The 59880-nt window shown below is 39.3% G+C and overlaps 2 protein-coding genes and 1 long non-coding RNA gene across 7 annotated transcripts; 1 reads left to right on the forward strand and 2 right to left on the reverse strand.

Moving 5' to 3' along the window:
- Positions 1 to 790: 790 nt before the first annotated feature.
- LOC143873627 (ent-copalyl diphosphate synthase 1-like) lies at positions 791 to 34252 on the forward strand. 5 transcript variants are annotated; one of them, XM_077376829.1, is made up of 17 exons: positions 794 to 938; positions 4032 to 4094; positions 10767 to 10859; positions 14346 to 14438; positions 17073 to 17155; positions 17250 to 17553; positions 18422 to 18605; positions 19658 to 19872; positions 19971 to 20091; positions 20465 to 20577; positions 20659 to 20885; positions 20987 to 21102; positions 24436 to 24534; positions 24615 to 24839; positions 32709 to 32829; positions 32911 to 33105; positions 33900 to 34252. In XM_077376829.1, exons 3-17 carry the CDS (start codon positions 10853 to 10855, stop codon positions 34131 to 34133), a joined length of 2337 nt encoding a protein of 778 aa, XP_077232944.1. In that variant the 5' UTR covers positions 794 to 938; positions 4032 to 4094; positions 10767 to 10852; the 3' UTR covers positions 34134 to 34252. The 5 variants fall into 5 exon arrangements, with proteins under 5 accessions (XP_077232941.1, XP_077232944.1, XP_077232943.1 ...); XM_077376826.1 differs by lacking the exon at positions 4032 to 4094 and having other exon boundaries at positions 791 to 938; XM_077376825.1 differs by lacking the exons at positions 794 to 938; positions 4032 to 4094 and adding an exon at positions 4133 to 5174.
- LOC143873720 (uncharacterized) lies at positions 24314 to 26664 on the reverse strand. The gene is made up of 2 exons (XR_013248428.1): positions 25862 to 26664; positions 24314 to 24816 (listed from the first exon to the last, which is right to left on the reverse strand). It is a non-coding gene; the product is annotated as an uncharacterized LOC143873720 (long non-coding RNA).
- Positions 34253 to 43798: 9546 nt separating the features above from the next.
- Positions 43799 to 44765, reverse strand: LOC143891989 (uncharacterized). Its single transcript, XM_077396468.1, has 2 exons — positions 44410 to 44765; positions 43799 to 44294 (listed from the first exon to the last, which is right to left on the reverse strand). The coding sequence occupies exons 1-2, from the start codon at positions 44763 to 44765 to the stop codon at positions 43799 to 43801; spliced, it is 852 nt and encodes a 283-aa protein (XP_077252583.1).
- Between the last annotated feature and the right edge of the window lie 15115 nt (positions 44766 to 59880).

A 59880-nucleotide genomic window follows, 5' to 3' on the forward strand; every position in this document is an offset into this window, starting at 1 on the left:
AAAAATTCTAGAACGAATGAAATTTTCTTAGAAAACAAGAAAAAATGAGTCATCCAAATGCCCTCTCCAAATTTATTTTTCTTCCATAGACTCGTGGCGTGTAATACTTCAAGCAATCTTTACTTGATCTAACAATCTTGAAGCATTAACCTAATTTTTTTTTCTACTCGTTGGATTGGAAGGAAGGGGACGATTTCAACTTTCCTGTTGGAGAATCCAAGATCGTTGTTTCTCTTGGATCGTACGAGAAAGAGACGGAATTTCTTTCTAGTGGAAGTCTCTCTCTCTCAAAGCAATATTTTTTTTACCGTGGGTTTTTTCCCCTCCCCACCACATAATCCCAAGAGAGGTCTGACTCTCTCTCTCTCTCGTCAGACTGGTTCATATCTCTCCCCCACAGAATTCCACCAACGTCCCTCAAGATTCATTTTGGTTGTGGGTTTGTTCACCCACAAAATTCTTATAAGGCTTTTTGTGTGTGTGAGGGGCCGGGGTGAGGGGGTTAATACTGTAATTGGGAAATGACGTCAGTCAGAGATTATCAAAGCTCACACAAGCCAATTAAAAAAGAAAAGACTAGCTGGGTCTATGCAATTTTTAGAACATGGTTGTGCTGATATCATTTCCCATTTAAGTATAGATATTAAAAAGTAAATGAAACGAGATGAGAAATTGGAGAGAAATCAAATTTAACAAGCTGCCACTATTTCTATATTGCCGTTTCTCTTCTGAAGCCGTTTCTGTCTCTTTCTCCCTTCACCCACTGCTTTAAATATTATCTTAAACTCTCCTCTCTCCTTACCATTCTTCTTTCTCCTTACCATTCTCCTTTTCTTCCACAAAAATGACTTTTTCATTAAATTTCGTCCGTCCATCTTCTCCGGCCGCTCCCATCGCACCGAAACTAGCTTATACGGGCCTTCCAATGGCTTTCAATGGTAAGTTTTTCTTAGTATAAAGAAAAAAAGGAACTCGAATTCTCTAGAAGTAGCTAGTTAATTAAAAATCATCGGAGTTTTTAGCTCGAAATATCTACTCTCTGATGCCTGATGTGTTGGGTATATAGTATAACCCTATATATATTATAATATAAGCCTAATAAGATAATGGACCGGTGAAGTGGGCATATGGTCTATAGTCTATTAACTAGTCAATAAATATATAGGAGCTGGAGGCAGCAAACTAGGTACTCTAAACTAGATACCTAGGGTGTAATGCTTCAAGCAATCCTTGCTTGATCTAACAATCTTGAAGCATTAACCTAATTTTTTTTTTCTACTCATTAGATTCGAAGGAAGGGGACGATTTCAACTTTCCTGTTGGAGAATCCAAGATCCTTGTTTCTCTTGGATCGTATAAGAAAGAGACGGAATTTTGTTCTAGTGGAAGTCTCTCTCTCCCACTGAAAGCAATAATTTTTTACCGTGGGTTTTTCCCCCTCCCCACCACGTAATCCCAAGAGAGGTCTGACTCTCTCTCTCGTCAGATTGGTTCATATCTCTCCCCTACAGAGTTCCACCAACGTCCCTCAAGATTCGTTTTGGTTGTGGGTTTGTTCACCCACAAAATTCTGATAAGGCTTTTATTCATTGTTTATATAAAAGGAATTCTATTAACCCATAAAAAGGAGGACACGTTCCATCTACTCTGCGTGTTGACTGAAACCAATTTGATTTGTTTGTTCTTGGTATTAAAAACAAAGCACACCTAATTTGAACGGTAGTGGAGGCCGAGACCTTGCCTTGTATTGGGGCTCGAACGATCCTCTTGCTCTGTTGGATCAAGAACCATCCGAATTGCCTTGTTGGATACATGCTACTTTGATACAATCTTTTGGAGGTTGTGAGTGTTGGAATTTTCAAAATGTTTTGGGTTAAGTAAAAAATTTGAAAGTGTTTTATTAAAATAAAAAGAGAATTAAAACATATTTTCAGACAAGGTTGGTCGACCGGGGGTTTCTGGGCTACCGCGGATTGGAATCTGGAAATGTATGTGATTTCCAGAAAGATATGGCCGTTCGACCGCGGTAGGACCGGTCGACCGTGGTTCATTGGATCGTAAAAAATAAAAGGAACAGAAGCATGCCGGCGGGCGGCTGTTCGAAAATCTATCCGTTGGGAGAAAATAGACATGGCTTTTCACTTATGTTTTCAACCTTTCTTCATGTCTTTTGATTCTCAACAGTCATGGATGATTTTCAAACACAAGGGTCACCTTGTGGATGATCCAAAACTTTTAAATCGCAAAGATGTGCGATCGAATGGTTATTATTCAAAACAATCCAAGAGATGTTGAAGGGATGTTTCCCTTAATGAAAAGACATCCGTGACTCTATAAAAAAACAGAAAATCTGAGTTTTTAGAGTAAGTTATTGCTGGACTTTTCTCTCATGATATTCCCTTATTTTCTTGTTTAAATCTCTTGTTTGAGAAGATTGAGTTTTATACAAAACTGTACACTAAAAACTGTTTTACTGCAGAAACAGCTTTAGTGAATTTCTCCAAGGCTTGTAATTCTTAAAGGGCGTTTTAGGTTTGATTCCGCTTGTGCAAAGCATCGTCAGACATTTCTAGTCAGAGATTACCAAAGCTCACACAAGCCAATTAAAAAAGAAAAGACTAGCTAGGTCTTTGCAATTATTAGAACATGGTTGTGCTGATATCATTTCCCATTTAAGTATGGATATTAAAAAGTAAATGAAACGAGATGAGAAATTGGCGAGAAATAAAATTTAACAAGCCGCCACTATTTCTATATTGTCGTTTCTCTTTTGCAGCAATTTCTGTCTCTTTCTCCCTTGACCCACTGCTTTAAATACTACCATAAACTCTCCTTTCTCCTCACCATTTTCCTTTCTCCTTACCATTCTCCTTTTCTATCACAAATATGACTTTTCTATTGAATTTCGTCCGTCCATCTTCTCCTACTACTCCCATTGCACCGAAATTAACTAGCTTATACCAGCCTTCCAATGGCTTTCAATGGTAAGGTTTTCTTAGTATAAAGAAAAAAAGGAACTCGAATTCTCTAGAAATAGCTAGTTAATTAAAAATCATCGGAGTTTTTAGCTTGAAATATCTGCTCTCTGATACATGATGTGTTGGGTATATAGTATAACCCTATATATATTCTAATATAAGTCCAATAAGATAATGGACCGGTGTAATGAGCACATGGCCTATAGTAACCAGTCAATAAATATATAGGGGCTGGAGGTAGCAAACTAGGTATTCTAAACTAGATACCCAGGGTGTAATGCTTCAAGCAATCCTTGCTTGATCCAACAATCTTGAAGCATTAACCTAAATCTTTTTTTCTACTCGTTGGATTCAAAGGAAGGGGACGATTGCAACTTTCCTGTTGGAGAATCCAAGATCGTTGTTTCTCTTGGATCGTACGAGAAAGAGATGGAATTTCGTTCTAGTGGAAATCTCTCTCTCTCTCTCTCAAAGCAATATTTTTTTACCGAGGGTTTTTTCCCCTCCCCACCACGTAATCCCAAGAGAGGTCTGAGTCTCTCTCTCATCAGATTGGTTCATATCTCTCCCCTTCAGAATTCCACCAACGTCCCTCAAGATTCGTTTTGGTTGTGGGTTTGTTCACCCACAAAATTCTGATAAGGCTTTTATTCATTGTTTATATAAAAGGGATTCTATTAACCCATAAAAAGGAGGACACGTTCCATCTACTCTGCGTGTTGACAGAAATCCATTTGACTTGTTTGTTCTTGGTATTAAAAACAAAGCACACCTAATTTTTTACTGGTGGGGGCGAATATTGTCTTAAGGAAAGCGATTACGCGCCTTGAAGCATCACAAATTTTGTATTTTAAATCTCCATCAGGAACAGATCCCACCAACAGTGAGTTCCAAACCTTGTTTGGACAAACTCTTTTTTGGGTAAAAGTTGTGGCCGAGTACTCTTGTTGGTGGGATCCTTGAGGATCCTTGTGGCCAACACTCTTGTAGTTTTGCCGACTCTTGGAGTCCAAATACTTGGTGCTGAATCTTTTTTAGTTCAAATTATTGTAGCCAAATTCTTGTGGAGCGAAATTTAGTGGACAAATTCTCGTTGGTCGAAGTCTCTCCTATCAGGTGCACTCTCTCTAATATTTTCTTTCTCATCTAAATTATACAATGGGCAAGAATACTATTCCGTTTGAGATTATCAAACTTCAATCGTTAGGGGGATCTAAATTTAATTCATGGAAGCGAAAGACTCAATTCGGTTTTAAATATTTGAATTATTTCTAAACCTTTTTTAGTACCTTTGCTGACACGATTGAAGATGTTGATGAATCTCAATGGCTTAGGAATGCGAATTTCTGCAAAGACTACTTGTTAAATTATCTTTTCGACTGTCTTGTAGAAACCTATAGCAAATTTAACACTGCTAAAGAAATTTAGAATAATTTAGATGCTCAATTCAAAAAGGAGGAGGAATTATCCAAGACTCATCTTGTAGACAAATTCATGGATTTCAAGTTTCAAGAAAATAAGGAAATCACTCCTCATGTAATTGATCTTGAGAATTTGAGATCTAAATTGACCGATGACCAAATTGTTGTATGCGATCCTTTTCTTGTAGGTGCAATCATATATAAGTTACCATCTGCTTGACACTCTTTTAAAACTGAAATATTTCGAATAAAAGTGCAAGTGGAACTGATTATCTCAAACGATTTATTCGAATCAAAGATGAGAATCGAGCCAGGAATAACTTGGAGATGGTTAGACAGCAACAATCTGCTGCTAACAAGGTAACAAATCCCAAGAAATTTCCTCGGAAATCCAAGTCACCTAAAAGTGAACCCAATTTGGAGGCTAAAAAGACGATCTTTAAGAAAAAGAAGGGCAAGTGCCACATCTGTAGGAAATGGGGTCACTTTGTAGTAGATTGTAGGCTACCTAAGAAGCCTAAATCTAACACACCACAGAAAGAAGCTCATATGCTGGTGAGCAAGGTTGAGCCTAATAGTTTTGTTGCCATGTTGGGCAATGGTAAGGCCAGTACCTCTTCAGACTGGTGGTTAGATACATGGGCCACGTGCCATGTTTGTAACTCCAAGATTCTACTTACTGATGTTGCTGAAGCAAAAGAGATTGTTACAGTGGGTAGTGGAGCAGAGGCGGAGGTGACTCACACTGGTACTGCAGACTTGGTTCTTTCTTCAGGTAAAATACTAACTTTGAAAATTGTTAAAGTTGTTCCTTCTCTTCAAAAGAATTTAATTTTCATTAGTCTTTTAGACAATGCTGGTATGTGCACTTATTTTTTGGGTGGTAGAGTAACTTTATCTGTTAACTCTTTTTATTTTGGTTGTGCATTCTTGATCGATGTTATGTATAAATTGAGTTTAGCAAATGAAACCGTTAGTCAGTTTAATTCAACTCTTATTGATCCTAAGTTGTTATACAATAGATTGAGACATGTGAACTATAGGAAAATGGTACACCTTGCTAAACTCATAATATACCTTTAAATATGTTGATTAAATTTGACCGATGTGAAGTATGTGTACAAACCAAGATCACTAGAAAACATTTTCGTTCGGATTCTAGAAGCACACAACTTCTTGAATTAATTCATTCTGACCTCTGTGATTTTAAAATTTTCACTAATAGAGGTGGTCAGAAGTATTTAATTACTTTTATAGACGATTTTTCAAGATGTTGTCATATTATCTGTTAAAGTCGAAAGATGAAGTTTTTGATAAATTTAAAAATTTCAAGAATCGTGTTAGAAAATCAATTGAACTTGAAAATTAAGATATTTAGGAGTGATAGAGGAGGAGAGTACACTATTTCAAGGAATTTTGAACCTCTCAGGGCATAATACTTGAAACTACTATTCCTTACTCGCCTCAATCTAATGGCATAGCTGAACGTAAGAACAGGACGTTAACAGAAATGTTAAACTCTGTGTTATTGACAGCTGGCATGCCTACTTGTTATTGGGGAGAAGCAACTTTGACTGCCAATCACATCTTAAATAGAGTTCCACACACTAAATTGACATCAACTCCTTATGAATTATGGCATAAACATCCTTGTACATATGACACTTTTAAGACTTGGGGCTATATTGCTTATGTGCGGATACAAGACACTAGGAGACCTAAGGTGGGGCCTAGAACCAACACTTGTGTGTATCTAGGTGGTGCAGAAAACAGTGCTGCTGATCGATTTTTGGATCCATCTAGAATCTAAAGATGCAGTATTCTTTGAGAATAAATTTCTCAGAGATCATGGTTTGACCATACCAAGCGATACATATATGGTTACAGAATCGCCTGTAGAGTCTGAACAGAATATTTTTGACACCCGTCCAACACTGATTTCTGAATAAGAACCTTTAAGAATATCTACAAGAGATAAAGTACCCGAGAACTTTGGTGAGGACTTTGTGACCTACCATTTATAGAATGATCCATCAACCTCTAAGGAAGCGATGAGATATAGGGACTCTTTGTTGTGGGCAGAAGCCATTGATGATGAAATGAGCTCTCTGTTACAAAATCAAACTTGGTAGCTAGTCGATTTGCCAAAAGGGGCTAACACTGTGGGCTGTAAGTGTATTTTAAAGAATAAACTTAATCCTGACGGATCCATAGCTCGGTATAAAGCACGTTGAGTAGCTAATGGATATACTCAAGTTAGTGGGATAGACTACTTTGATGTTTACTCACCGGTCTGTCATTTGACTACGATAAGAATTCTTCTTGATTTGGCATCTATTGAGCAGTATGTTGTGCATCAAATGGATGTAAAGATGGCTTTCCTTAATGGAGACCTCACAGAGGAAATCTTCATGACCCAACCTAAAGGGTTTGTCATGGAAGGTTTGGAGAACAAAGTTTGTAAGTTAAACAAATCTTTATATGGTCTTAAACAAGCACCTAAAATGTGGCATCAAAAATTCGACAAGGCAGTAAAGAGCTTTGGTTTTCAGACTAGTTACTCCAATATATGCCGTTACTTTCGTTCTGTGTCGAATAAGGTTGCAATTATTTACTTGTATGTAAACGACATATTAATTCTTGATTCCGATCTCTCTGTAGTGAGTGACGTGAAATCAATGTTGGCTAAAGAATTCGATATGAAAGATCTTGGTGTGGTAGACACCATTCTTGGTATGAAAGTAAGTTTTTATAGGCAAGGGATCACTCTTAGCCAAGCTCATTACATTGAGAAACTACTTTCAACATGGCGATACAGTGAGTGTAAATCAACTGAGACATCATTTGATTATACCAAAAAGCTGAAACCTAATGAAGGAGACAACGTTAATTAGTTGGATTATTCTAAACTGATTGATGGTCTCATGTATGCGATGAGTTGCACTAGACCAGACATAGCCTTTACGGTAGGCATGTCGAGTCGTTTCACTAGTAATCCTAGCCTTGAGCACTAGAATGCCCTTATGAGGCTGATGAGATACCTTAAGGGTATTCTACATTATGTTCTATGTTATAGTGGCCATCCTCCTATCTTGGAAGGATATTCTGATGTATCGTGGGGCTCAGAATTAGGAGACAGTAAATCTACCAGTGGTCATATATTTAAACAGGGTGAAGCAATTGTTGCGTGAAAGTCAAAGAGACAGACTTGCATTGCTCTGTCATCTATGGAATCTGAACTTTATGCTCTACCTTCTCCAGGAGATGAAGCAGAGTGGGTAAGAGATCTGATCATGGACATTCCACTGACCCGTTTAAAGATTAACTCTATAAGTTGTTCTGTGATAATCAAGCTACAATTACGATTGTAAAGAACTCACTCTTTAATGGTAAGATGAGATATGCCAGGCTGAAACATGCCACGTTGAATTATCTTATAGAACAAGGTATTATCACTTTGGTCGATGTGCGAATGAAGGATAATATGGTTGATGCTCTAACAAATGGACTGAATAAAGATCGAATATTCAAAATTGTGGGGGAGATGGGGTTAAAGACTGTATAGACAGGTATTAACCTACATCTATGTTATTTTGAATTTTTGAATCTTCCTCTTTTGCTCAAGATAAGCACTTGATATGTTTCAATGATGTTTACAGTTGTTTTGTGTCATTCCACATTTGATGACATGCCCTTTTTTTGGAAAAGTTGTTTCATTCCAAACTTGATGGTACAGCTTAACTCGAATTTGGATAAGATGACTGTAACATTCCAAATGGAAACATGGAATAGTTCTTTGTAAAAGAAACTATTTAGGTATTGTTCTTGTATTGAAACTTGACAATGATGCTTATTGATTTGTGTTTTTCAGTCATTATGAAATTATACTAAATTCTTCTAGTAGAACTCGATACTTTAGTATTTTACACAAATGATTGGATCCATTTTTATGAAATTCATATTTGGTAATTTATAGAAATTGGAGAAAATTGAGGAGCTTGCCTAGCTCGATTTGGATTTTGATGAGGATGACTTACTTGATGAGTAAATCCTTATAGAGCAGTAGGGACTATTATTTTCTTTTCAGTTGAATAAATAGTTCACTTACTTGTGAAACTGCTTTTGTTTGAGTTTTAGATTATTTCTAAAACTCTTGGTTATTAATAAAAGTATTCTTGTTTTTAGTTGAATTACGGATCTTTTTTGATATAGTGATATGAATGATTCAATATTTTGTTTGGACATTACATTATCTATCTATTGGATTGTGCTATATGTAGAACATAGGAGGAGATTGTTGGGTATATAGTATAACCCTATATATATGTTCTAATATAAGCCCAATAAGATAATAGACCGGTGTAGTGGGCCTACATGGGCTAGAGTCCATCAACCAGTCCCTAGTGTATCTCTATATATAGGGGCTGGAGGCAACAAACTAGGTATTCCAAATTAGATACCTAGGGTATAATGCTTCAAGCAATCCTTGCTTGATTTAACATGATGTTCATGCAAAGCAAAAGGCGTCTTCTTGGCTGGAATACCTACGCACGCAGATCTAATTTTGAAAAATATTGGGCACCTTCGAGCTCATCAAGTAGTTCATCCACCACTAAGTACAAAGACCGATGGGAGAATAAGCAAAAAACACAATATAGAAATAATCCAAATAAGAAAAAATAGTAGTAACAAAGTTATCTTTTCAGCCCAAATGGACAGAAAAAGCAATGCTCCGTTGCATTTCATCATGTGGCAGGATCCACTATTGCATTTTATCATGTAAGAAGATTTGCTAAAAGTGGGAGTGGGTCTCTAGGGCTGAGTTGGAAGTTTCCGACTTTCTCCCTAGTCCTTGATTGATTTTTCCTTCTTGAACGGTTTTTGCTTTGTTTCTTTGTTCGGTTCGATCTCATCTATCGTTGGGGTTCTCGTTTATTGATTAATTCACGGCAAAGATAAATTCGCACCCCTCAGGAAAATTCGCACACCTTTAACGCGAATTGACATTAAAAAAGCATTACAGTCTGCCACATATCCTCTTTTAAAAGGGTGAGAATTATCCTATAGGAGTGCGAATTTATCATCGCCCTTAATTTAATTCTTTATGCTCTAGGATTGCTAATTTTGGCTAGATGGTCCTTGAATTGATTTTCCAGCAAGATGAGAGGAGTCTTTGGCATTCAAATATAGATTTTTTTTTCTTCTTTCCCTTGGTTTGGTACTGCAGGCTCAGAAATCCTCGTTGTTAACGAAGAAATCATACAAAAGCTAAGTTTTCGTGAGAAAGAGCGAACTAGTGTCACCAAATATTCTCCTTCCGTGGTTTAGAAAAAGGAAACTGTTATGATGACAGGGTTTTCTTTTTTTCTCATGAGAGTGCACATTTCCTTTACTTTAAACCCCGTTATTTTTGGTAGATGCACCCCCTTTATTTTATACTATTTTCTCTAAATGGGGATTGTTTAGTTGCTGGGATTTTATTGGAAGTAGTCAAAATGGGATGTGACAAGCATGGAAGTTGTGCAGGCTTATCTTGGGGAGAAGAGTGGTTGTCAAAATCCAAAAAGCGGTAAGGCGTTTGGTTGCTAGAATGGGTGGTAGAAATATTTGGATGTCATTATCAAAATGCATGGTGGAAAAGAGAGAAAGGAAAGAAAAAAGGCAATGATTATATAAGAAAAACAAATTCCACTCTTCTCCCAAAAAAACTCCAAAAATGAGGTTTTACATTGGAGTTTTAGTAGAGGGGACAACTCCAGTCACATCAGCACCACCTAGGAAAAAGTGTAATAATGATGTCCCCTACATGTCTTGGAGTCAAATTGAATTTAAGCTCAAATTTGAAAATCAAACAACATCTCGCATTTCATATTCCCGGAAATGCCGAGCCGTCTTCTACATTTTTCACAACCAAACGGACCCACGGGGATTTGCTAGGGTCCATCGGAAACTCTGTTACATGAGAGGGCAGCTATACAGGCTCATTTTTCAATAGATTTTGTCATTATTCATGAGTTGGCTGCACTCTCATGCCGCAAAATGCCCTTCTACGAGGGTCCCTAGCAAATCCCTTTCAAATGAGGAGAAATTATATGGTGCACGACCCTCGCATGCACATGCAGACCAAAAGTACAGTGGGGCCCACATTATTTAGGTGATCCAAAGTTCCAAACAATCCATTTGTTGGGCCTTGACGTAGATAGGATACACATAGGGAATCTTCTCCATATGATCATCCTATAGAAAAGATTTTCTGCCATGTGAATAGTAAATGGCAAACAAACAATGCTATGAAATGGAACATGTTACTTTTAATTTCGTTTTCTTACTTTTTGGGGCATTACTTTTCATACTCTTGTCTTTTCAGTTGTGGGATACTATAGAGCTGGATGGAAATGGGCGGACACCCGCCTTCCTTCTCCAAGATGCATTCCTTTGCCAAAACCTCGTGTCATGCAAGGTAACAAAAGTAGCACATGCATACTTCCATTCACACACGCACACACAAAAACCCAATAGGATGATCCAAACCATTCATTTGTTGGGCTCCAACATAAATAAACCGTGCCAGGAAAAGCATCTCTATAGGATGATCCTAGTGAAATGACCAATTACTTCAAAAGCTTCAGCTACTGGAGATGGTGTTATTTAAATTCATTCCATCCGTGATAGGGGGTCTTTAGGCTGCTGAAAAATCGATCCAAAATACATATTATATTTAGGATTAGTTTTTCCACGGCTAGTGAACCTCCACTATTGCATTTTATCATGTAAGAAGATTTGCTTAAAGTGGGAGTGGGTCTCTAGGGTTGTGTTGGAAGTTTCCGACTTTTTCCCTATTCCTTGATTGATTTTTCCTTCTTTTATCGTTTTTGCTTTGTTTCTTTGTTCGGTTCGATCTCATCTATCGTTGGGGTTCTCCCGTGTTGTTGTTTCATTTCTGGACTAATTCAGAGCAAAGATAAATTTGCACCCCTCAGGAAAATTTGCACACCGTTAACGTGAATTGACCGTTAACACGAATTGACGTTAAAAAGCGTGACAGTCTGCCACATATCCTCTTTTAAAAGGGTGAGAATTATCCTACAGGAGTGCGAATTAATACTATAATTGGGAAATGACATCAGTCAGAGATTACCAAAGCTCACACAAGCCAATTAAAAGAGAAAAGACTAACTGGGTCTTTGCAATTATTAGAACATGGTTGTGCTGATATCATTTCCCATTTAAGTATGGATATTAAAAAGTAAATGAAACGAGATGAGAAATTGGAGAGAAATCAAATTTAACAAGCCGCCACTATTTCTATATTGCTGTCTCTTTCGTCCTTCACCCACTGCTTTAAATACTACCTTCAACTCTCCTTTCTCTTTACCATTCTCCTTTCTCCTTACCATTCTCCTTTTCTACCACAACAATGACTTTTCCATTGAATCTCGTCCGTCCATCTTCTCCGGCTGCTCCCATCGCACCGAAACTAGCTTATACCGGCCTTCCAATGGCTTTCAATGGTAAGTTTTTCTTAGTATAAAGAAAAAAAGGAACTCGAATTCTCTAGAAATAGCTAGTTAATTAAAAATCATCGGAGTTTTTAGCTCGAAATATCTACTCTCTGATACCTGATGTGTTGGGTATATAGTATAACCCTATATATATGTTCTAATATAAGCCCAATAAAATAATGGACCGGTGTAGTGGGCCTACATGGCCTATAGTCCATTAACCAGTTAATAAATATATAGGGGTTGGAGGCAACAAACTAGGTATTCTAAACTAGATACCTAGGGTGTAATGCTTCAAGTATTCTAAACTAGATACCTAGGGTGTAATGATTCAAGCAATCCTTGCTTGATCTAACAATCTTGAAGCATTAACCTAAATTATTTTTTTCCTACTCGTTGGATTCTAAGGAAGGGGACGATTTCAACTTTCCTGTTGGAGAATCCAAGATCGTTGTTTCTCTTGGATCGTACAAGAAAGAGACGGAATTTCGTTCTAGTAGAAGTCTCTCTCTGTCTCTCTCTCAAAGCAATATTTTTTTATCGTGGGTTTTTCCCCTCCTCACCCCGTAATCTCAAGAGAGGTCTGACTCTCTCTCTCTCCTCAAATAAGAAAAAATAGTAGTAACAAAGTTATATTTTCGGCCCAAATGGACAGAAAAAGCAATGCTCCATTGCATTTCATCATGTGGCGGGATCCACTATTGCATTTTATCATGTAAGAAGATTTGCTTAAAGTGGGAGTGGGTCTCTAGGGCTGTGTTGGAAGTTTCCGACTTTCTCCCTATTCCTTGATTGATTTTTCCTTCTTTTATCGTTTTTGCTTCGTTTCTTTGTTCGGTTCGATCTCATCTATCGTTGGGGTTCTCCCGTGTTGTTGTTTCGTTTCTTGACTAATTCAGAGCAAAGATAAATTCGCACCCCTCAGGAAAATTCGCACACCGTTAAAGCGAATTGACGTTAAAAAAGCGTTACAGTCTGCCACATATCCTCTTTTAAAAGGGTGAGAATTATCCTACAGTAGTGCGAATTTATAATCACCCTTAATTTAATTCTTTACCATTAAAAAAAATGCTATGCTCTAGGATTGCTAGTTTTGGCTAGATGGTCCTTGAATTGATTTTCCAACAAGATGAGAGGAGTCTTTGGCATTCAAATATAGATTTTTTCTTCTTCTTTCCCTTGGTTTGGTACTGCAGGCTCAGATATCCTCGTTGTTAGCGAAAGAAATCATACAAAAGCTAAGTTTTCGTTAGAAAGAGCGAACAAGTGTCACCAAATATTCTCCTTGCGTGGTTTAGAAAAAGGAAACTGTTATGATGACAGGATTTTCTTTTTTTCTCATGAGAGTGGCACATTTCCTTTACTTTAAACCCCGTTATTTTTGGTAGATGCACCCCCTTTATTTTATACTATTTTCTCTATACGTTACATTTTCAAATGGGCATTGTTTAGTTGCTGGGATTTTATTGGAAGTAGTCAATAGGGGATGTGAAAAGCATGGAAGTTGTGCATGCTTGTCTAGGGGAGAAGAGTGGTAGTCAAAATCCAAAAAGTGGTAAGGCGTTTGGTTGCGGTTGCTAGAATGGATGGTGGAAATATTTGGGTGTCATTATCAAAATGGGTAGTGGAAGAGAGAGAGAGAGAGAAAGGAAAAAGGCAATGATTATATAAGAAAAACAATTTCAACTCTTCTTCTCACAAAAAAAAACTCCAAAAATGAGGCTTTACATTGGAATTTTAGTAGAGGGGACAACTCCAGTCACATCAGCACCACCTAAGAAAAAGTGTAATAATGATGTCCCCTACATGTCTTGGAGTCAAATTGAATTTAAGCTCAAATTTGACAATCAAACAACATCTCGCATTTCATATTCCCGGAAATGCCGAGCCGTCTTCCACATTTTTCACAACCAAACGGACCCATGGGGATTTGCTAGGGTCCATCGGAAAGTCTATTACATGAGAGGGCAGCTATTCAGGCTCACTTTTCAACAGATTTTGTCATTATTCATGAGGTGGCTGCACTCTCATGCCGCAAAATGCCCTTCTGCGAGGGTCCCTAGCAAATCCCTTTCAAATGAGGAGAAATTATATGGTGCACGACCCTCGCATGCACATGCAGACCAAAAGTACAGTGAGGCCCACATTATTTAGGTGATCCAAAGTTCCAAACAATCCATTTGTTGGGCCTTGACGTAGATAGGATACACATAGGGAATCTTCTCCATATGATGATCCTAACCCTCCGATTTGTTCAGGTTTAAAATGAACAGCACAATATAGAAATCTCTACGGATCGGTGGGTTAAGATCATCCTATAGAGAAGATTTTCTGCCATGTGAATAGTAAATGGAAAACAAACAATGCTATGAAATGGAAAATGTTACTTTTAATTTCATTTTCTTACTTTTGGGGCATTACTTTTCATATTCATGTCTTTTCAGTTGTGGGATACTATAGAGCTGGATGGAAATGGGCGGATACCCGCCTTCCTTCTCCAAGATGCATTCCTTTGCCAAAACCTCGTGTCATGCAAGGTAACAAAAGTAGCACATGCATACTTCCATTCACACACGCACACACAAAAACCAAATAGGATGATCCAAACCATTCACACACGCACATGCATACTGGAGATGGTGTTATTTAATCTTTTATACTCTAACAATCCTAACCCTCTGATCTATACATGTGTGCATAATCTGTCGTCGTGCCGCATATCAAATGGTTAGGATATGATAAAATCAGAAGATTTCTAATAATCTTTGTTAATTTTCATTAACAATAGCATGTCTGCACTTAGAGATAGAGATAAGGGATTTGCTAGGGACCATCGTAGAAGAAAGGCATTTCGCGGACAGTTGTTGCATGTGAGAGCAGCCACCTCAGATTAATTAAAAGAATAAGACAAAATATATTCTGAAAAGTGAACCTATGTGGCTGCTCTCACTTGCAACAGCCAGCCGCAAAATTCCTCTGTGATGGTCCCTAGGGATAAACATGGAGATGATAGGGCACATATTATTTATACATTGGAGCACAACAAATGAATGGTTTGCATCACTAAAAAAATATGCTCATGTACTTGCAGACAACATATAAAAAACTATATCTCGATATCTATATGTTAGAATAGAAAAAGGCGAATATTTATTTTCTTCTCTCATAGAGAAAGAGATAGGCCCAGTTTTTTCAAGAAAGAAGAGCTACGTACTATTCATTAAATTCATTCCATGGACGGCTCTTCTGTCCTAAAAAACAGATGAGATTCAATATAGATGCTATTTGCACGACCATGTTTTAATAATTTGACGAATCCCCTTGTTTTTCACATTTTTTAGTTTTTAATTAGCTATCAAAAGCTATTACATTTCTTGTCGAACACTCATAAACACCCTTCTAATTTTGGGTTTACAACTAAAATTTTAATCTGCAATCTCAACATTTGGGCCATTTTTGGCAACCGTGGAAAATTATTCCATGGAATATTAGTGGAATGAGGGGCTGAGAAGGATCGGGAAAGAATTGAGTTGGCTGGAGTAGATATAGCATAATGGCATCAGAATTCCTAAAAACTAGTGAAAATAAAATACCTATTTAAAATTGGTTTTTTGTTTTTAGGAGCTTTCATCTAGACCTGGCAAACGCGACCCGTCCCGCGGGTCGACCCGACCCACCCGCAAATTTGCGGGCACGGGTCTGAGTTTTAGTGACCCGTCAAAACTAACCCACGGGTGACCCAACCCGCAAAAACACGGGTCGGGTCAGGTCAACCCGCGAGCACCCGCACCGAACGAACGCTCTCCGTTCTACCAATTTCCACCTCATTCTCCCCCTCCTCTCGAAAATCAACTCCATCTTCTCTATTCCTGGCTTACTAATCTCAAGAGCAGTTCTCAATTTGCAGATTTCGAGCTCCGTTCTTTCAATTCCAAACCTCTCGTTCGAAAACGGCGTTCATCTATCGCGATAGTTTTCTTCATGCAGCTCCCCACCAATAAAATCCCACGGTGCCGGCCATACTACCCTCATCAAAATCCAGTGATAACATTTCCCAAAATAAGCAACTGTTTGAATTTGCGGGTGACCCGCGGGGGTCACCTAAATTCTGACCCGCAAAAATGAATTTGCGGGTCATTTCCTCACCCGACCCGTGTGACCCGCACCCGCATCACCCGCGGATTGACCCGGCCCGACCCACCCGTTTGCCAGGTCTACTTTTATTCCCCCTTCACTCCCATCCATCTCTTGCAAGTGGCCCCACAAAAATTCCTTGGAATATTTTTTCATGGTGGCCAAACATGACCATAATGTCTATTCTTAAATAATCAATTTTTTCAATTATTTACGCTGAAGGGACCCAGCCACATTGGAACCAAGTTACTCAAGTGCATTTACTATTCCTTAATTTTGTTTGGGAAATGTTATCAGCACTCCCGTATTTTGATGATCGCACTCTTCACTTTATTAAAAAGTATGGTATGGTCCACACTATAGGATGATCCAAACAGTCCATTAGATGGGCCACAGCCTAAATAGGTTGTGCCCCAAAAATCATTTCCATAGGTTGATCCTAACCCTCTGATCTATAGAGAGACTGAATATTAGAGGGTTGATCCTAACCCTCTATAGATTAGAGGATTAGGATCACCAGATGGAAATGATTTTTGGGCACAACTCTGTGGCCCATCTAATGGACGGTTTGGATCATCCTAAGGTGCGGGCAATACCATACTTTTTAATAAAGTGACGAGTGCGATCATCAAAATACATGAGTGCTGATAACATTTCCCCTTTTTTATTTCATTTTTCCAGTGTCAATATTATAAGGGCACTTAGAAGAATTGGATTCAATAGGATGCCTTTGCGGCTGGATGTTTGCAATGGAGCTCTTCAGTGCAGCAATCCTCTTATGTATATCTGGATATTAAACTGAAGGGAACCCTTGCAGAAACGAGCCCAAGATGTCCCCATTGGAAAGTTTGCACATTTACTACTTCTGTTAATGAGTGAGGGGTCCAATGGGCCAGGGTGCACCTGTGCCCTTCAGTTTAGCATTCCTATTATATACTATGTATGTATTTAGACACATCTACTCACACACATTCACAAAATAAGGGTCCCAGATAATTATAACTAGCGGCTTGTAATACTTCCGGTTTAATGTGCAGAAAAATTCCAAAATGGGGGTTTATCAATCATCGAGTGGCCGGAGGCCCTTAGCAAAGAAGAAAAAGAAGAGGCACTTTTAAAGGTTACTCAACTAAGTTTGCATTTTGTTATAATTAGTTGAACTTAATTTCTTCTATAGAAAATGGGTTCGATGTTCTGTTGTGATATTTGTGAAGGCTTTGGAATCGAGCAAGATTAGACAACAGATTGATCTTGTCAAAGCAATGTTACGTGATATGGGCGATGGAGAAATAAGTGTATCTGCCTATGACACAGCTTGGGTTGCTCTGGTTGAGGACATTCATGGGAGTGGTGCCCCCCAATTCCCCTCGGCACTTGAATGGATCGTCAAGAATCAGCTGATCGATGGTTCGTGGGGCGATCCGTATATATTCTCCGCTCACGATCGGATAATTAACACATTGGCATGTGTAATTGCATTGGAATCGTGGAAAATTTACCACAAAATAAGCAAAAAAGGTACTAAAAATCCATGTCTAGTGCTATTACGTACATTAATTAATATGTATATAGCTGTTAATTGCTAGAATATATTAGATCAGATCTGGAAAGATCTGACCGTTGGATTGTTAAAGTGGTTGGTTAGACAACTTAATAGTTTTTTTTAGTTATGTGTTTTGCATTTTAAATATATGTAGTTTTAATTAGGTGTTTATCGACATATTTTTATGTATTTCATGTAAACCACTTGTAGAATGTATCTATAAATATAATGCAAGGGCACCCAAGATTGTAGTGGGCCGGCTCTTAATTTTTTTTAAATTATCAAAATCTTTTATGGTATTAAGATGCATATTCTAATTATTTTTTGATACATTTTATCGTAATCAAATGTATATTGATTTTTAATCTACATACATTTGAGGGGACATTGAGGGAAAGCCCTGGCGCAACGGTAACGTTGATCAATTGTGACTTGGTGGTCACATGTTCGAGTCACGGAAACAGCCTCTCTGCAAAGCAGGAGTAAGGCTGCGTACATTTAGCCCTCCCTAGACCCCACAATGGCGGGAGCCTAGTGCACTGGGCGCCCATACATTTGAGGGGACATGCTAGAATATATCCTGTCAGTTGGTCTAACCATTGAATTGTTAAGAGTAGTAGGTTAGACAACTTAGGTTAGTTTTCAGTTATAGAGTTTGAATTTTAAATATAAGTAGTTTTAGGAATTTGAACACATATTTTTCATATATTTCATGTAAAAGACTTGTAAAAAGTCTATAAATATAATGTAAGTGAACCCAACATTGTATTGGGTTCTTCTTCAATATTTTCCTCAAATTCAAAATCTTTCATTACTCTAATCCATACATTGCTTTGTAAACAGGAATGTCTTTTCTTAGAGAAAACATAGGGAAACTCAAGGATGAAATTGCAGAGCACATGCCTATTGGCTTCGAAGTTGCATTCCCATGCCTGATTGAATTATCTCAATCTCTAGGTTTGGAAGTTCCTTTGGATTCTTCTGTCTTGCAAGACATATATGACAAGAGAAATCTAAAACTACAGAGGTATGCTTCATGAGGCATCTCTTTTAATAGTTTAATTTTATATTGAAATAATCTTGTGTGTAATCTATACATTGTGACTCGGTCTATAAACTATCTCGGTCAATTCGAAATATTGTTCAAGATCAGCAGTCGATTGAACCTTTTTTTATGATCGACAAAAGCTACAGGCATTATGCAATAAAAGAGCACATTGATCAGACAAGATAATCATTGTAATTTTTCAGCTGTTGCACATTTATTGAACTGTCTAAATTGATAATTATCAAATTAAGAAGATGCCCAGAGGATAAGTCTCGGCCTTTTGCGGAATTTTCGAGACGCTCAGATCTTTAGCGAATGAACCTTAGAGTGTAACATTGTTTCCTTTAGTTTTTGAAACTTAATAGTTAGGAAGACTTACCAGATGCCATTGCCTTGGGATCTTGTGGCTGATTTCAGGAACAAGGTATGAGTCGAACTCCTCTTTACAGTTTCTCCTTGCTCCACAGAAAACCGCGATAGGAACCGGCCTTCTCTAAGACTCCTTGTGGATTGCAAAAGTTAGAGAAGAAACTTTATTAAAGCCGTGTGCAAGCAGCAACAATAGAGGCCTTATTTAAAGATGATTTTGGCAATGAAATAAACTCTCCATCACGCCTCTTTCTTTGCCAATATCCCTTTCCTTTTTGGTTTAAAACTCTTTATGATAAGTTAAAAGTGATTAGATCATCCTTATCTCTCTTTCTAGAAGCTTTAGGTTGTTTACCAAAAATAAACCTCTTTAGAACTTTAATGATCTAAGTTGCTGGTTTCGCAAAGGTCATTAACGGTTAGGATTTCGCAAAGGTCATTAACGGTTAGGATTAACGGTTAGGATTTTATCCCAACACAGAGTACTTAAAACAAGGGTTTTGAAAACCAAAAGGCCTTCTTTTATCCCGTCTATCTATTTATTTTGATTGTGGGCATGTGGGTAGGATTCCAAAGGAGTAATTAAAACAAGGGTTTTGAAAACAAAAAGGCCTTCTTTTATCCCGTCTATCTATTTATTTTGATTGTGGGCATGTGGGTAGGATTCCAAAGGAAATGATGCACAAAGTTCCAACAACACTACTACATAGTTTGGAAGGAATGCCTAATTTGGACTGGGAAAAGCTTCTCAAGCTAAAGAACGAAGATGGGTCCTTCTTATTTTCTCCTTCCTCGACTGCATTTGCACTGATGCAGACAAAGGACAAAAAATGCCTAGATTATCTGCAGAGAGCAGTTGAAAGATTCAAAGGGGGAGGTAAAAAAAATCAACAGCTACACAAAATATCAGCATCTTTTTTTTTTTCCTTTCACCTTTGATTATCCATTATTGACTGTCTTAGTTCCACTCTTTAGTGCCAAATGTCTATCCAGTGGACATGTTCGAGCATATTTGGGCTGTTGATCGCTTGGAACGGCTCGGGATTTCTCGATATTTCAAACCAGAAATCAAAGGATGCCTGGATTATGTACATAGGTATTGTTAAAGTATAAGTGATTAAAGAACACCAACTCTAACAGCTTAAGCTTTTGGAGTAATTGGTTGTTTCACATGGTACCAGAGTTATTACTGCCTCACGGCAGGTCTTGGGTTCCAAACCCAACAAATCTTTGATATTAAAAATTCATGTGCACTGCCAACCCAAAAAGAAGAGGGGCCACGTGCAAGGGGGAGTTTTAAAGTATAAATGATTAAATAATACTAACCCTAATAGCTTACGCTTTTGGAGTAATTTATTGTCTCACAGGGTTTGAAAATTTATCTTTAAAACTCTGAAAAGTCTTATAAATATCCTTTCTTTCCATCTACAAGGGAATTATAATGACAGAAAAATTTGAAAAATTTTCAGATACTGGACTGAAGATGGAATCTGTTGGGCTAGAAATTCCAAAGTACATGATGGTGACGACACGGCCATGGGCTTCAGGCTTCTAAGATTACATGGATACGATATTTCCACTGGTAAATATAAAATAAATATACAGAATCTCCCAAACTTTCCGGCTATATGGTTACACTTACATGTGAATTATGTTATTGCAGAAGCATTTAGACATTTCAAGAGTGGGGAAGAGTTCTTTTGCTTTGTGGGGCAAGCAAACCAGGCCATCACAGGGATATACAACTTGAACAGAGCTTCTCAAGTCATGTTTCCTGGAGAGAAGATCCTAGAAGATGCCAGAAGTTTCTCCTACAAATTTTTGAGACAAAAGCAAGATTCCAACCAGCTTCTAGACAAGTGGATAATAACCAAAGACTTGCCTGGTGAAGTAAGTAAAAGATAATTCTCATTCAAGAGAATCCAGTTCATCCATTACTGAGATATTAAATGCAAAATGTTTTCATTGAAATAAAAAAAATAATATGCTAGGTGGGATATACACTGGACTTTCCATGGTATGCAAGCCTTCCTCGTGTAGAGACAAGGTTCTACTTGGAACAATACGGAGGGGAAGACGACGTATGGATTGGAAAAACGCTCTACAGGTATGTTACTTCTCTACCCACTTCATCATCTTGGATTCTTGGCCATTATGGATAGAGAGAGCCTTTATCTAGCCTATTGGGAAAAAAACCAAATTACCCCGAATTTCTCTACACATACAAGTTTTACCTAGGCTGGAATTTGAAGGGTAATTTATGTCGGAGGAAATTGGTGTAGTGGTTGAGAAGAAGATAGGAAGATGCTTCAAGGCGCGTAAACACTTTCCTTAAGATGATATTCGCCCCCACCAGTAGTGTGCACAGGGGACCAGGAACTCGCCTCCAAGATACAATAAAGCCCGGTTCCAAACCAATTTCTTGATTCCGTTCAGTGAAGAACGTCATCAAGCCTGAATCACTTTTGAATTTTGCAAGTATTTGAGACCCAAGTGTTTTGTTTCTGCAGAAAAAACAGAATACTTGAAGAGGATTTCTAACACAGTAAAACAGTAACTTTGTAGGGGATTTGAGAGAGTGTATTGAGTGAGAAACTCTACTGGAATCAGTAGTTTTGGGTATGCCAAAGAAGAATTACGAATTCTTTTTGTTTTGGGCGTTTTCTGCTCTTTAAATAGAGTTTCTGGTGTCTTTTTACGTTGAAAAGCACCCTTTCTGTGCATCCTTTCAGTTGGTTTGACTTCTGACCCTTAGATCGTGTCTATCGCGACTCCATGGTTAAGATCATTCCTGGAGTGACCTTTGGCTTGTGTAAAAACCCCTCCAACTCCGTAACTGCTAGATCGCCCATTCATGGTGCAGATCTCACCTTTTGGGCTCTTGACCGTTGTGTAGAAGGGACACAACCCAACGGTCATCATCCACTAGTCGTTGCACTATTATCCGACAGTTCGGATCACACCCGCTCAAACACTATCCGTTAGAGTATAGGCCCGCTGGGCCAACCGTTGGGCCTGAACTCAGGCCCAACCCGACCGAACCATTCAGCCTACCCACTTGACCGATCCAAGTGATCTTGATCCAACGGCTCGGATCAAATCTGGAAAAATGAAAGGCTCCAATCGCTACGATAATTCTGACCCTTAGATCGCATCTAATCGTGACTCCATGGTACAGATCAATCCTAGAGTGACCGTTGGCTTGTGTAAAAACCCCTCCAACTCTGTAACCGCTAGATCGCCCATCCATGGTGCAGATCTCATCTTTTGGGCTCTTGACCGTTGTGTAGAAGGGACACAACCCAACGGTCATCATCCACTAGCCGTTGCACTATAATCCGACGACTCGGATCACACCCGTTCAAACACTATCCGTTGGAGCACTAGGCCCATTGGGCCAACCGTTGGGCCAGAACTCAGGCCCAACCCGACCGAACCATTTGGCCTACCCACTTGACCGATCCAATTCGATCTTGATCCAATGGCTTGGATCAAATATGAAAACATGAAAGGCTCCAATAGCTCCTCACTACGATGCGGCGTGCGAAGTGCGTCGAAAAAAGCCCAACTATGCGCCCTATAGCCCATTGCCCACGCCGCGCGTGTGCGAACGGTGCGTTGCATTGTCCCGCGGTTCCACCCATGGCTAAGACCCATCGTGCACTTAAATAAAGAAAAGAAGTGAGAAAAGCTATATAAGCTACTCTCCAACTTTTCTCCAAAGCAATACGGGACTATCTTTCTCTTCACAAAACCACTCTCTTCTAAAAAGCAACTTTTTCCAAAAGAAAAGTTTTTCTATTACAAAACAAGTTATAGAAACTTTTTCCAAACACCAATTTTGACCCAAAACAATGATTTTGAAAATCAAAATTTAACAATTTAGCCTTCTCCATATGGGTTTGGGAATCTACATCTCCTAGGCCCTTTTGGTTTTTACTTTGAGATCTTGCAAAAATACCTTAGTAACTTGGCTACCTGTAAAAACTGGGGATCCGGATACTTGGATCAAGCAAATAGATGCTAAAAGGGAAAACTATGAGAGAGATTAGGGCACGTTAATCTAGAGGACATACTAGTGTTCTCTTGGGAGAGTGGGGACTTGTCAATTCTTTCCTTCTGAATGGGTTTTCTTGATTTATCGGGAGATATTTATACTCCCTTACGGCGCTAGTTGCTTATTTTCCAGCAACTTCCTTGAAAAGACTTTTCCATCTCCGTTAAGAAGAGACTTTTCTATCTCGAGCATGACCTATCACTTAGGTTTAGTCAAAATTAGATAAGGACCAAAAAGCTTTACATGTGATTTTCATGTCAAAATGGAACTTTCCAAGTCCTCGCTGCAAAAAAAAGCATTCAACAATGCAGCGTTAATTGATTCGAGAACTTTTTTTTCTTTTTCCACATATGGCACTTTCTCTGGGATGAGTCAAAGGGATGGATAATGGACTCGCCGGCTGGGGGACTGGTTTTGCTTTTGCTCATCCTACAGTTACGATAATTTTAAATGGAGAAGTAAATGTCGATGGTGCCATGGGAAGAAAAGAGGTAAAACAGCGAGGAAGAATGAACAAAGAAACAGAGTCAAAGGGAATTTGATGTGGCGATCGAGGGACTGGTACTTCTCATCCTGCAATTACTTAAACTTTAAATGGCGGAGTCGATGTCGCTGGTGTGATCAGGATAAAAAGCGAAATATCATAGCCCCAGCCGATCCGGATATTGCGACTCAGAAGGGAGATAGTTGGTCGGATTCAGGACAGATTGCCCCTTTTGTTGAAGGAGGGAAACCGTCCCTGTAGATCTCGGGTCCAGAGGTGAAAACAAGACTTAATATCCTATGTGCGTGCTTGGTAGGAAAAAGAAAAGACCCGGATCCATCCAGGATCTATGGCTCTAGGCGAAAAACTGATAGGACATCCCTACCCTTCCCTTCCCTTCCCTCCTATCAAAGGATGAAGTCCTATTTATGTTTCACTTGGTGTAAATGGCCTCCGGAGTCCTGGCCAAGAAAGATGGGGCTTGTGATATGTCTTTCTTTCCCTCTCCATCTGGAATCAAGATTTTGTCCAGGGGCTTGTGAAATGCCACGTATGTTGGCGTTTGGTTGTCCCATGTAAAGAAAAGGGGCGAATTTATCATTTGGTTCGACTCTCGGTCAGTGGTCACCTCTCGGTCTCCATATCATTATTCGTTTATAAATCAATACATGCATGTGTGTGCGCGCAATACATGTTTGGATATTATCACATGATGATCATCACTGTCACATATCTCTGAATTTCCGATTGAGGACTGACAGCCACATGATCCAACAATTTTATGTTCAATAACCAGTTTTGGTCTCAAACTAGATTCAAAAAAAAAAAAAACAAAAAACAAAACACTACAAATAGGGCCTTATGATAGAGTGTTGCATTAAGGAAATCTCTGGTTGCAGAATGCCTTACGTGAACAACAACTCTTATCTGGAACTTGCTAAATCAGACTTCAACAACTGCCAAGCATTGCACCAGTTAGAATGGCTCGAGATCGAAAAGTAAGTGCAGAAACAAACATCCTCTCTGTAATGATATTCACGGCCCTTCTCGTTATTTAACTATGAGTGAAACCCTGTAGATGGTACGAAGAATGCAATTTAGGAGAGTTTGGTTTGAGCAAAAGGGCAGTACTCCAGGCCTACTTTTTGGCCATTGCGAGTATATTCGAGCCCGAAAAGGCAACAGAACGGCTAGCTTGGGCCCGGACAGCGGTCCTTATGGAGGCGGTCTCGTCTTATTTTGGCAGCGAAGCAAATACTCCGGAGCAGAGGAGAGCCTTTCTGGAAGAATTTAATGACAAAAGGTATGAAAATTACAACTCTTGTCGATTATGATAGCAATATGTGGTATCTCTTCATCACAAAAAAAAAATTAATAATAATAATAATAATTACCCTTTTTTTTCTTTACATAGGGTCTGGTATGACCAACTAGGGCTGCAACAGGGTCGGGTTGGGTCGGGTTTTTCAAAACCCTAGCCCAATCCTGGATCCCATTATCTCGGCCCTAACCCGCCCTGACCCTGAGTCAGGCCAGAAAACGTCAACCCCTGACCCATCCTTATTACTTTACAACAGCATGACAGCTCAACTTGGACTTTATTGCTGTAATTAAGATGCATTGAGAACATGTTTTCGCACTTTTTTCCAACTAAAAGTCTTAAAACGTTTATAAAAATCTCGAAACATTCTCAAAACGTGTGTAAAAAGTGTTGGTGTATTTTCAAAAGAAATCATATTAAATTTAATAATGGTGCATAATTTTTCACAAAAAGGCATTTGGGTATAGTGGTAAGTATTTGATTTTCTATATTTGAGATTTCTCATCAACGGTTGAGATCATCCCATAGAGGAGACAAACCATTGGATGACATTCATCTCCACTTATAACATCACAACTAGACCTAGCAAACGGGTGGGCTGGGCCGGGTCAACCCGCGGGTGATGCGGGTGCGGGTCACACGGGTCGGGTCAGGAAATGACCCGCATTTTTGCGGGTCAGAATTTACGTGACCCGCGCGGCCCGCAGGTGGGCCGGGTCAACCTGCGGGTCACCCGCAAATTCAAACAGTGGTTTACTGGTTAAATTCAAACGATTTTTTTAATTTAGGAAAATGTTAAAACTTAAAAGTAGGGTATGGCCGGCACCGTGGGATGATCCAAACCGTCCATTAGATGGCCCACAGCTTAAATAGGTTGTGCCCCAAAAATCATTTCAATAGGTTGATCCCAACCCTCCGATCTATAGAGGGTTAGGATCAAGTGATCAACCAATAGTGTGTGCCTTTTTCAGTATCGAAAGCAAAAGAAAGATAAAAAGGCAGACATTGGGAGCGATGTTGAACTGAAAAATGTGGCCGATCTTCTCTGCGACCTTCTTTCCGGCATCGGAGGCGAGATGGAGCTTCATCTGCTCCATTAGAGCGGCAGATTTTAGCTGATTTGTGCCTGCCATTTTCTAAGATGCGCGAGGGGTGCAGTTTCCTGGTTTCAGAGGAGGAAGAAGCATTTTTTATTTGTATTTATTGAGAGGGTGGGTGGGTCGGGTAGGTGAGGAAAATAAATTCTGAGTTAGTTACGAGTTTTTATGTGGTGTGTGGTTTTTCCAAAAAAATATATTGTACGGCATTCTATATACGATGATCCAACCCGTCCATATTCTGGGCCACACGATAAACAGATCCTAACCGCTCTATTTATTGATACCACACACCATATACACCGTAACACCATATGTATATCAAAAGCGGCGGATATATCAAGATATGGGGTTTGCCAAAAAGCTCCCAGCAGCCTATTAAAATGGAAAAGACAATATGAGTTTGCCTCATTATCAAGATATGGGATGGTGCAAATAATATCTCTCCACATTCTTTTTCGCGGGTGCCCGCGGGTTGACCCGACCCCACCCTTGTTTTTGCAGGTTGGGTCACCCGCGGGTTAGTTTTGACGGGTCACTAAAACTCAGACCCGTACCCGCAAATTTGCAGGTGGGTCGGGTCGACCTACGGGCACGGGTCGCTTTTGCCAGGTCTAATCACAACTTCCACCCTAGCCATCTGCATCAACATCGCTACGACTTGGCGTCCATCACCATTGGCAGAAGAGTAGACATGTTTTCTCCCTCCGCGTAGCAGCCCGCCCTACTATCATTTTCCTCTGCAAAAGCCCTCTTCATCACCACCTCACCACCATTGCTGTAGTCCCGCCCCAACTCTGCCATCATCGTCTTCGTCGCTCCATTTTCCTACGCTAAGCATTGCAGCCCTCATTCCCATCTTCCTCCTCTCATTTGCAGCCCCCCGCAATCCCCATCCCCTCCTCCATTACAGCCGCTATCTCCACCACCGTCCGCGCCAAATTCAGTCTCCATTTTCCCTTCCGCGCCCACACCCGAACATCACAGTCAAGGTGTTATTACATTTCCCATGAAGTTGTCACAAGCCAAATAAAAGAAGAAGAAAAACAAGATGGCACCTCTCTCTCTCTCTCTCTCTCTCTCTCTCTCTCTCTCTCTCTCAACCCATTGCCCCTCCATAATTGCCCATTCATCCAATTCCACCTCCAGGCACCTCTCATAGCCATTACCGCATTCAATTCCATCATCAAGATGAGGTACTTGAATTGGGAATCGATCTTCATCAAATTCAATGTCAAAAGAAGGTACGAGGATAGACACCAAGCTTCGAAAAAGGTAGGCCAAAATTCATTTTTATGTTTACATTGAATTAAATTTGGGATCGACTTTGGTCTTTCCTTCCTCGATTTTCCTTTTCTGTTGTTGTTATTCGGCCCTTTTACAGCCCAACCTTCAGGAGCTCCAAAATCCATTTTGCAAACCAAAGCCGCACCCCTACCTCGAACCCACCCCTAAGCCGCACCCCAAAGCCGCACCCCCTACCTCGAACCCGAAACCCGCGACCCCAACCCAAGCTAGCTGAAACTTAATTTTCTCAAATTCAATATCCCAAACCCATGATGACCAACCTCATTCCCCATAGCTACATCTCGATACCTCGTCAGTACTTCTTCCACCTCACATAATTTATTAACCCATGCTTTTGTTCCATTAGACCATCTAAAAAGCCAGCAGCCCATGGCCCATGGCCCATCTTACCCCATTATCCAATAGCTTTTGACCCATACTAACCCAGCCCATATCAACCCATCTCATCCATTAATCCCATTCCCAACTCTAACAGCACATCTCCTATTAATCCCATCTTCATTACCACCCTTCATCTCATCAGACCACTCTTGTATACATCTCCATGGCCGTCAATTCACATCGGCTTGTCCCCATACCCTAACCCATTATATTCCATCACTCGGCCATTCACCCTAAACCGATCCAACAGTGTCCCTTCCTAAATTCGACCCAAACGAGTCACCCTAACAAAGTCACATAAATGAATCACCTAACGAAGTCAACCTAGTCTAATCCGGACCCAACTCGAACCAGCCCGGTCTAACCCGTACCCAACCCGGTTAAGTCCCGGCCCAACCCAAACCCGGGTCCAACCCGAGTCAACCCGAGCCAACCTGGGCCCAAGGCCCAACACGAGTCAACACGAGTTAACCCAAGTCAACCCGGACCAACCCGATCTAACTCGATCTTACCGGCCTAACTCGGACCTAACCCGAACCCGGATCGAACCCAACGCAACCCATGTCCAATTCAAGCTAACCCGTGTCAACCCGGATTGAACCCAAGCCAACCCGAGTCAGTCTGAACCCTGCTCCGCTCACCCAACACAACCCTCCTAGCCGAATCCAATATCCTACTTCCCTTAGCTATTTTGCTATGCCGCCTCACCCACATCACCAAAATTAATCCCAACCGACCATAGCTATTACCCCACTTGCATGACCATATCAACTCTCATCCAAGCCACACACCCCATAATCTCATATGTGTCCAACGGCCAATCCATATCAGGCGGTCCCATTCTCGCAGCTCATGCATCCATGCTCATAACCCACCCCCATCGGACCCATGCATCCTATACCCTTATCCATGCATAGCATTAGGCCATAACCCATATTCTATCATATAAAAATTAATTCCATTCGCAGCAGACCCTACCCCATCCCCTATGACCATAACAGCATAGCATATCATTGCACCCATACCCATCATCCCATACTCCCATACTAATGATCCTAACTCCCATCCGAACCCCACCTTGCAACACTGGGCCACCTTGGCCCGACTCTGAACCTGAACCAAGAACCTTCACTTGGACCCGAACCCGGGTCCGAACCCATCCTCGAACCCAAACCCTGACTTTAACCCAAAGCCGTACTCGAATCTAACCTCGAACCCGCCCTCAAACCCAAAGCCCGAGCCAACCCGAAATCCAATCCCAGCCCCAAGCCCAACCCCGACCCCGAACCTCAATTCTTGAACCCGAACCCAGGATACCATATCCCAATTCCCGAATCCAGACTCGGGATACCATATCCCGATTTGTGAACAAATTCGGGATACCATATCCCGATTCCCGAATCCAGATTTGGGATACCATATCCCAATTCCCGAATCCAAACTCGGGATACCATATCCCGATTCCCGAACCCAATCCATCTCAACTTGACCTAGCTTGACCCAACCCGAATCCTACACCCTCATGACTCACCCTAGTTACAACCCATGACTCACCCAAGTCATGTACCTAAACCCCAACCGAGTTATATTCCATAACTCTCTTGAGTCATGACTCCCTTGTGTCATGCACTTATACCAAAACTAAGTTGCACCCTTATCTTTAACCAAGTTGCATGCATTGGCCGAATCTCATGAACCCATCCTTTAGATTCCCAAATTCAGTTTCTTGACGACTCCATTCTTTGAAGCGGACTCCCAATTCAAACATCTCATTCCCAAAATTTGAGCTTCCAATGCAAATTTCAAATCTTAACTCTCAATCTCAACCCTTCAATACGAAACCCCAAATCTCCCAATGAAACTACGTGTGGCTTGATCCCCACCACAGGGTACGTAGGCAACTTGGCAAAATCAAGTTCAGTCGCACCTTTCTCCATCATTCTCATTCCCCCGCACCCTTCTTCATACTTCCCATTCTCCTGTCACCATTCCAATCCCTTTCCCAAAACTCCTTCTTCTATGGTTTCTTATTGCATGTTTAGTCATTTTTGCATGATCTCACATGTTTAGTGTAGTTTCTTGTCTTTCCATGTTAGAAATAATATGTTGCTTGCTTGTTATGCTTAGAATTTGCATGCTAGGTCATTCGTTTCGGTTTCTTTCATGATTAGAATAATTGTTTGTATGTTTAGTTATTTGTGTTCAAGTTTGGAACTCTAAAAGAATTCAAAAATCTAAAAGAACCTAAGAACTCATGATCACTTAAATTGGAAAATTCTAACATTCAAAATATAAAGTTCTAGGTTCCAAACTTAGAAGTTACACTCTAGGGTTCCTCAGTAGAATTCTTAGAGCCCAAATTTCACAAAAATACTGAAAATGCAACTTAGATTCATTGCATTAGATCTAAGTTCATATAGCATAGGTCACTTCACCTTAAATCAATTAATCGAATTCAACTCGAACCAAATCATCATCAATTCCATAAAACATCAAATCACACACATAGGCACTTAAGCATTCTAGCTAGGCATTTAGGACCACGACTCCTGGCCCGCATGAGTATAAACTGTGAACGGCCAAATAACTAGAAATTCTTAGGTTAATTCAAATAAACATTCACATTCACCCCCTTTAGTTAGAACTTAAACAATTAAAGCTTTTAAAATGTGAAGACCGACATTTGTAAGGCAAGAAGGGTGCCTGATACCTTCTCTTCTTGTAACCAGGTAACTTACCTAGACCCGGCAAAATGGGACCCGTACCCGCGGGTACTCCCGGCCCACAGGGTACGGGTACCAATTTCAATACCCGCGAAAAAAAATACCCGCACCCAACCCATACCCGTGACCTGCGGGTGGGTCTGGGTCGGGCGTTGGTGCCCGTGGGTTACCCGCCATTCGGTTTTTAACTTTTTATTCTTAAGGCCTAAACACTAAACACTAAAAAATAGACTATATGGGTGGGCCAACAAAACAAGTCAAAGCAATCAGACCATGTAACTGGTATCTTTGGTTGTACCAAAACAAACATTTGTTAAAGTAGATGAAAATTTGTATGATGAATGGGTGTATAAACATGTACTCATCATCCCATCCTTGATATTTGATCCAACAACAACTGACTTGTTAAGAAGCTGCTGCTGGATTAAATATCAAGGCTTGTACATCCATCGTACCACATTTATGTGTTCATACACTCATTCATCATATAATTTCTTTTCATAAATATATATATATATATATATATATAATTTCTTCTTTAAATTTGCCGGGTTACCCGCAGGTATACCGTACCCGCCCGGGTGGGTTCCGGGTTCATGAAAGGCTACCCGTACCCGCGCCGGTATTTCTTACCCGTACCCGCACGGGTTGTACCCGTACCCGCCCGGGTTACCCATTTGCCGGGTCTAAACTTACCTAACTCGGAATCGTAGACCAAACATACAGAGTTAATCATGGGTCCTAGGCTTTAACCTAGGTGGCGACTCTGGTCATGGTTTCTTTCGTAAAGTTAGGATTTTCATCTCAACTTTATGAGAAAAACAATCATATTCAAAACCAATAGACAAAGGCGCTATCAATAACACACACTCGTGGGCTGCGGAAGGGGGGCGACCTTTCGGATGGGATCCACAGGATGATTCATTGGCTAAATTTCCTTTGAACTCTAACTTGAAATTTCAAGAAGAGTAGGCTACAACCAATATCATCTCACCTCCATATCTCTCGAGGTCTTAAAAATAATCCTCTCTCAATTAGAGGTTTAGTAAGAGGGTATTAAAAATAATCCTCTCTCAATTAGAGGTTTAGTAAGAGGGTATGCGCGCTTCCCTTCTCTTAGTATTTTCCCAATTATGCATGTTATATTGCTATCTTCTCAAAGTAGATATGATGTACTTCGTATTGAACAAATATTTTCTCTATGTAGCATACTATAAACATGATACACTATAATCATATATTTTCAAAGAACTCAAATATCCACTTTATGATATAAATCAGAAATTCGCATTATGATTACCAACTCATGTTAATTAAATCATAACGCATGAAACACAATATCTACCAGTACGTATAGATATAGATATGATTGTCACTCTACAGTTTGAGGCGTCATTAAGATTTTCTTTTTTAATCATATTCTACTATTTATGTTGTATTGCTTGCTCATAAATCATAATTATAGAGTAATCTCAATTACCCCCACATTTAATGTATTTAATATCACACAATATAATTCACAAATTATAGAAGTGAATCAAGGACGTCACAAGGCAAGTCACATGGTATAATTCTCATGTGAATCAGACATAATTTTGTATGAGGACTTGCAAAACTCATGAGTATTTATTGTTATCAATAGTTACAATCTGATGAGTCCCACGATCATGACTTAAATGAGTATGGTTCAATATGTCTCAATCCGACGACAGAAATTCGAGATTTGAATGAATGGTTAAGATTATATCATGAATGGTTAGGATAATTAACAAAAGGTAAAAAAAAAAATTTGCACATATGACATTCTCATTGCAGGTCCTGTTCTCGGTTGTACTTAGGAGTGTAACTCGGACGGGTCGGGTTCGGGGTTCGGGTTGAGGCCAACCTGAACCCGACCCGAGCAACCATTTACTCATCCCGAACCCGAACCCGACCCAACCCGAGTTCAACCCGATCCAACCCGAGATTTTAAGCTTAAAAATTATTAAAAATTTCGGGTTGAACTCGGGTCGGGTTGTCCAAGCTCTCAGTCCGAACCTGATCCTGACCCGAGTAACCATTTACTCATCCCGGCTTGAGACTACCCAAGTTTTTTTCCGGGTTAAACCCTATCTATGTCAGGGCCCATCAAATGAACGCTTTGGATCATCCAAACAATGTGGGCCCACTGTGTTTTTGGTAGTGTTTGGATTCGGGATGGGCCCACATTGTTTGGATGATCCAAAGCATTCATTTGTAACTTTTTAAACATTAGGGGTTAAGTTGAATGTGTCAGAAACCACAGGCCACAGGGGGTCTAAGTGTATTTTCCCTATTAAGTAATTAAAAGTTGTTTATTACAGGTCGGGTAAGAAGAAGACAGGAAAGGGACTGGTGTGGGCCCTCCTGGAGACACTAGGCCACCTCTCTTGGGAATCCCTCGTGGCGCATGGTAGAGACGTCCGTTACCACTTACGGCAAACCGTAAGTAATCTCATTATTTTCATTCTCTTTCCGTACTCACAAACAACCAACTAGGGATTTTTTATCTCTCTCTCTCTGCAGTGGGCTTCTTGGCTGAATATAATGTACGAGGGGACCCCAGGCAAGGACGTGGGTGCAGAGCTCCTGGTGCGCACGATAACCCTGTGCGCCGGCCGGTCCGGTTCAGAAGAATTCTTGTCCCATCCGGTCTACTCCCGGCTCGCTTCCTTATCCAACAGCCTATGTCACAAGCTTCGTGGCATTCAAAAGCTCAAGGTTAGTAAAAGGAACTTTTAGAATTAATTACTCTTTTGTGGCTTATTAAGTTTTTGGAAAAGAGAAATGACCCTCCCCTTATACAGGAAGATTCGGTAGGGGTTGCAACCACTGGTGAGCCACAAGTGCGTAATGGGTCCCACCCATGATTGATCCTGTCCGTTCATTGATTGATATTTAGACATTCACTTGATAGGCCTCTCAAATGATGGATTTGGATCAAGCAAATGTAGGGCCCACTATGCCTTAGCAGGCCACATTGCATTGCAATGAAATTGTGTCCTAAAGCATCCCTCATAAAACCAGACAAAACATTAAGGGCTCTTTAGAAGCCAATATCCGGCAGGTTTAGAACTATTCACATAAGATTATATGGAAATAAGAGCATATAAGATTTTATATCCATAAATATGATATCTATCTAGTGTGATATATGGAATATATGACAGAGGTGGAGTGTTGCCGTGTTGGAGTGTTTCTATGGATTGCTCACACTTTCAATTGATCCCCATGGCTTGCTTTAGATCTCTTATGACCCGTGGGGAACATTCCCAGCTCATTTTCTTCACTTTTTTTTTTCTTGATAAAACATTCAAAATATCGTTCGCCATGTTTTACACAGACCAGGTGTGGTATTATCATTGCTCTTCAATGCACGTACTGATAACCTCAAATAGAAGTCAGAAATGCATTGTTATATGTTGTTAGATTAGAAATCTGTTTCTCAAACTTAACTAGAAAAATACATAAATAGAAGGAAATTTTTTACCAAGACTTTTACTGTACATGATCAGGCCCAAACAAAGGATATGGACGATGGAAACAGCTGGGCAAGCGCAGGAGCCCACCCAATAGAGTCTGAAATGCAAGAGATCGTGCAATGTGTACTGCAGGACTCCGAAGGATTTGATTGTGAAACTAAGCAGACATTCCTCACCGTTGCCAAGAGCTTCTACTACTCTGCCTACTGTTCCCCTGCAGCCTTTGATCTTCATATCGCAGAGGTACTCTTTGAAAGAGTAGCTTAATCTTATTTTGTAGTTTCAGTATCACAAAATGCATAGAAGACGTTAATAAGTTATAGAAAATGTTACAGGGTTTACATGATTGCAATATATAGTTACTAAAGAAAATGTTACAGAGCTTACATGGTTGTAATATATAATTACTGTAGCCCTCATAAGCATGTAAAGGCGTTTCCACCAATTTAGTAGAACAAACTGGTAAAGCACTTCAGTCATATTCGAGTTCATGAGGGGTGTCATATCTTTTGAGGGGAATGTTGGATTTCTTTTGGAAATCCAGAGATAGTGCTTTCCTCATATCTGAATATGGCAGACAAGAACCCAGAAGAACATGAGAATCATTGTAAGTGCTATTAGATTTGTACATCTGAATGTGAACAACAATGGTAAATCCAAAAGAACCCAAATAAAGGAATAATCCCTTTAGTTGCTCACAACATTGGCCGTGCAGATGACCAGTTATTTCAGATGTCCAATGTTAGCATATCTAATCATTAGATCAAGATAATATAGTTTCCGCAAGCTTCTTGCATCGAAATTTTGGGTGGGAGACCATAGCAAATCATTCCTCCTATATTATGGGAAAATTACTAAAACCACCCCTTAATTTTTTTTATGAATTGAATGCACCCACATCCCTGATTTTTATCATTTGACCCAAAACCCAACAGCGCTTCGAATGATGATAATTCTTTATAGTACTATAGGGTTCTTACTAAAACAAAGCAAAGAGATGGGGTACATTGGTCTCATGCACTTCCGATAATAGAAGTGGTAATACAAATGGAAAAGTTGTAGAAGCTGATGTGAAAGGTAGGAGGAAACAGACCTTCTCAATGCATCTTTATGGCCAGCATGTTGGATGCTGTCACAAAAAGGTCCACAAAGTAAGTCTTATCCCTGCAAAGAAACCTTTTCTCAGAGCTGAAATAGTGGCCATCAACATCCAAAAACAACTACATGGCTACATTATACGTTGCATAGTTCAAGAGATGCAGTAAATGGAAGTTTCACTGGCAAGAAGGGGATGGAAATAACTGCTATATCTTCTTTTTTTTGGAGAGGTAAAATAATAATAACTGCATATCGATCCAAAATACATATTATATTTAGGATTAGTTTTTCCACGGCTAGTGAACCTCCTTTCGCGGGCCAGACTTTTCTCTGATTTCGCATTGGCCCGGTAGAGAGTCAAATCAGCTTGGTCTTACACAGTCCCTAGAGATTGCTAGTTTTCTGTTGATGATTTACTCCTTAAATATGAATACTTAGGCCATGTTTGGCAATTATATATGAAATTTTTTCATGGAAAATTAGTTTACCAAGTGTCGAGAGAGGAATAGAGAGTGTACGAGGGGCAGGGGTGTGGAGCCCGGAATTTGCTTGAGGAGAGGCAGAACATGGGTGAGGCCCATTACTCTTTTACACTAGAGGGTTTCTCCCAAGTAAAAAAGGGGGCTAGTATAACTTTTCCCTTATATTTCATGTAGTGGGGCCAAATTATATTATACATGTTTTGATGGGTTGGGCCCACTATTTAACACTCCTAGCATGGCATGGTTAATTTGTTTTGGGATGGTGAAAGTTCGTGTAGTCTGGTATCATTCAAAAAGTATTGTACAGCTTACCATATGATGATCCAAACCGTTCATTTGATAGGCCACAATGTAAGGCTATGCCAGAAAACTCATTTCAATAAAATGATCCTAGCTCTTTGAAAGGTCTCCATAATATGCAATTCCACTATGGATCGTAGAGCTAGGATCATCCTATTGAAATGTGTTTTTGGGCGATGACCCTAACATCGGAGATACATTGCACCCCAAAAACTCATTTCAATAGGATGATCCTAGGTCACATCGTAAATACATTGCACCCCAAAAACCATTTTCATTGGGGTGCAATGTATTTACGATGTGGCCTAGGATCATCCTATTGAAATGAGTTTTTGGGCTATGATCCTAACATCGTAAATACATTGCACCCCAAAAACCATTTTCATTGGGGTGCAATGTATTTACGATGTGGCCCATCAAATGGACAGCTTGGATCATCCTATGGTAAGTTATACAATACTTTTTAAAAAATAATTTGAACTATACGAGCTTACACCATATTATAACTGATATATTTTGAGCCAATCAGTGGAGATTTTATCTGGTGTGTGTATGCGTGAATTCCAGTTTTCTTCTGGGTCCCACTTCAGAGGATGATCGAACCGTTCATTTGTGGGCCACAAATCCACAATGTCATAGGAGATTTTTAGTTCGCTGGAGAGAGAGAGAGAGAGAGAGAGAGAGGTATTAATTGCAAGAGACAATTTCTGACAATTACAATTTTTGAACAATTTTGTACACAGATTATTCGAAGTTGAAAAAAACCCTATGTTCTCATCCCAGAAAGAGAAAGAGAGAGAGAGAGAGAGAGAGAGGTATTAATTGCAAGAGTCAATTTCTGACCAATTACAATTTTGGACAATTTTGTACACAGATTATTCGAGGTTGAAAAAAAACGCTATGTTCTCATCCCCTCACTTTGTCCATATGTATATAGATCCTGAGAATTTTTCAATTTAGAGAAGGGGGGGGGGGGGGGTTGGTGCAATTGCCCCTCCCCCTCGCCCCGCCTCTGGTTCCATCCCTGGGAGGGGCGAATAATTGAGATGGCATGAGTGACTGAGGGATGGTGCGTACTGGCTGAAAAATAGGAAAAACAAAAACTCTATTTTGAGTATAGTTTTTGTTTTCTCAAATTTTTAGCTACTTCTCACCCTCTCCTCATTCATACCCTTTCAATTCTCTCTGTCTCCCACTCTCCTCGCCTCTCTCTCACTACTTCATAGCTGCCAAACATGGCCTTAGGGACTGTCTGGATGTATGGAAATTTTTATGTCATTATCTTGTAGAAAATCAAGAGATCAAAGAACCAAGCTTTGATTCCCTTGCTCACTGAAAAGAATTAAAGCAAGAAGCAACACCCACAAAAACAAGCCACACAAAGGAAGAGAGAGAGAGAGAATATTTTCTTCTTGAATAATTTATTCAAAACTATTACACTCACGTCACAGTGTGAATCGTTTTCTCAATTCTCTACTACTTGCTGTTCGTCTCTCTCTTCTACTTATATAAACAAAAGGAAGACATGCCCACTTTGACTCAAACTCCATAACTAATTACCTACACCATTTTAACATCCAATCTTATTAGGATCCTAATTTAATAAGAACTCTACAAGCTGACCACAAATCACGACTCCTAGTTCATCTAGGACTCGTTTAAGCCGGTTCCAGATGGATGGTGACCAACGCATGAGTGCATGACTATCTGCATATCTCTTTAGCCATTGAGGGCTCAAACTCCAAAAGTGATTAGGAATCCTAGCTCGATTGGGAGTCACCTATGTCAGCCCGCTTCAGCTCTCAACATATCTTTGTACTGCAAGTGACCCTATTTTTGGAGCCATTCATCACTGAAATGAAGCATATAAAAGCCTCAATTTCTGAAAATTTTGGACTTTATTAACATGTACGTATCTTCTCTAACACTACTTATTGCATTTCTCACACCTAGGGCCAAGGTAAAATGACCTATAAATAAAATATGATTAGGCTTCATGAGATTTCATATGCTGTGCGCGTGTGGAGTCCAGTATTTTTCACAAAAGTATAGTGGGGCCAGTTCCAGGGGCGATGCCAGAAATTTCGCACAAGGGGGGCAAAAATTATAGTAATTTTTTATCTATCTTAAAATTAAGATAGAAAAAAATTCTATCTGAAATTTTGCACAAGGGGGCAAAAATTATAGTAAATTTTGCACAAAAGAGGGAGATAAAAATGGTAAAATTAAAATTTTAAACTTATTTTCTATCTTAGGGATGAGGGGGGCATATTTTTTAAAAAGGGGGTAAGTATAAAAAAATATTAAAAAATAAAGGTATTTTTTTTTTCCAAAATATTAAGGGGGGCAATTGTCCCCCTTTCCTCTCATGTGGCATCGCCCCTGGCCAGTTCATAGGACGATCCAAACCATTCATTTGCTGGGTCACAACGTAAATAGGCAGTATCCTATGAATAATCTCCATAGGATGATCCTAACCCTCCAATCTATAGAGGTTTCTATAATGTGCATTCCCTCTACAGATCGAAGGGTTAGGATCATCCCATGGAGATGATTTTCAGTGAATAGCCCATTTACGCTGTCGTCCAACAAAGGTTGCATCATCCTATGAAGTGGGCTCCACTGTACTTTTTAAAAAATAATGACTTCACTGGCACACACACAATATAAAATCTCTTCACGAGTTCTTAATTTTCCTAATTTCTTATATGATCATGGTTCGCTATCTTTAGTATGCGTCAAATTCAACTTTAAGTAAAACATAATTTACAAGTCACTAGCATAAAAGGGTCCCATTCCTTTCTATTAGAAAGTGCACAGTCCATATCTGATGATTAATCACCAGTAAAATACAAGGCACTAGCACAAAAGGGCCCCACTTGTAATTAGATATGTTTATCCAAAAGGCAACTATAAATCTCGCCAAATGTTGTTGAGTACACATTGATCAAATTATCCTGGATTCCATTAAGCCTTATTTACTGTTCCCTTATGCTGTGTTCTTTTGATACCATTTACCCCGGTTTTCCGCGGAAACCTCGTTTTTGTGTGTTCTTTTAGTTTCTGTGGAAACTTTTTGAAATTACGTGGAAAAGAAAAATAAATACGTGGAAAATACCTTTCCCCGACTTTGATCGAGGTTCGTTTCCGATCACTAATATCGGAAACCCCTCTTTTCCTTCACCTTCCCCCGATTCTTGCTGTGCGTAAAAAACAAACAGGCGACTTCGTCTTCAACCTCCGAACGCTTGTCTCCACCATCCTCGTCATCTCCACCCTCTCCAAGCTTCTTACCAGGTACGAATCTCTCTCTCTCTATTTCTCTTCTTTCTTCTCAATGTTTTTTTTTTCCTTTTTTCATCTTCTAAAATCTCAGAAAATAGGGTTTATAAAAACCTGAACTAGGGATTGTTCTTCTTGTGTTTTTTATTGGGTTGATTTTGTGGTTCTCATGCTCTGATGGGTTTTCATATAACTCTTTGATTCGATCGGTTTCTTCAATACCCATTTGTGGATTATTGTTGTTTGTGGATTGTAGGGTTTATCATTTTCGTTTTTAGAATGGGTTTCGGGTGTCATTTTCGTTTTGAGGGTTGGGGTTTCTGTGAACAAAGTAGTGGGTTTTTATGGGTGAGGGGGTCACGATTTCGTGTTTAGGGTTTTGAGTATCTTTTTCGCGTTTAATGCTCAACAGTAATTGTAAGCAAATATATTTTTTTTTTTTGTTGGTCAATTTTTGGGAGAAATTTGCTATTGTGTTTCTCATCTCTGAAATTTGGTGAGATTCTTAGGTTTTTGTTATTGTTATTGTTAACTCATGATTAATGTTTTAATTGGGTTTTGACCGTTCATGTTTTAATTGTTATTGTTAACTCATGATTTGTTTCAGTACTATCCACTTATTGTTAGATGGACGATAGGAGACTTAGAACCAAGGATGGTCGCCCCACAAAGCGGGCAAAGTGTGGCAACTCTATATTTGTGACAATTTGATTGGCATTGTTATTGTTCAACTTCTGTTTGTCATGGTTTTCTTATTTTGATCGACTTCAGAGGGTTGGACCTACTTATTTTAGACTAGATTCTATGTTGGCATCATTCTGCATATCAGTTTGTCACAGTTTCTATTTAACAGGTTTCTATTGAGTTTCCCTGCAATGAAACGCATATTTCTGTAGTTTCTGTGACGTTTCTGTGCAACGAAACGCTCATATGACAGGTTTCTGCCAGGTTTCTTTTCCTTCACTTTCCTTTCTGCCACATCAGTTTACTTCCCTTCACTTCCCTTTCCTTCACTTTCCTTTCTGCCACATCAGTTTACTTCCCTTCACTTCCCTTTCCTTTCCTTTCCCGATGAAAGAACAGAGCATTAAGCTAAACCATTGATTTTTATAGAAAGAGATCCGTATATATGTCTGGGCCCAATCTGGATTTTAAGGAAATGAATAAAATACCATGAGAGTAAATTTTTAAGCTCGCAAATACCGTAGATCGGATGCAACAAATGTTAGCTTAGTTGAAAACTTAATCTTTAAATAGGGATATTTTCACCATTTTTCATTCCTTTTTAATCAAGGGGGAATATGTTTTAGAAGTCTTTTCCAAAGTTTGCTCTCTCTCTCTCTCTCTCTCTCTCTCTCTCTCTCTCTCTCTCTCTCTCTCTCTCTCTCTCTCTAGTGGATAGGAAGAAAGAAGATTACCAAACCCAAACCCATAATACCTTCAACCAACTAATTTACGGTTTTGCAAAGCTGTAATGGAAGAAGGGAAGAAGTAAAGTTGCGTCAAAACTAAATTTTGAGAATTGCAATTCTTTTTTTTTTTTTGAAATGGTAAATTATATATTGAAGGAAGAGAAACCGAGATGGTTCTCAATGATTACATTAAAAGATAAACAACAAAATAAAATGACTCAAGGCGGAAAATAGTCAAACCATTCCAGATCCAACCTAGGCACACCCGATCTAGCTAAAGCATCTGCTTCACCATTAGCAGATCTCCTAACATGATTAAAGGCTATAGAAGATCCGAAGGTTAAGTCTGAGATCTCATCAAAGGAGAGAAACCTCCAAGGAGGGTCAACCTTTCCCGAAAGCCAACTGGTCACATTTAAGGAATCCCCTTCTACAACCACCTTATTATAGGACTCTTTATTTAGATGCTTGATGCCATGGAAAGCCGCCCTAACCTCCGCTTCACTAGAATCACATATTCCAATAGGACCAGAATAGGCCCACAAGACCAAACCAGAAGAATCTCTGCATAGACCCCCAACACCTGAAGGACCCGGATTGCCTAAACAAGAACCATCAAAATTTAGTTTAATAAAATCATTAGGAGGGGCTTCCCACTTTTGAACAATCATGGATCTTCTCTCCCTATCATTGCACACTATCCGCCAACCCTCCCAGAGATCAAAAGCCGATACAAATCTAAACAAAGGGGTACTTCTAGCCCACAATATGGAGACCGCAATAATTTTGATGTAAAGTCTATACGGAGATTTAGCCACCCCATCAAACACCCTAGAATTCCTTTCTTTCCACATAACCCACCAAGAGGCCAAAAGACAAATCTTCCATAAAACCTTCCCTTTCTTCTTCCAAGGGTTTGACTCCCAACTCTTAATCACCTCGGGGATAGATTTCGAAAAAACCCAGCATATTCCAAACCGCAATAAAATAAGGCCCCAAACCTCTCTAGTAACCCTGCAGTGGATAAAAAGATGATCTATAGACTCTCCATCTTCCAAACATAAAGGGGCAATGGTCCACTAACCACATCCCTCTTTTTCTAAGAAAATTCATAGTTTGAATGCGACCACGACTCACTGCCCAACCAAAAAAGGAAACCCTAGGAGGGCACTGAAATGACCATACCTTGGCTGAAATAGAAGGTAACCACAGGGCACAAGATGAAAGTAAAAAGATTTAACTGAAAAGAAACCCGATGGATTCCAGATCCAGATTCTTCTATCAGACCCAGACCTCTTGATATAACACCCTTCAATCAACTTTCGCAATTGAGCAATAGAAGCCAACTCTCTAACAAAGAAATTCCTTCTGAAACTCGGATTCCAGACCACCCCAAGCTTAGACCGATCAAAACAATCGGCAACCAACGCATTCTTTTGAGAAGCAACCAGAAATAGATTTGGAAAGAGCTCCTTAAGCGGCTCAGCCGAGCACCACGGGTCCAACCAAAATCTGATACGATCACCCAAATAAACTTTAAACCGAATACCTTTCTCAAACTCATGACTCAGCCTTTGAATATCTCTCCAAATTGTCAACTTTTTATTTTTCAAATCACAGGCAGATTGCCAGTTCCCATTCAGAAAACCATACTTGCTCCCAACCACCTTCACCCACAAAGAGGATTGCTCCACTCCAAAACGCCAAAGCCATTTACCTAAGAGAGCATGATTAAATTCTTTTACTCTTCTAATACCCAAACCTCCACACTTGATCGGAAGACAAACCGATTCCCACTTCACTAGAGGGATGCCTTTCTTTTTATCAGAGCCTCCCCAAAGAAACCTACGCTGGATTTGCTCAATTCTCAACACCACACTCGCAGGACATTTAAACAAAGAAATATAATATACAGGAATATTAGCCAACACTGCCTTAACCAAAGTCAACCTTCCTCCTTTAGATACTAAATTTCTTTTCCAAGTTTCCAGTCTTCTCTCAATTCTTTGTACTATAGGATCCCATAAAGATTTATGCGGTCTACCAACCCCCAAGGGAAGACCTAAGTAAGAAGAGGGCAGGGAATCCAAAGCACAACCCAAAATCTTTGCAAAGCCACAAGCAACAGATGGGGAGGTGTTAAGAGCATACAACCTAGACTTTAGAAAGTTGGAGCGTTGGCCAGTAATCATTTCATAACATCTAAGAGTTGCCTTAAGGTTTAGAACTTGACTAATATCAGGAGCACAGAAGAGGAGCGTATCATCTGCAAACTGTAAGAGAGACACTTCCACTTTATCTTTCCCAATAAAGAATCCTTCAAACAAACCCATCCTGCTTCCTTTATACATCAATCTACTCAGAGTCTCAGCAACAATAACAAATAGAAAGGGGGAAAGAGGGTCCCCCTGCCTTAAGCCCCTAGATGACTTGAAGAAACCCTTAGGAGAGCCATTAATTAGAATAGAGAACCAAGCTGAAGAGATGCATTTCCTCATCCATCCTCTCCACCGACAACCAAAACCCATTTTCCCAAGTAAGTAATCCAAGCAATTCCAATCCACCCTATCATAGGCTTTCTCCTTATCAAGCTTACATAACACCCCACCCTTACCACTATTTAAGTAAGAATCAATAGCTTCATTAGCAATTACGGAGCAATCCAAAATTTGTCTCTTACTTACGAAAGCACTCTGACTATCCGAAATAATAGAAGGAAGAACCATCTTAAGGCGGTCAGCCAAAATTTTTGCTAGCACTTTATAGAGGCACCCCACCAAGCTAATCGGGCGAAAGTCAGACACCTTCGAAGCACCCTCCACTTAGGTACCAACGCTATGAAGGTAGCTTCTGTTCCTCGATCAAGAGACAATCCCTCGAAGAAATCTTTAAAAAATCTTAGAATATCATCTTTAACAAAAGCCCAACAAGATTGAAAGAAGACTAAGCTAAAACCATCAGGGTCAGGGGCCTTGTCTTTAGCTAGAGAGAATACTCCTCTTTCAATTTCTTCTTCCTCAAAAGGCCTCTCCAAGATATTATTTTCCTCCAAACTTAGATTACCAAAAGCCACCTCTTCCGGAATAGGACGGGTAATGTCATCAGCAGAGTACAAAGACTTAAAAAACTCAAGGATAGCCTTTGAAACATCTTCCTTACCAAACAATATTTTTCCATTCTCATTGAGGAATTCAATTCTATTCCTCCTCCTTCGAGCACTCGCCATAGCATGAAAATATGCAGTGTTTTTGTCACCTTCAGCCTACAACTTCAGCCTTGATTTTTGCCGCCAAGAAATCTCCTCATGAAGAAGCACATCTTTATATTCTAGCTTAACCCTCCCCAACTCCTCCCCATCCTACTCTGAATCCATACCACTCTCCTCTAAAGCAACCAACTCCAATATACGTTTCTCCAACCATTGTTTTCTCCCAAAAGATTGTAATTTATTTACTTTAACCCACTCTTTTAACTTTTTCTTCACATATCTTAACTTCTTACCAATCACCACATCAGCCGGGCCCTCCGCGTGACAAGAAGCCCACCAACCTCCCAAATTTTCCTCCATACAAGGATCTCTAAGCCTAGCAATTTCAAATCTAAACGGCGGAGGACCGCATGATTCCAATCTGGGGTCAAGAACAAGAGGACAATGATCAGAGACCGAATGAGAAAGAACTTTCTGATAAACTTCCGGAACCGCCTCAACCCAATCTTGGTTGAGAAGAAAACGATCAAGTCGACTCTGACTCTGACCTCTAGACCAAGTAAAGGATGCACCTGATAATGGTAAATCTACTAATTCGAACATAGCTATGAAATCAGCGAAATCTCTCATATACTGATTAGCCCTCCTGCAACCCAGGCGATCCCCCACTTCTTTCGTTTCATTGAAATCCCCCCCCCCCCCCTATACACCAGGGGAATGAGCACAAGTCCCTCACCTTCCCCAGCTCCTCCCAAAATAACCCTTTCTCTGATTTAAGAACAGGGCCATAAACTCCAGAAAATAGCCACATCGAGTTGTCCACCACTTTTCGAAGAGACACAGATAATGAAAATTTACCCCGCCATTCCTCCTGTTTCTTCCAACTGATTTTATCCCACAAGATCAGAATACCACCTGAAGCACTAGATGAAGCTACAAACACGAAATCCCAATCTGCTTTAACCCCCAAACTTCTTATAACAAGCCAGTTTATAACCTCTAACTTGGTTTCTTGTAAACAAATAAGATCAGGTTTCATCCTCCGTACAACTTCTTTTACGTGGATTCTTTTTTCCTGAGACCCCAACCAATTGATATTCCATGACAATATCTTCATAGATCACCAATATTTCTGGTCTTCCTCCCCCTCCTAACACTCTTTTTCCGACCCACAGACTTAGGTGATGAGCCATTACCATTCACAGCAGCATCATAATTTATATCTGACTTCAATCTATGGAGTTCCTTAGCTCTTTTTTGGCACTCTCCTTTGGACAGTTTACTGGCTATCCAGAACCTTCAGACTCCCTTAACTTAGCAGCCATGATTTCAGATCTGAATTCCTCTTCAGGGCCTGCATAAATCAGACCCAGCTTCTTACTAACGCCTAGAGTATGACTAACAAAGAAATCACCAGCTTCTTCAGAAGGATCCTCCCACTGCTTAAAGCAATCATAGACCTCCTCAGAATCCGAAGTATAATTTTGCAAAATGACCTTATTGTTAGGGAGAGCAAGCCCCACTTGGCGGCTAGAATCGGGGGCTGCTACCACAACAACTGCCCTAGAAACTAACTGCTGCCTAGAGAAATTTGGAGAGTGGTGCCCTCCCAAGAACTTCCCCACTACTTCAAACCCAAAAAACTCCTACTCCCCGCCAGCAAGCCATCAGAGTCCAAAGAAGAAGACCAAAACCCCAACGAAATCTTCACAAGATTATCGAAGGACCACACCATAAGATGATTCCGGATTGCCCAACTCTCCCCCGAACTATCACATAGGTTCAAAGAAATCTTCCTCAAACCACAATAGAAAGTAAAATAAGACGAATGTGAGCTATGGCAAGAAACATGACCGGAGCCACCACTGAAAATAGAAACCTCTTTCCTGGAGCACCAATTTATTTCAGAGCAACAATTTGCCTGGATATCAACCGCAGACAGGACATCAGGATCGTCCATGTTACTGAAATCCAGATGAGAAACAATACCACTCCGAACCATCCTAAGATGAAGGCTCTCCCTCCTGCTACCCCTCCCCAAAGAGTCTTGAGAGTCTTGATCCACAGTCTCCGCAGATGCAAAAGTTGAAGACCAAAAAGAACCATCGTCAACCCCCACAGATAAAACCCCAAAAATGCGAGCCTGATCCAGAGGTGAAGAAAAAGATCCTTCCTTAAAACTTCTAACTGAGAATATCGTAGTAGGGTCTTCAAAATAACACTCGCTGGGCTGGTATTCAAGCCCACTGCTACCATCCGAATGGTCCAAAATCCTGGGCCCGCTATCAAATTCTAAATGGGCTAAGGCCCGATCTGCAAGATTCCTTCCACATCGCCATTTGGGGATAGAGAAGGGTCCACTAACGTTGAATTCTGACCATCAGGGGTTGGCTCCGCCGATTGACCAACAGACCTCGGAGAGATCGCCTGCAATATATCATAAAAACTATTTATAGCAACAGTGGGGCCCACAACATCAGAGGTAGAGCCATCTGCACCACATACACTCCTCCATCTGTACCCAACTGGGGACACAGAGTTTTGAATTTCAAAAAAGTTGCCAGATGGGCCACTAGTATCTTGCACCACATGCAGCGCAGGATAAAGACAATTGCTATCATGAGCCAACGGTTCCATCACCACCTCCGGCAAGATGCCAATCTCGACTCCGGCCGCCTCTCCCCCCGAAGGCACCTCCACACCCAACTCCAACTGCCCACCAATAGACCCATCATACACAAGGCCTCTTCTCTCTTCGGTCCACTCCTCGGTACCACTTTCTGAGTCGCTGCAAAGACTCTTTGAGCAAGACTCACCACCGACCACCTCTTTTTTCAAAAGGACCCATCTAACAGATCCATCCATAGAAATTTGTATGGAAATTTCATTTCCTACTTCACCTGATGAGATTATTGACAATCTAGCAGAGGAGTATCCCGCACCAGCTTGACAAGAAGGATCCAGATCTGCAACTTTACCAATTTTTTCCCCTATTCTTCTAAAATTGTCTTCACACCAAGCCTCCGGAGGCACCCCAAAAATACTCCACCAGAAAGGATTGCCCTTCTTCGGGAATTTAGAATCCCACAAAAGCAGATCAACGAAAGGGGAATTCGATGCAGACTTCCATGATGACATAAGTTGAAACCTATTTACGCTGATAGAAGAGGTAATAAGCACCTCCAGCTCGGAAATTTTATACACCACCACCTCGCAGGAAATAATACTTTTCCTTACAAGCCATCTCTCAAGAGCTGCCAAATCTCCAGGCCATTCTGGTTTGATGCTACCCCAGATTCCAATATCCGCATTGCTAATGGATTTGATAGGCACCACTTCAATATTAAAAGCAACTCCTTCCGATGTTAACGGCGAGATCATGCCTCCTCTCAGAGCCAATGGATTCTGCACTCTATTTTCAGAAACTTCTTTTCTACTCTTGTTTGCTGGGTTTAATGGAGGAAAGTTGAAATCCATATTTGACCAGATCTTCTTGCACTTCCAGCACAAAGCCCTTTTTTGGAAATTCCTGAAACCACACCGACAACACCTCCAATCCCCAAGGGATCCAGCCCTCCTTCTTTGAATAACTCTATCAATTCTTTTTTCTTTACTATTCTTTGCAAAGGACCACCGATTCTCTGGAACGACTCTCCTACGAGAATTTTCTCCACCTGAGACTAAATTAGCACTATTATCTGCAAAAAAGGATTCTTGAAAACCTCCCAAAGGCACCACATTAGCCCTAGACGCCACACACATTTCAACCCTACCGACATCTCCACTCTCCCGGTTTTGGCAAGACCACCCCTCCGAACGAGTCTGCAAAACCCCTAAAGGAACAAGATTTGCACCACTCGCCCACCGGGGAACACAACGATCATCGCCGACAAACACCATTCTTAGGCAAACACCACCCTTGGAAAAGTTTGAATAACTGCAGAGACTACTTTCTCTCAGACTTCTCTCAAGAAATTATGAACAGACCTAAATCCCATCTCTCCAAAAACTTAATTTCTCAAACTGCTGAGAAAACCCCAAAAGAGCTCTTGAAAACTTCTCTCTCTCACTCACCCGCTTCAACTACTCGCCTCTGTTTGGACTACTTTCGTTCGTGGCGATCTCAAAACCTTTCTTCTCAGAAAATTTCTGGGTTTTTCTTGACCCCAACCAAACCTACCACAGTCGAGAAGAAAGCAACCGACACTAATTTATATTCTTCTCCTTAGATCACCCCACCTAGGGTTTTTGTTTTGATTTCCGATCTTTCTCATCGATCTCTAATGGCATCTTTCACATCCTTAAACATTCCATCCTCTAGATCTCTAGATCCGAATCTTTCATCTCCCTTTTCTCTCAGATCTCCTACTTTTTCCAACAAATCTTCATTTTCTCACCCGATCAGAGGCTTTTCTCTCAGATCTGCTACTTTTTCCAACAAGATCGGCAGTTTCCAAACTTTTCCAGAAATTCTAAAGCGTCTTCATTTTCACTTTTAAAACCGTCTTCATCTATCTGTGCAATTCATTCATAAAAAAGTCCCATACACCATTTTTTTTAATAAGAATTATCATCCTAGCAATATTCTAAACTAATCCACCAACATATAGAAAGATACCGGCTTTAGACTCCTTGTAAAAGTAGGTTTTCTAATAGACTTTCAAAACTTTCCAAACAGGAGAGTTTTATTTGCTAAAAAAAGTACGGTAATTATAAAAGATAATCTTTCAAATAGTAAGGTTTCCTATGAATCCTTTTCGCCTTTATTTTTTTGAATAAGACTCTTTGCACCAAAAGATGTGGCATCACACATACATTCATACTCTCTCTCTCTCCAACTGTTACAAATTGTAAATGAAGATACCATCAAATATTTCCTCGAGACAGACTTCTTATTGTTTCGAGCTGTTTTAAGATCACTTGCCTGAGAATGGTAATCAAATGCAACCTTATGGAAGAATCAGCAGTCCTACATTTGAGGAGGATGTAGCAATACAAGATATTCTTTGCATTAGCTTGACTACTTCCTTGTTATGAAATTCTAAGGGGGATGTTTAGAAGCGTTGCTTTTGCTTCCGCTGAAAATTTTAAGTTCATTAAAAGCTTAATAGCTGAAGTTTTCCCTAAAATGGTTTTACCTTTTTATTCGATGGCCTCCTACTTTTATAATGATATAGTTTTATGCTGCTTGAATGATATCTTTTATTTTCCTAAAAATTTTATTTATGTTGTTTGGATGAGAAACATACCTTTTTTCTATAATTGAGATTGATCAGGTAATGATGGCGGAAAAGTGGAGAAGGATAGCAACACCTGAGCTAGGTGTAAAGCTAAAAAGAGAAGACAAACAAGGTTGAATGACTACTGTCAGCGGAGGAGTGACATTAAAGCAAGGGAGTTCTTGGTATAGTTGTTCTTGAATAATTTTGAATTACCGATCCCCCAACAAAAAATGCAAGCAAGGTGTCTTGTGACAATAGACCTATCCAGGATTTAATTGGGTCCAAACCTAATGGAAAAAATTTGTACTTGACAGCGCGCCTAAGAGGTGTGACACGCATAAATAACCATTTTTATGACAAGAAAGTCCTTAGTTTTTTTTTCAAAAAAGCAACAAATTTTTTTATAATTTGGTACAAGTATGTTTGGGACAATCCTAAAACATCGTGTCATTTTCCGTTAGTGTGTAGATAACTTATCTACACTTGTGTGTAGAAACCGTTTTCTCTTATTGTAAAGGATATTTAGGTGGAATTACGTAGTGACTAATCAGGACGTGACAATATTAGGGTCAATGACTAGGCAATCATAAACCAAAACATGTTTTCATATCGTTTTTCGTTCCGGAAAAATGCTGAAGGACACAATTATTTGTTAAAGTATAAAAGATAAATAACGCCTTTCTCCTAGCGCTTAAGCTAATGGAGGAGTTGGTAAGTTAACATGGTATCAGAGCCAAAGGTCTCAAGTTCAAACCTCCCGGATAGTAAAAATCCACATGTGATGGTCGGCCAAAGTGGGACCACATGTGCCACATGTTTGCCAAGTGGGCCACACGTGCGGGGGAGTGTTAAAGTATAAAGGATAAATAACGCCTTTCTCCAAGAGCTTAAGCTATTGGAGGAGTTGGTAAGTTAACATTATTGTGCCCTTTTTTCAAGATCTCTGGCTTAAAGATCTTTGACTTCCCGCCTCTACGAAAAAGTGCTATAGGATAACATGTCTTCATATCGTTTTTCATTACGGAAAAATGCTAAAGGACACAATTATTGTGTCCTTTTTTCAAGATTTCTGGCTTAAAGATCTTTGACTTCCTTCCTCCTTGACTATGATTGTTCTCTTTTGTTGATAGTTTTTCTTGACTTCCTGCCTCTACGAAAAAATGCTATCGCTCTGTTTGGTTGCTTGTAGATGGCTGGGAGAATAGGAGAAAAATAAGTCAAATAGAATTAGACAAGAATGGAAGAGAATGGAAGATGGGGAGAATATTAGGAGGGAGATTTGCGAGTAGTGTTTGGTTGCGCGAGGAAATTAGCGGAAGATGTAGGATGTCATTATCAAAATATAGGTGGAAGAGAGAGAAAAGTAAGAGAGAAAAAGAATAAGACAAGAATTTCTCCTAATTCCCTGCAACAAATTTCTCCATTTTGGTGAAAAAAGGGGAGAAGATTATGGGGGGGAACATCTCAGCCACGTAGGTGCCACCTAGGATAAAAACTAATAATGATGTCTAGAAGTTATCTAGTAGTCAAATGTGTAAATGACAACCAAACATGCTTTGGGGAGATCTCTGGGAGATCTCATGCATTTGAAACTCCTACAATCCCGCTAAAACAAGCAACGCATAAAGGATAACATGTCTTCATATCGTTTTTCATTAGGGAAAAATGCTAAAGGACACAATTATTGTGTCCTTTTTTCAAGATCTTTGACTTCCTGCCTCCTTGACTATGATTGTTCTCTTTTGTTGATAGTTTTTCTTTCTGTTCTCCCTATACTCTCAACCCCTTGGTTGTGACTCCTTTTTCATTAATAAATTATTACCATACCAAAAGGACACAATTATTGTAAAGGATATTTTGGTGCATTTATGTAGTGGCTAACATAATTCGAGTCTTATGATATGGATATTAAAAAGTAAATGAAACGAGATGAGAAATTGGAGAGAAATCAAATTTAACAAGCCGCCAATATTTCTATATTGCCGTTTCTCTTCTGAAGCTATTTCTGTCTCTTCTCCCTTCACCCACTGCTTTAAATACTACCTTCAACTCTCCTCTCTCCTTACCATTCTCCTTTCTCCTTACCATTCTCCTTTTCTACCACAATAATGACTTTTCCATTGAATCTCGTCCGTCCATCTTCTCCGGCCACTCCCATCGCACCGAAACTAGCTTATACTGGCCTTCCAATGGCTTTAAATGGTAAGTTTTTCTTAGTATAAAGAAAAAAAGGAACTCAAATTCTCTAGAAATAGCTAGTTAATTAAAAATCATCGGAGTTTTTAGCTCGAAATATCTACTCTCTGATGCCTGATGGACCAGCCCTATATATATATATATATATATATATATATATATATATATATATATATATATATATATATATATATATGTGTGTGTGTGTGTGTGTGTGTGTGTGTGTTCTAATATAAGCCCAACAAGATAATGGACCGGTGTAGCGGGCCTACATGACCTATTGCCTATAGTCCATTAACCAGTCAATAAATATATAGGGGCCGGAGGCAACAAACTAGGTATTCTAAACTAGATACCTAGGGTGTAATGCTTCAAGCAATCCTTGCTTGATCTAACAATCTTGAAGCATTAACCTAATTTTTTTTGTTTTATCGTTGGATTCGAAGGAAGGGGACGATTTCAACTTTCCTGTTGGAGAATCCAAGATCGTTGTATCTCGTATAAGAAAGAGACGGAATTTCGTTCTAGTGGAAGTCTCTCTCTCTCTCTCAAAGCAATTTTTTTTTTCCTTGGGTTTTTTCTGCTGCCCACCACGTAATCCCAAGAGAGGTCTAACTCTCTCTCTCTCTCTCTCTCTCTCTCTCTCTCTCTCTCTCTCTCTCTCTCTCTCTCTCTCTCTCTCTCTCTCGTCAGATTGGTTCATAAAAAGGAGGACTCGTTTCATCTGCTCTGCGTGTTGACTGAAACCCATATGACTTGTTTCTTCTTGGTATTAAAAACAAAGCACACATAATTTCAACGGCAGTGGAGGCCAAGACCTTGCCTTGTATTGGGGCTCGAACGACCCTCTTGCTCTGTTGGATCAAGAACCATCCGAATTGCCTTGTTGGATAAAAGCTACTTTGATACAATCTTTTGGAGGTTGTGAGTGTTGGAAATTTCAAAATGTTTTGGGTTAAGTCAAAATATTTGAAAGTGTATTATTAAAATAAAAAGAGAATTAAAACAGATTTTCAGACAAGGCTGGTCGACCGGGGGTTCCCGGGCGACCGTGGATTAGAATCTGAAAAAGTATGTGATTTCCAGAAAGATATGGCCGTTCAACCACGGTAGGACCGGTCGACCGTGGTTCATTGGATCGTAAAAAATAAAAGGATCAGAAGCATACCGGCGGGTGACCGCGGCTGTTCGAAAATCTATCCGTTGGGAGAAAATAGACATGGCTTTTCACTTATGTTTTCAACCTTTCTTCATGTCTTTTGATCCCCAACAGTTATGGATGATTTTCAAACACAAGGGACTCCTTGTAGATGATCCAAAGCCCTTAAATTGTAAAGAAGTGCGATCAAATGGTTATTATTCAACCCAATCCAAGAGATGTTGAAGGGATGTTTCCCTTAATGAAAAGACATCTATGACTCTATAAAAAGAGTAGAAAATCTGTCTTTTTAGAGTAAGTTATTGCTGGACTTATCTCTCATGATATTCCTCTATTTTCTTGTCTAAATCTCTTGTTTTAGAATATTGAGTTTTATACAAAACTGTACACTAAAAACTGTTTTACTGTAGAAATAGTTTTAGTGAATTTCTCCAAGGCTTGTAATTCTTAAGGGGCGTTTTGGGTTTGATTCTGCTTGTGCAAAGCGTCGTCAGACATTTGTAGGACATTCCTACAAGGCTTCATTTATCTTGGAGGCAATTTGTGGATCCCTATTGCACACTACTGGTGGGGGCGAATATTGTCTTAAGGAAAGCGATTACGCGCCTTGAAGCATCACTACTTTTTTATTTTAAATCTCCATCAGCCATAGATCCCACCAACAGTGAGTTCCAAACCTTGTTTGGACGAACTCTTTTTTGGGTAAAAGTTGTGGCCAAGTACTCTTGTTGGTGGGATCCTTGAGGATCCTTGCGGCCAACACTCTTGTAGTTTTGCCGACTCTTGGAGTCCAAATACTTGGTGCCGAATCTTTTTTGGTGCAAATTATTGTAGCCAAATTGTTGTGGAGCGAAATTTAGTGGACAAATTCTCGTTGGTCAAATTCTCTCCGATCAGGTGCACTCTCTCTAATATTTGCTTTCTCATCTAAATTATACACTGGACAAGAATACTATTCCGTTTGAGATGATCAAACTTCAATCGTTTGGGGGATCTGAATTTAATTCATGGAAGCAAAAGACTCAATTTGGTCTTAAATATTTGAATTGTTTCTACACCTTTTTGAGTACCTTTGCTGACACGATTGAAGATGTTGATGAATGTCAATGGCTTAGGAATGGGGATTTCTGCAAAGACTACTTGTTAAATTGTCTTTCCGACTGTCTTGCAGAAACCTATAGCAAATTTAACACTGCTAAAGAAATTTAGAATAATTTAGATGCTCAATTCAAAAAAGAGGATGAATTATCCAAGACTTATCTTGTAGACAAATTCATGAATTTCAAGTTTCAAGAAGACAAGGAAATCACTCCTCAAGTAACTGATCTTGAGAATTTGAGATCTAAATTGACCAATGAGCAAATTGTTGTATGCAATCCTTTTCTTGTGGGTGCAATCATATATAAGTAACCATTTGCTTGACACTCTTTTAAAACTGAAATGTATCTAATAAAGGTGCAAGTGGAACTGATTATCTCAAACGATTTATTCGAATCGAAGATGAAAATCGAGCCAGGAATAACTTGGAGATGGTTAGACAGCAACAGTCTGCTGCTAACACGGTAACAAATCCCAAGAAATTTACTCAGAAATCCAAGTCACCTAAACGTGAACCCAATTTGGAGGCCAAGAAGACTATCTTTAAGAAAAAGAAGAGTAAGTGCCACAACTGTAAGAAATGGGGTCACTTTGTAGTAGATTGTAGGCTACCTAAGAAGCCTAAATCTAACACACCACAGAAAGAAGCTCATATGCTGGTGAGCAAGGCTAAGCCTAATACTTTTGTTACCATGTTGGGCAATGGTAAGGCCAGTACCTCTTCAGACTGGTGGTTAGATACATGGGCCACGTGCCATGTTTGCAACTCCAAGATTCTACTTACTGATGTTGCTGAAGCAAAAGAGATTGTTACAGTGGCTAGTGGAGCAAAGGCGAAGGTGACTCACACTGGTACTGCGGACTTGGTCCTTTCTTCAGGTAAAATACTAACTTTGAAAAATGTTAAAATAGTTCCTTCTCTTCAAAAGAATTTAATTTTCATTAGTCTTTTAGACAATGCTGGTATGTGCACTTATTTTTTGGGTGGTAGAGTAACTTTATCTGTTAACTCTTTTTGTTTTGATTGTGCATTCTTGATCGATGGTATGTATAAATTGAGTTTAGCAAATGAAACCGTTAGTCAGGTTAGTTCAACTCTTATTGATCCTAAGTTGTTACACAATAGATTGGGACATGTGAATTATAGGAAAATGGTACACCTTGCTAAAACTCATAATATACTTTTAGATACGTCGATTAAATTTGACCGATGTGAAATATGTGTACAAACCAAGATCACTAGAAAACCTTTTCGTTCGGTTTCTAGAAGACACAACTTCTTGAATTAATTTATTCTGACCTCTGTGATTTTAAAATTTTCACTAATAGAGGTGGTCAGAAGTATTTAATTACTTTTATAGACGATTTTTCAAGATATTGTCATATTATCTGTTAAAGTCGAAAGATGAAGCTTTTGATAAATTTAAAATTTTCAAGAATCATGTTGAAAATCAATTGAACTTGAAAATTAAGAGATTTAGGAGTGATAGAGGAGGAGAATACACAATTTCAAGGAATTTTGTGCCTCTCAGGGCATAATACTTGAAACTACTACTCCTTACTCGCCTCAATCTAATTGTAACCACCCGGATTTTCGGAGGTCCCGAAGCCCGGCCCGTTAACTAAAAGACATCAATTTTTTTTAAAAAATATATAAAAACCACCACTAGGCATATTAAACCATGAAATAAATTTAATCATTGTTTTATTATCCGTACAAGGGTAACACAAAATAAAATCTAATTCAAAAATGGAATAATACATAAAAGAAAACTATCCCTAAAATCTGTACAACGCCTCTCCTTCACAAATTCCCATCCTCGGCCTTATCCTCTTTAACATAAATAGTGTCCACCTGAAAATATTTTTGGTTTCAACCACAGAAACTCAACAGGGAAAATAAAGTTTTGTATCATCTAAAAGCATGAAAAGAACAATGATAATATATACTTTAATTCATTTTCTTTGTAATATTAGCATAAATTACTGCTTATTAAAACATGGTACAATATTACTACATCATATCTTTTCTCAATTTCGAAACAACATTAAAACATCATATCTTACGGTGGACTTTCTTTTATGCAACATTATTGACATCTTATGGTGGATATTCCTTCATTAGTTTCACTTTAAAATGTTGTGATTTAGTGCATGCAATCAATCCAGTCTTTTTATGCAAAAAAACTATTATTATTCAAATCCAACAATAGCACATAGACTAGATGGGTTTAGTCGAGAAAGGTATGAATGCCAATACCCACCCCTCGTAATATCCACAACTACGGCCCATCATGGCTGTGGTACGAGAAGGTCATAAACATATTATCATCATCATAACATACCCAGTCCACCCGATTTACCGGTTGTGCGAAAGGGGTGCCTAGTCCAACCGATTTACCGAAAGCGTACGCGGACTCTGCGCAGGTCCTCATATCCTTGGTTTAAGGGTGCCACCCTAAGGATGCGGAATGAACCCGCCCTTTTCATAGCTATACGGCATTCCATAGTGCTTTGTAATGTTTAATTCATTAAATCATTTTTTTCTTGTTTTGCAAAAATATGCAAATATGCCATATAAATAGGATCTTGGTTTGCAAAACTATGCATGATGTTCTTGAAGACCCATGATGCAAAACCCGCATTACATAAACGTCTTATCATTCTTTTTTTCATATAATTCAACATTAACATAAAGGGAACAAAAATAAAATTTCTTAACTTTCATGGACAGTAAAATATTAAAATAGAAGGGTCAATATCATAAAAACAAGAAGTGCTCGCTTATTTCTTTCACTATAGAGAGAAAACTGATGTATGACCTATCATCTTTTGCAAATGACACTACTTAGTTGTTTAGTTTCATTTTTCATGGTTGCTATAATACTCAAGATGCTATCATCCTTTAATCAGAAAATATAAAACGGTACTTTGAATCAGTTCATTCAATAATTATTATTTTTTTTAAAGAAAAGTTTTACATGAGATCCCCAAATTTATAATGACACTATTTTCTTAACACCTTAATAAATTAGGTTTAGCCTTCATATGGTCTTACATTTTGAAATCATATTCATAGTAATCAAATCATAAACGTAGAACTGTTTACACCAATTTGACATATTTACTTGTATAATAAACAGAACAAATAAAAGGCATTTTAAATTATCTTAGGATCTAATTAACTTAAACTAATATTGCATATTCAAATGATTTTTAAATCTAATATTTACTTGCATTTAAAGGATGTAGAAAATAAATCCTTCGTGAAATTAAATGCTACAAAACATAAACTTTCACCTACCTCGTAGTCATATTTTTCTTCTTCTTTTTCCTTGTTAGAATATGTAATATCCACTGCTGGATTAGGTGTAGATCTCACCGTTAGATCTTCTTGTGGGAGATTAGGCAAGTTGGTTAATGAGGCAACCCACTAGAATAGGCAGCTAGATTTAATTAGTAAGTAGATTAGCTTAGAATATTCCATCATTATCTCTTTCCATAGTCTGCTTGATCTCTTTCTATGTTTATCATGTATGTGCTCAATATAAGCACACCTTGAGCTCTATTGTAAATCATCCAAGAATTAGTGAAATCTTTTCCTAATTTTACATGGTATCAGAGCATAACGATCATCTGCCCTGAGCACAACAAAGAGTATTGTCTTCCTCCGGCGGACGGCCGATGTAGCCGTCCGCCTGGCCCAAATCTCTTCGCCTTCTTCCGCTCTCTCTTTAAACCATAAGTCTAGTCCCACCCCAAGATTTGATAAAGGCAGCCATACATTATGATTTCCATGTGTTTCCTCTTATATTCAGATCTTATCATTCTCCTCGAAACAAGTTTTTATTTCCCCCACTATTAATATTTGCACCTCTCCTTTTTACACTATCCAGTGTTTCTTATGATCTTGATGTTTGCCAATAATTATTTTGCTCGGCCTATCATTGTCGCCCATCCCTTTGGTTTTTTTTTCTTCTTTGTTGCCTATTCCGACATTGGTCCATTGTGACCTATTTCGGCATTGGTCCATAGTGACCCATTTCTTGCCCATTCTGGCAATCTTGCCCATTCTGGCATTGGTCCATAGTGACCCCTTTCTTGCCAATTCTGGCATCGGTCCATAGTGACCAACCATTTCTTGCCCATTCCAGCATCGGTCCATAGTTACCCACCATTTCTTGCCCATTCCGACATTGTTCCGTAGTGACTCATTATTACTCGTCCATCGAGGCTTGAGTCTTCTCTAGGATCTATGATCCATTGGCTTTTATAAGCCCTCTTGGCGGCATATAAACAAGCGCCTTTCATCAACAACATCAGGATATTATAACATCAAGGGATATTCATTATCAAAATTCGTCAGCGTACTTAAATCATAAGATTCTATTTTCCTACGGGAATTTCAAGTGGAGGTTTTTATTTTTGATATTGATGATTTTTATTGTAATCAAACGTATATCGATTTTCAATCCGTATACGTTTGAGGGGGCATGTTAGAATATGTGATATCCACAGTTGGATTAGGTGTAGATCTCACCGTTAGATCTTCTTGTGGGAGATTAGGCAACCCACTAGAATAGGCAACTAGCTTTAATTAGTAAGTAGATTAGATTAGAATATTCCATTATTATCTCTTTCCATAGTCTGCTTGATCTCTTTCTATGTTTATCATGTATGTGCTCAATATAAGCACACCTTGAGCTCTATTGTAAATCATCCAAGAATTAGTGAAATCTTCTCCTAATTTTACATTCCTCTTTTCCTTCATTCTCTCTCTGTCTTTTATGATTTCTTCTAGCTCTTTGGTAAGGCCTGCAGTGATGTGTTGTTCCGACCCTTCCACATTTCCCTTATTGGTCTGGACAATTAGCATTCCATAAGTCTTTGATCAACGGTGGGTAATTAATTTATGTCCATGGTTCTCTTCACCAAATATAAAGGCTCCTAAGACAATTAATTTCCATAGGATTCATGGTAGTATAGGATAAAAAAATAGGATAAAATTTGCTTGGAACGTCCTATAGCTTAAACAATAGCATAAACACTACGCTTTAGTTTGATAATCACACCCCTTAAATTAAAAATCAATAAATATCATTAATGTTTAGTACCCATTCATGTATTATAAAAACCCCATTAGGCCTCGTTTTGATAAGTACAGCCCAAATTCAACATTTAACCAAGTCTTAACAAGTTTTATTTTGATAATGACACACCTTTCAACTAATCTATCATTTCTAAAATATGCAGGGAAATTTTAGCAGAGCTCATGTTACCATTTAAGAAGGATTATATGTCCTTTATTGGGTTTATAAATGGGAAACTACCTATAACATACAACTGTAATAGATACAAATAGCAACATACCTTAAAAGTGTATTATATTTACAATGGGAATAAAAATATAATGAATAATTATATGGAGACCGAGTTGAGAGAGAGTGGAACCGAACTATTAGCCTCTTGACAGGTTAGACATCTTGGTTTTGATAATAGCGCCCCCACTAATTTAGCAATTAAGACTATATAAATTCCATCCTTATTAATTTATCTCTAACCCTAACTTTTTTTTATATCATTTTTCAATTAGTATTTTTAGAAAAGAACCAATTAATTAAGAGTTATCCGTAAGGAAAGTCCTAAATAAGGGGAATAATTATTATAAGAAGGCTAACGTAGGAATTTCCAAGAAAATGTTTCTATAAACTATGTTTATCAAAAATTTAGAATAGGTCGAAGTGGGCCGTCGATCTGATGGTTCTACAGGGGTCGATTACGGATATATCATCTTCGCCCTTGGATCAAAACAATTTGATCCACCTAAATACAATTATGATATCCGCCTCTTAATCGGCTGAGATGCACTCACTTCACTGACCCAAGATGGGGCCGGGTATTACACTAATGGCATAGTTGAACGTAAGAACAGGACGTTAACAGAAATGTTAAACTCTGTGTTACTGACAGCTGCCATGCTTACTTGTTATTGGGGAGAAGCAGCTTTGACTGCCAATCACATCTTGAATAGAGTTCCACACTCTAAATTGAAATCAACTCCTTATGAATTATGGTATAAACATCCTTGCAGATATGCCACTCTTAAGACTTGGGGATATATTGCTTATGTGCGGATACAAGACCCTAGGAGACCTAAGGTGGGGCATAGAACCAACACTTGTGTGTATCAAGGTGTTGCAGAAGACAGTGCTGCTGATTGGTTTTTGAATTTATCTAGAATCTAAAGATGCAGTATTCTTTGAGAATAAATTTCTCAGAGATCATGGTTTGACCATACCAGGCGATACATAGATGGTTACAGAATCACCTGTAGAGTCTGAACAAAATATTTTTGACACCCGTCTCACACTGATTTCTGAATAAGAACCTTTAAGAATATCTACAAGAGATAGAGTACCCGAGAACTTTGGTGAGGACTTTGTGACCTACCATTTATAGAATGATCCACCAACCTCTAAGGAAGTGATGAGATCTAGGCACTCTTTGTTGTGGGCAGAAGCCATTAATGATGAAATGAGCTCTCTGTTACAAAATCA

Source organism: Tasmannia lanceolata, unplaced genomic scaffold, assembly GCF_043159265.1.
Source record: "Tasmannia lanceolata isolate RefF3 unplaced genomic scaffold, GAP_Taslan_0.1 ptg000002l, whole genome shotgun sequence".
Taxonomy (NCBI): Eukaryota; Viridiplantae; Streptophyta; class Magnoliopsida; order Canellales; family Winteraceae; genus Tasmannia; species Tasmannia lanceolata.

Bases quoted from the DNA above. Each gene is read 5' to 3' on its own strand.
- LOC143873627 (XM_077376825.1), top strand. From the start codon at position 4,727: ATGGTTAGACAGCAACAATCTGCTGCTAACAAGGTAACAAATCCCAAG. The intron at 5,175-10,766 runs GTAAAATACTAA...TTGTCTTTTCAG, and splicing joins AGACTTGGTTCTTTCTTCAG to TTGTGGGATACTATAGAGCT. The intron at 20,578-20,658 runs GTAAATATAAAA...ATGTTATTGCAG, and splicing joins TGGATACGATATTTCCACTG to AAGCATTTAGACATTTCAAG.
- LOC143891989 (XM_077396468.1), bottom strand. From the start codon at position 44,765: ATGAAGATATTGTCATGGAATATCAATTGGTTGGGGTCTCAGGAAAAA. The intron at 44,295-44,409 runs GTTATTTTGGGA...CCTGGGTTGCAG, and splicing joins GTTCTTAAATCAGAGAAAGG to GAGGGCTAATCAGTATATGA.